General features: G+C 41.5%; 1 protein-coding gene across 1 annotated transcript; it reads left to right on the top strand.

The window, feature by feature from the left end:
- The first annotated feature begins 26,285 nt into the window (after nucleotides 1-26,285).
- LOC133048919 (S-methyl-5'-thioadenosine phosphorylase-like) lies at nucleotides 26,286-71,497 on the top strand. The gene is made up of 8 exons (XM_061132858.1): nucleotides 26,286-29,453; nucleotides 40,998-41,084; nucleotides 42,232-42,290; nucleotides 45,743-45,910; nucleotides 58,269-58,371; nucleotides 63,501-63,740; nucleotides 67,485-67,607; nucleotides 70,046-71,497. The coding sequence occupies exons 1-8, from the start codon at nucleotides 28,857-28,859 to the stop codon at nucleotides 70,082-70,084; spliced, it is 1,416 nt and encodes a 471-aa protein (XP_060988841.1). The 5' UTR covers nucleotides 26,286-28,856; the 3' UTR covers nucleotides 70,085-71,497.
- The last annotated feature ends 592 nt before the right edge of the window (nucleotides 71,498-72,089 follow it).

The raw sequence follows: 72,089 nt of genomic DNA, 5'->3' as shown, positions 1-72,089 counted from the left end.
GGAGAGTGGCCAAGAGCAGCAGAAACGGGAGGTGATGTGACCCTTGAAATTATGGGATCACATTGGGTTTATGTAGCTTTTCCCCTGAGGCTCTCTCTCGTCTCTGTGGTATTTGGAATATAGAGTAAAAAAAAAAAAAAAAAAAAAAAATCTGCAGCCTTAGTGACCTGAGAAATGAAATTTAGTACCTTCCTCCAAGAAAAGATGAAGTCACAGAAAGGGATGTCTTAAAAGTTGCATACAGATGTCCCCTCAAATCCTTGCCTGTCTCCCCAGCTGCATGTGCAAGGAAGTTAAGAGGGAAAATTACTGAAAGAATGAAAGCCCAAAAGAACTAACTGAATATTTTAGCTGCTACCTGCTGCAGAGAGGCAATTTAGAGTTCAAGTCCAATCAAACTGGAGGGACTAGGTAAACTTTGGGGGTTTTCCACTGAATTCCAGAAAGTTACACATTGAAAATAAATATGACATTCCAGGACTAAGGGATTTTTCTCTTTAACTAAGGACAAAACTAAAACAGGCCTGATTAAGCAAATTGTTGAACCAAACCCTGTAAGTTCAAAATGTTCTGTCTATAATTTAACTGTCTACTAGAATACAACTTAACTCTGAGTGAGGGTTATCAAACTACAGTCTAGGGCTTGTTTTTTATGATCTTCATGACAAAAACGTTTTTTACATTCCTGATGGGTTAAGGAAGAAGAGGAAGCAGGAGCTGAGGCAGGAGTGGCAACAGCAGAAGAAACAAAAACCATAAGTGGCCCACAAAGCCTGAATTCCTTACTATCTGGCCCTTTCCAGAAACAGTTTTCCAACTCATAGCATGTCTCCAAGGACAGTATAGTTGAGTGTTTGTACAGAGATGCTTAAACATTTCAGCTGTACAATAAAGTAAGTAAAAACTAAAAACTCTGGAAGTTTCCTGGGGGTGCAGTGGTTAAGAATCCACCTTCCAATGCAGGGGACATGGGTTCAATCCCTGGTCAGGGAACTAAGATCCCACGTGCTGCAGGGCATCTAAGCCTGAGCACTGCAACTACTGAAACCCATGAACTGCATCTACTGAGTCCATGCGCGCCCAGGAGCCTGTGCCTGCAGTAAGAGAAACCCTGGCGATGAGAAGCCTGCGCACGCTAACTAGACAATAGCCCCTGCTTGCCACAAACTAGTGAAAAGCCCGCACAGCAACAGAGACCCAGCACGGTCAAAAATAAACTAATTAATTAATTAATTTCTTTAAAAAAGAGTGCTCACCTCTCCATAAGGACAAAGTCTTGGTTCCTGGATAAAGTAGTTGGGAAAGTAAGAAAATGAACTTTTTTTTTTTTTCATTTATTTTTATCAGTTGGAGGCTAATTACTTTACAATATTGTAGTGGTTTTTGCCGTACATTGACATGAATCAGCCATGGATCTACATGTGTTCCCCATCCTGGACCCCCCTCCCACCTCCCTCCCCATCCCATCCCTCTGGGTCATCCCAGTGCACCAGCCCCGAGCACTTGTCTCATGCATCCAACCTGGACTGGCGATCTGTTTCACACTTGATAATATACATGTTTCGATGCTATTCTCTCAGATCATCCCACCCTTGCCTTCTCCCATAGAGTCCAAAAGTCTGTTCTATACATCTGTGTCTCCACACTGGTCTCCATAGTGGCTGTACTAGTTTGCATTCCCACCAACAGTGTAAGAGGGTTCCCTTTTCTCCACACCCTCTCCAGCATTTATTGCTTGTAGACTTTTGGATAGCAGCCATCCTGACTAGTGTGTAGTGGTACCTCATTGTGGTTTTGATTTGCATTTCTCTAATAATGAGTGATGTTGAGCATCTTTTCATGTGTTCGTTAGCCATCTGTATGTCTTCTTTGGAGAAATGTCTGTTTAGTTCTTTGGCCCGTTTTTTGATTGGGTCAGTTAATTTTCTGGGATTGAGCTGCAGGAGTTGCTTGTATATTTTTGAGATTAATCCTTTTCCTGTTGCTTCGTTTGCTATTATTTTCTCCCATTCTGAAGGCTGTCTTTTCACCTTGCTTATAGTTTCCTTTGTTGTGCAAAAGCTTTTAAATTTAATTAGGTCCCATTTGTTTATTTTTGCTTTTATTTCCAATATTCTGGGAGGTGGGTCATAGAGGATCTTGCTGTACACTTTCTAACACCATACACAAAAATAAACTCAAAATGGATTAAAGATCTAAATGTAAGACCAGAAACTATAAAACTCCTAGAGGAGAACATAGGCAAAACACTCTCCGACAGAAAATGAACTTTATCCTCTGTTGCCAAATTTGTATACATAACCCTGATGCTGGGAGGGATTGGGGGCAGGAGGAGAAGGGGACGACAGAGGATGAGATGGCTGGATGGCATCACCGACTCGATGGACATGAGTTTGAGTAAACTCCGGGAGTTGGTGATGGGCAGGGAGGCCTGGTGTGCTGCGATTCATGGGGCTGCAAAGAGTCGGACATGACTGAGTGACTGAACTGAACTGAACTGATCATTTATCAAGTTTCTACTACATGTAGAATTTTATATGGCTCACAGAAGTTTGTGACTTGCATTTAAGTAGAAGTTTGTCTATAAATGAAACCTGTATTCTTTCTACTATGTTTACCTTAGACCCTCTCAAAATATACATATCCATACACAGAGTTCAGTAATTATCTGTTAATTTAAAGACTAATGCTAAACTATTACATGGAATCCAGTGACATGTTACTCACTGGCCTTCCCTAGGTTTGGTCATATGTGTCCTGAAACCAGCAAGTAAAGCTCTGTCTGCACATACCCTGAGCCAAAGCTGGCCAGAGCAGTTAGATATTTATAGCTTCAGACTCAGTCACTGATTCAGTCTATAATTCATCTTATTTCCCTGTTGAGTAGTTAGTGAACCAGTATCAACCACCATGCCGTTTTCTTTGCCCAGCATCTGGCTGATTTGTTTTATAGACCAGTACTGAACTGCTATTTTAATTTACTACTATGAATTCCATTTGCCCACCTAGGCCTGGGACTGCTGTTGGCTGAAGCCAGTCACAAGACATCTACCCTTCAGTATGAGTGGACTCTATCCTCTTTAACCACTGGCAAGGACCCTGATCAAAACCAAATTGGCCATTTGAAGCCACACTAATGACTTGAAAAATTATCTATATCCCATCTATGAAACACCAGCCTAGACTGAGTATCAGTCTACTTTCTGGTCATATGGGCATTGAAAAATGTTCTGTTACGCATGTATGATTGTGCTATCAATGAAAGTCATGTCCTGAAAAACCATGGCATTTCTCAGAATTACCTGATTCCCTCTTTTAAGCACCAGGTAGACACAGGGGTTCCCAATTGCTTAGCAGCAGAGCCTGCTTAAGATTTGGAGTTTTCAAAGTCCAGTCCCAAGGAATGTTTATCTGAATATGAAGAATATTTGTGGTAGTATTTGTGATTAGTGAGCATTCAGTCTGAGGTAACACCCGGAAAACCTTACATATACAAAGTAACAATAATAATATTAACCAACATGTAGTAAATATTTGTATGGGCCAGATTTATACATGTATTGTCTCATTTAGTTCTCACAAAAACCATAAAAGAGGAGTGTGGAAAGTTGGTAATGATGACCCTATATGCGAGACAGCAAAAGAAACACAGGTGTAAAGAACAGACTTTTGGACTCTGCAGGAGAAGGTGAGGGTGGGATGATTTGAGAGGATAGCATTGAAACATGTATATTACCATATGTGAAATAGATCACCAGTCCAAGTTAGATGCATGAAACAGGGCACTCAAAGCCAGTGCACTGGGAAAACCCTGAGAGATGGGATGGGGGGGAGGTGGCAGGGGGTGTTCAGGATGGGGAACCTGAACACATATACACCCATAGGTGATTCATGTCAATGTATCGCAAAAACGACTGCAATATTGTAAAGTAATTAGCCTCCAATTAAAATAAATTAATTAATTTAAGCAAAACAAAAAAAAAGAGGAGTGTGGTAGGCAGAATAATGGCCTACAAAAGATGTCCACACCTTAATCCCCCAAATCTAAGAAAACATTACATTATAATGCCAAGGAGAAGTAAAGTAGCATATAAATTAAAACAGGGAGAATATTATGGGTTATCTGAGTAGCCTCGAGTTAATCACAAGAGTTGATAAATGTGGAAGACAGAGGCAGGAGAGTCAGTGTCAGAGTGATACAATGTGAGAAAGACTTAAACGGCCATTGCTGGCTCTGAAGATGGAAGGGCATCACCAAATGAAGAATGTGGACGGCCTTGAGAAGCTGAAAAAGGCAAGAAATAGACTGTCCCTTGGGGTCTCCAGAAGGCATACAGCTCTGCCAACATCTTGGTTTTAGTCCAGTGAGACCCACATCAGGCTTCTCACCGACAAAACTGAAAGATAACTGTGTGTTGTTTCAAGCCACTACATTTGTAATAATTTGTACAGTAGCAATAGGAAACTAATACAAAGAGGTACTATTATTTCTTTGAATTTAAGGTGAGAAATATTGGGTCCCAAGTAAGGAGAGTTAGTTTTCTCAGTGGACACATACTTTGTAATCAGACAGTCTCATAGTTTGGGATACAAAGAAAGTGAAATTTCTGTTTATTTTCTTTAATGACATTATTATTTCAGCTACTCCTCCTCCTAAAAATGGGTGTGAAGCTATGATTGATTGCACTTGTCATATAGCACATGGCTTTTAAAACTATAAAACTGGCCTGTATATAATAAAGGAATTTTTTCTGAAAAATCTCATTTCACAATCTTGGGATGAATATTTCATGTAACTCAAGTGACAAAAGCATCTTCCCAGAACTGGTAAAATTTCCATGTAAGAAGTCCAAGAACTTTAAAGAAAGTAAGTAGAAGAGAGTCAGCCAAGCAAAGAAATCTACCAGAAAATGTTTTAAATCTATCAGAAAATGGCTTAAAACTGGGAAGAGCATATGGATGTTTTTAACTGAGCTAAAATGCCATTTTCTGTTGTTGACTATATAAAGCAAATAGTTGTATCTCTTGAAATCAACCAGCTCATATTAGTATCTCTGGTATATAACAGAACTTTAGTGTTTATGCCAAATTCCTTAGGGGTGTCAGACACATCACAGGAGTATATTTCATGATAAGCCCTATGTGTGTTTTTATTAAATATCACAGTAAATCCTCACCTGCATAACTCTGAATAACATATTTCTGTGGTAAATCCTTCACCAGGCAATGATCTATACTGAGACAAAAAAATGCCTCAAGCACCTTCATTTTTAGCACTTTGTTCCAGTGACTTTAATCTGTAGCTTATTTCATCAGCAGAGTACATACTGATATATCTAATGGGGCCTAAACCCTGTTTGGCTTAAAATGACATTCTCTAGGGAAATGAAATGTGCTTACTGGTATGAAGTCAGCTAGTAACATAAAAACTATGTTTAGCAATTTATTAATTTCACTTGTTAGGCTGCAGAGCAGAGAGCCAAAACAACAATTGCTTTAATCTTTTGTTTCTTATCCTGTTTCTACCCACTGATAGGACAGCATTTAGGTGGCTCCTAGGGCTAAGCTTCAGAGTCTGCCTGGGGCAAAGCTTTCACTCTGGTGAGACTTTCTCTACCCCTCATCGTCAAGCTGTCCCCAGGTCCAGCAAACAAACACTCCTGAACAAGTTCTCATGTGCTTGGGCCATGTTTTCAAGTCCCTTAATCACAGCCCTTCATTTCTGACTTTGTCTATGATGACTCAAGAAGACTATTTTTCATCTTATGTATCTCCAATTATTTTATGTACACATTGTGGCTGTATTAGTCACCTAGTGGCATGATAGTGCTGCATAACAAATGAGCCTTAAAACTCAGTGACCTACAGCAATAAGCATTTATCCTTACATTTATGAATCTGTGTGTAACATGGTTTGGCTAATCCAGGCTTTCTTTCAGGCTGTGGGTGGGCTAGCCTTGGCTCTTGGCTGTAGGTTCAGTTCAAGTCTGTCTCAAGTATCTTTGTTCCGGGGCTAGGCTCATGGGAAACAGCTGTCGAGGCCATGTTCCTCTCATGGTGGAGCACCGGAGCATAAGAAGGCAAACAGGACTATTCAGGCACATTTCTCTGCTATGTTACCCACATCTGATTACTAAAGCAAGTTACATGTCCAGGCCCAAAGTCAAAGACTAGGAAAAATACAGTTCACACACATGAGAGCAAGGCAAGGGAGGAAATGATATACGTATCTCATGGCAGAAGGAAGAACTGAGACCAAAAATTCAATCTACCACACTGGCCCATATCCACCAAAAATGTTGGGCCTCCTAATGAACCAGCTCCTGGAAGGAGAGGGGTAGAGAAGTGTTCAAAAAAAGAAAAAAGCAAACTGCAGTTAGAGTAACTATGAGTTTCCAGCAATAAATCAAATTTAACAGGTATATGTTGGGTTTTATTTGCTAGCCTTAATCCTTGAATTTTTAGCATAGTTACAATTCATCCACACCTACTTTTATAGTTACTCTCCCATTTTCTACCTGTGTAGGCATCCTGCTACTAGTGTTGAGGTTTTTAAAAATAGTGCTAGCTCTGGAGTTTGAAAGGCCTGAATTTTAACCATAGATCTACCATGTATTTGTGAAGTAACCCTGAGTGAGACCTTGTATGGTTTGTGGCTTACGGTTCCTTATCTTTAAATTATGGTGATATCTGTGCGGTTGAGTTCTTGTAAGGATTCATCATAACACATGTAATACTTCTGGCACATAGTAGGAGTCCAAAATAGGAACTTATTTTCTTATAATTTGTCCTTCATCTCTCCCCTTCTCTCTGTCCTTCACCCAGGATCTGCCATAGAAATTTGTTTGTTGGCTCAACAGAAGAGTAGGTGGACATCTGACCATCTGTCCACTTTGACCATTTGTCAATAAACAATAACTTAGAGTCAAGCCATTCAGGGTTATCAGGAGCACACGATCTAAAGAATTTTCTCACAAGTTGGCAAGTTCATGGTTTTGCTCTCATTCCTGTGAAGTAACTTAGGAAAATATAAGTATAGAATTTCAAGCATGTCAAGTCTAACTGTACAATCAGCTTTCAACTAAGCCAGAAAGAAAAACGGATCCCATCTCCTGCCAGGGTGCTCTAGGTCTTCAGGGTTTAGAAGTTTAAAACTTCCTTTATAAGAAAGGATTCCCTGAGCTCCTATAACACCACCTCAAATTTAATGTTTAACTCCACTTCAACTTCCTAATATGTGTTCTAATTCACCAAAAAATAGTGCAATCAATTGACAAACCACAGTCTATTTTAAGAAGGTTGGATTCATCTCTCTCACCACTGTAATTTTACCATTTGGCACAACAGATGCTCTATAAATATTTGTCAAATAAATAAAAGAATTAATGACTGAATTTTTAAAAAGCTATGGTGGTAGTTGAGTCACTAAGTCATGTCTGACTCTTGTGACCCTATGGACTATAGCCTGCCAGGCTCCTCTGTCCATGGGATTCTCCAGGCAAGAATACTGGAATGGGTTGCCATTTCCTTCTCCAGAGGATCTTCCTGACCCAGGAATGGAACCCAGGTCTCCTGCATTGCAGGTAGATTCTTTACCAACTGAGCTACAAGGGAAACAAAACAAACTATAGAACTTTTAATTAAATGCAAACTAAACTAAGCCTGTTATTTTTATTTCTCAACTCAAAATGCATTTTATTACTCACTTCTATTGACTTGAAGCTGCTGTTTCAAACTATCAGTCCTAGGCCCTAATATTTGAAGTATAATAAATTACTCTTTGAGATTTACTGTGTAATAGCTCATGCATGCAGCATTTAGGGGTTAGAGAGGAGGTCATTATAATCTAACCAGGGATATATTTGAATTTATAAAATGGATAATAATGCTAAAATGAAGTTTTCACTATTCCAGTTTGATCTTTAAAGAACTGGACTTTAACTTTTTAATTCTCATGAATTAAAAGAAGTCTTGCATCTAGGGTTATTTATTGTATTTTACCTGCTTTAGAATCAAAAGCAAATGTTTGGCAATCATTTAAAGAGATTATCATAATATCACATTTCAGAATTTGAACTGAAGCAGCAGTTCAAGAGCTGCTAAGGAACTGATTAAACAATCAAGTATGTGAGTGTGTATGTGTGGGCACACATATGTGTGTAGACATAACACATACAATATACTGTAATCCACCATAGGTAATCACAGGTAATATTGTAATTATAGATAATATTTTATTCATATAGTTTAATATATAATATACCTATAATGTAAAAGTTTAAATATAATTTCAAACAATGCCTTAACTCTTAGAGTGTCCTTTTTGTGAAAAGGTTTCAAAGTAACATTTTTTTATTCTAATGACATTAATTTGAAAAAAAATTTATAAAATTATAATACAAATAATATATATAATGGGTATATTCCTATACGCTTCATTGGCACCATCCAGGAAAAATATTCCTATTACATTTTTGGTATATTTCTTTTTCTTTTACTATGAGGATATATGTATGGGTAGGGTGGGTGGGTGTATGTACTCAGTCATGTCTGGCTCTTTGTGGCCCCATAGACTATAGCCCACCATGGTCCTCTGCCCATAGAATTTTCCAGGCAAGAATACTGGAGTGGGCTGCCATTTCCCACTCCAGGGGATCTTTCAGACCCAGGGCTCAAACCCGCATCTCTTGCATCTTCTGAATGGGCAGGAGGATTCCTTACCATTAGCACCATCTGGGAAGCTCATAAGGGTTGGGGGAGGATTAACAAAATTGAAGTCATACTGCGTAAACAGCTTTGCTCTCTCTTTCTTTCACTCAACAATACATACTATATAATAAGGATATCTTTCAAAGTTCTTTATTTGCATCATTTTAATGATTGTATAACATTCTATACTACATATTTAGTCAATCCTCTAATGTTGGGCATTTAAGATATTTTAAATTTTATAATATTATAAATGAGACAGTAATTATTGTCTGCTGCCAGCTATTCTGTTCCACTCAGAAGCAGGCTTCAACCTAACTAAGTGGTAATGCTCCTTTTGACCAGATTTTCAAATCAGGACAACTTGTTGGTCAGTTATCAAACAATAGAGTGGTGATTCTTTAGCCAGGTATTTACCCCTCGTTGAGCTAGTCAAGGTCAGCAGAGATCATATGTTCACAGTGTTGAAAATAATGCTAGTCAAAGTGTGGTAACGGCAATGGTTATTCAAAGGTAGGCAAGATGGTTTTAGGTAGTACAGGAACACATTAGTAGTTATATGTCTAGTTTTAATGCATAATAAAATAACATCAATAGGGTAACCTCTTTGCATGAATACTTCAGTCAGTTTCAGTGATGATTTGTGCCTTTCATATATTCGTTGAACAAACTTTCATTGAGAATCTCCCAATCCTAGGCTCTGTTTCTAAGCATGGGGAATGCCAGTGTAAACAAGATGTAAGTTTTCTACCCTCAGGAGGCTTGCATTCTAGCAAGAGAAACAATAATTAAAAAGTAAACAAATATTTAAGTTCAGGAGGAAATTAAGAGCATAGAATATGACTGGGTAGGCTTGGATTCATTTTAGGGAGAGAGATATATCTTTTCATAGGAGGTACCCCTTCTATTAAATGAAGGAACGAGCCATGTAGAGATCTAGGCATTCTCAGCAGAGTGAGCAACAAGGACAAAGTCATGAAAGAGAACAAGCCTGGTGCATTCTAGAAAACAAAAGCAGCCTGCTTGACTCAGTAGACTGAGCAAAGGGAAGCTGGTTAAGATGAAATCAGGAGGGTGATTCAGGAGCCAGATTACAGAGGGCCGTGTAATACTTGATAATGATTAATTTGTTCAAAGTGCAATAGCATGTGTTCAAAATGTAATAGCAAGCCACAAGACAGCTTTAAGTGGATTTTAATGAACAAATTTATATTTTGAAAATATAATCTGCTGCTTTATGGGGATTGATTGGAGGAATGCAGTAACAAAAATAGGAAGGCAAACTAGGAATTTAATTGATGCCACAGCCAGTTAGTTATAATAACTTGGACCAACATGACAGAAGGATATGATGAGAATTGTCAGATTCAAGGTATGTTTGAAGGTACAGCAGACCAGACTTGTTGACAGAAGAGAAGTAATGTTTGAGAAAATAAAGGATGACACCAGGTATTTGATTGTGTAACTCAGTAATTATGTAACTTGATGTGTATGCTAAATACAGAAACCTCTTGAGAAGTCTTGTTATAAAGCAAAGCCCAGAAAAGCTTCTGGAACCAGAGTGTGATAATAAGTCTAGGAGGGTCATTTTATTTTATTGAGATGGGAGGTCTATTTGTATGATGGTGAGAATGATCCAATATTGGGGGTGGTGGGGATGGATATTCACAGGGTAAGCAAGAGTGGAGGGACTGTCCTTCAGAAGAGCAGGACCTACTCATCCTTTGTATCTAGAGGGAAGAGCATAAGGGTAGGATCAAGGAGGCTGGTAGATTTGGTAAAGGGAAAAGGAAGCAATTCTCTTGTTCTTGTTTTTATTTTCTTAGTGAAATTTTTAAAAGTCAAGGTTATCAACTGAGAGTGAGGACTGGGAGGGAATGTTGGAGCTTTGAAAAATGAGAAGATATAAAGCACTCATTTGAAAAAGTGGACAGGAAACTAATGAGAGAATTCTAGCAAAATTATCTATCCTACAGTTTTGAGATCTGTGGCAAGTCACAAAAAGCAAATGTGTTTTTCTTCCATTTTACTTAGCTGCTTAAATGAAAGCGTCAGGTAAGCAGAGTTTGGGTTTGGGTTTTGCCAAAGAATCACAATGGAGACAGGGAAGAACAAAAGAATTGACAGTACATGAAAGGGAGTGATGGTGACATCTATGTAATCTAAGATGGGTAATTAAAGAAGGACAAAGGGGAGAACTGGACAGAGAAGAGGTATGGGGTGGACCCATGAATTATTGGAGTGGTAGGGTTCTTGAGGAGACAGGAAGAGATGCTCTGGATATCAGAAAGTGGGATGATGGAAAAGAAGAATTTGGAGGTTACTGATAATCATAAAATCTAGGCTATGACTGTGGGAATAGGTGAACACAGTCCAGGGAGGGGGTGGAAGAGAGGAAGAGATATTGGAGTGAGGGGGTCAAAGAACTAGAATTGATCTCCCAAGTAAGTGGTCCTGAATCATTTCTGTTCATTCAGATCAACCTGAGAGTTAAAAAAAAAAAAAAAAACAACCCTAATACTTGAATTCCATCTTGACTAATTAATCTACTGACACTGGTTGTAATAAAGGAAAGTACAGTGTTCATTTACAGCATGCCAAGCAACAAAAACGACGTAGTTCATGCTCAGAAGATTCAAACTCCCCAGTTTGAATTTCAGGATTTCAGGGAAGGGTTTTAAAGGCATCACTTGGGGTGAGTGTTGCAGCTTGTGGACCTTCTTCTGACTGGCTAATGGTGAGGTAACAGGGTGATGATTTAAGAATCTTAATCATCAGCCTTCTGGTTCTAATCAGTCTGGGGTCTGCTTGCTTGTGGTCAGCATGTAGTCAGCATCCTCCCACAGAAGGTCTCAGTTGAACAACTCAAGGATACGTGACAGATTGTTACATATATTCCTTGAGAAGGAATATTTTATCTGAACCATTGTCATTACCTTTCTTGCTTGACTGCTTTTCCTTTCTGCAATCCCTGTCTTCCATAATTAGTAACTGCTTGAGTCTGTTCTTTGAAACCTCAGGGAAAATCTAGAAGAGTAATGCCTTTCTCTACAAACAAGAAATGGAGAACATGGAGGGGATTTTTTACCTGAGACAGCTTCATAGGGTCCTGCTTGGTTTTAACCTCCACTTCTCTTTGATACTCTTCAATCCGGAGGGGAACAGGGGTGAGAAAAGAAAGGGAATAAAGTTTCCAATAGAGATGTTAATCATAAACTTGGCAGGGAAACTTGGTTTTAGGGAACTCAATTTCAGGAGTAGTGGTGAAGGGAAACACAGTGAGCCAGCTGCTAAAATCTTTCATGCGTGAAGGAGAATGACTGAGTAGATAGGAAATGAAAGCACTCTCCTAACATAATCTCAAGGGAACTGGGGTTTCTGAAAGAGAAGCAATGATGAGAAACAAGGAGAATAACCATTTTTCTATTCCTCCCTCTGATCTGGAAACGTTGGGCATGGAAGCAAAAACAACCATCCTTTAAAAGGGCAGCAGGTAAGCTGGATGTAATTGGGAGAGTCAGGTCTTAGAAGGTGATGTATCCAGAGAATAGTCTGAGACAAGAATTCGGAAAAAACAATTTAGAGAATGTTATGCCCGATGTCCGAATCCCCGAGTGGGAAGAGAGAAGGCCTCCAAGACAATGCAACTCGCAGGAAGGGAAGTTTATTACTGACTCGAGCCAGGACTCTCTGCCCGCAACCAACGCAGTGGTGCGCATCAGAGAGCCCCGAGCCCAAGCTGTTACACAAATTTATAGGGTGAGAAGCGGATTGGTTACACGTTTGCAGAGCAATTTCATTGGTCAATACTTTCGCGCGCGCAGGACTTTCCTGGGGGTTTCCACCCCGTTCCTAATTTCCTAATTGGCAACCAGCGGTCAGTATTAAGTGAAAGCTAATTGGTCCTAATTGGCTAATTGGTTGTATCCAGGTGGCCTGATAATCTTACCAAGTAGGAAGGCCTACTCCTAATCTAAGCTGCGTTACTTCTGCTCGCCTCACAGAGAAGAGTGTGAAGGTAAAAGAGGTTCAAGCCCTGAGTTCCAAAGGCTGCCCTGGTAAGGACTGCAGTTTGGGAAGGAATGAGAGAGTAGGTCAGGGAAAGGGATATTCAGAAATGTATAGATGAGAGTCCCTATGTTAATCTGAGAGGCTTGAATTGTAGTGATTAGTCCCATGGTCTCTCAGGGAAAGGTGGAAAATTAGTTCTAAGGATCACTTCCTTCTTGGGATAGGTTGTTTAGGCAGCATGTGGTGATGAAACAAGTGGAGGAACTGGGTAGATGGAGTGGGAATCTGTGAATCTCAAACCCTTTGAAGTTGGATTGAGAGCCGTGTCAAAAGCTGTAGAATAGTTCCACAAGTGTAAGCTATGAGCTTTCCTTAAAATCTTTGACTTGAGCAGTTAAATGGCCTGAATCTCAGAACTTTATGAGTCCTGTTGTATTATCTATTTATGTGTCTGTTTACAACTAGGCTTTAAATTGCCCTAGCAGAATCTTTTTTTACTAACCTTTTACCCTCAGCACCTAGCACAGTGCTGGCTACAAAGGGAGTGCTTAATAAATGTTTAATGTACTGAAATGAACGGCTTAAAAAGCTAAAGACAAGTTTTTATTGCATCTAGAGTTAAGTAACCAAGTGAGGCACAATATTTTGTTAGCAATTCTAGGTAGTAATCTTACCAGGCTGGACCTATTGCTAAGTACACTTACATTTCTAACCACAAAGAGCACTTTTATTTTTCACTTGTTAAAATAATTAAATTAAAATAGTTTCTGCCAGGAATTGGTGCCACAATATATGTGGTTAAGTATTACATTAAGAAATCAATATTTCTAGCTTGCACTAAGTACATTAGCATCCCTTAATTTAGACGCATGAACAGTGTGTGAGCTTAAGATTCATTTCACAAAAACATAAATTAGATCAGCTAACCCAAGGAGAAAATGAAACCTCAACATAGGCTTTAGTTCTAAACTTTTTGTTCTATTTGGGGCACAGGTTTTCCCTTTCTTTGGAATTTGTTGTTTGGACTCCAGGCAATCTAACACAAAGCAAAAGCAGAGAGGAGAGAATCTCTGCTCAAAAAATCTGCCAGCTGATCGCAGTCTCTTGTGGTAGAACCCTGTTGTATTTCTTCCTCATTTATAATGATGTATTTCAAAAATCCAGGTACCAAGTATTTAATCTAATAAGTGATTTGCTAGTATATTATTTTTAAAAATCTTTTTTATGCTATATATTAAAATGAAGATTTATTATGAGAGAAAAAATTAAGGAAAATAGAACAAGACCATCCTATATTTATGCAACCCAAGTGCAATAAAAAAATGCAAAGGAAAATATTCAAATATACAAAAACTTATAAAATCATAAATATGCAAATCACAAAACAATTGAAAGAAAAATATTTTCATCAAATATGAAAAAAGGTTAATAAGAAAAATTACCTCAATAGTTAATAATCAAAAGATATGAATGACAACTTCACAAAGAGATATAAATTGTAAAGGAAATAAATTTAAGAGTCAAAATACTAGTTTATACTTAACAAATGAGCCAAACTAGATTAATAAAAATACAAATGCTAGTGAAAGTGTGGTATAAAATATTTGCACAGAACTTGTAATATTGTAATTTAGGGTAACCATTTTAAAAACTTATATTGAAGTGTTATTGTTTTAACATTCCTACCTTTATATTTAATAATTCTAGCTCTTCAGTTAAAAAAAGAAATCAGTAGAGTGGATACAAAATTTTCCAAGATGTCCACTGAATATTTTCAATTGTAAAATCATAATAGGAACAATCCATGCAAATTATAACAAAGGGATAGTTATAGTTACAGTACTATGAAAGTTATATGAAATCCTTAGACTGACTGCTCTACAGAAAAACCCTCTTATTTATGGTTTCACTTTCAGTTACCTATGGTCAACCATAGTCCAAAAGTATTAAATGGAAAATTTCAGAAATAATTCATGTTTTTAAATCGCACACCGTTCTGAGTAGCAAGATAAAAGCTTGCGCCATCTCACTGTCCCATCCAGGATGTGAGTCATCCCTTTGTCCAGCTATCCTACCTCTTAGTCACCTAGCAGCCGTCTTAGTTATCAGACCAACTATCACACGATCAAGTGCTCGTGCTTAAATCACCCTTATTTTACTCAATAATGACATCAAAGCACAGGAGTAGTGATGCTGGCAATTCGCATACGCCGAAGAGAAGCTGTAGGAAGATTCCTTTAAGTGAAAAGGTTAGGGTTAGTAAGTTCTTGACTTACTAAGGAAAGAGAAAAAAAATGTGTGCAGAGTTTGCTAAAATCTAAGTCAGAACTAATCTCTCTCTGAAATTTTAAGAAAGAAAAAGAAATTCATGCTGGTTTGGCTGTTGTACCTCAGATTACAAAAGTTATGGTCACACTGTGTGATAAATGCTTAGTTAGGATAGAAAATGCTAGTGACTCAGAGGTAAGGAATCTGCCTGCCAATGCAGGAGACACAGGAGATAGGAGACGTGGGTTTAATCCCTGGGTCAGGAAGGTCCTCTGGAGAAGAAAATGGCAACTTGATCCAGTATTCTTGCCTGGGAAATTCCATGGACAGAGGAGCCTGGCGGGCTACAGCCCATGGGGTCACAAAGAGTCAGATGCGACTCAGTATGCAGGCATGCACCACAAGATGGAAAAGACATTAAGTTTATATTATAAGATATTTTTAAGAGAGAGAGACCATATTCACATGACTTCCATTACAGTATATTGTTATAATTGTTCTAGTTTATTATTTCTGTTGTTAATCTCTTACTGTGCCAAGTTTATAAACTAAACTTGATCATACTATATATATATATATATAAACATAGTATATGTACAGTTCAGTATTGTAAATGGTTTCAGGCATTCAGTGAGAATGTTGGAATGCACCCCACATAAGGGACTACAGTAGTACATGACAGTGGAAATGTCATGGAGTTATATTAATTATTATTGATATATATTATATAGTATATATTATAATTATAGTAATTATAATAATTAATAATTATTATAATGAAATAAGCTTACAAAGTCTATTTAGCCACATGAAAAAATACTTCTGTAGATCAACAAAAAAATGAGAAGTTTAAACTTACATATGCCGTGAGATTACACTCAATAAAATACATGGGATTTGGATTAAGATTAAAAGGAACTAACATTTTTAATATAACTATTTCAAAATGAATAATAGTAGTAGCTAATATTTACTAAGGACTTACTTGGGCTAAGGACTGCTCCTAGTACTCTACATGTTTTATCTAATGTAATCTTCAAACCACCCAATTAAGTAGGTATTATTAATATCTCCATTTTACAGATGAGGAAATGGGAGTCCAAAGAGGTTTAATGTTTAATAACTTTTTTCATGGTCACTCAGCTACAGTCAGAAGGCAGAGAGTCAGAATTCAACCCCTGCCAATCTGGCCTCATGATGACATAACAATGAACTATTTTCTTTTTCAAGCTGCTTTATACTATGGTTGAGATATTGCTTACATGATTAACAAAGAAGGATTTTTATGCCAACTATTCTCAGATAAAGCTAAAGGTATGGAAAATAGATCTCTTTAATTCTTTGCCATGGGGATTTCTCTAACTCCTAAGAATTATTTATTTAAAAGGAACTTGGAAAACAAGGAGCATTCCTTGTTTCTCCATTCCTGCTATCATTCCTAATAAACCAGTCTCCACTATAACTTATTCAGGGAGAGTTAATACCATCAACTCTAGGGGACAATCAGCCCTATCTCCATACTGAGATAAAGATAACGCTTACAGGTTCTCATCCACCTGGTGAATACTGTTACCATTCAGCTGTCGAAAAAAACTACAATCAAATCATAGAAAATCATGCTTCCTGGAGGCACATGAAGAAATGCAAAGGCACAGGCTAGAAAAAAAGATGTTACAATACCATATGATATCACTTATATGTGGAATCTAAAATATGGTACAAATCAACATATCTATGGAACAGAAACAGACTCACAGATAGAAGAGTTGCCAGTGGTGGAGGAGGGTAGAAGAGGGAAGGAATGTGAATTCTGGATTAGCAGAGGCAAGCTATTACATACAGGATGGATAAACAACAAGGTCCTACTGTAGAGCACCAGGGACTATATTCAATATCCTGTGTCAAACCATAATGGAAAAGAACATGAAAAACTATATATATATGTGTGCATATATATATCTCATATGTGTATATATATATATATCTGAGTCATTTCGCTGTACAGAATAAATTAATACAGCACTGTAAATCAACTATACTTCAATAAAATTTTTTAAAGGTTATATTAAAATGATTGAATTTTTTTCCTCTTTCAAAAATAAAAGCCTGTAGGAAATCTTGCCTTGAGCATTTTTGCCCACTGTCATAGCAATCTTCTCTTGCTTTCCCTCAAAAACAAAGGTAATCTGAGTGTCATCCAGCACACACATGCAGTTTAGATTCATTTTAGAGGAACAGTCCACTGGTGTCTCTGGCATAGCACGAGACTATGGGGTTGTGGAAACATTTTCAGCAGACCCGGAATACTGATTCATCACTCCAAACTAGCCTTCTTCTCTAGCTCACTCCTAAGAATCAATATTCTTTTCAAATGTTCAGTATTTTTATCTACAAATAAGAAAAAAAGTTTCTTTACCGTCCTAAAAATGGCATTACAGGAGGCACCAATTTGAATGGCAACTCAAATGTGCTCTGGTGGGGAGAAGAAAACAATGGGAGCTTAAAAAGGCAACAAAGAGAAATTACGCAGGTTATCTTTACAGAGCTATGATTGGGTCTGGCAGGCATTCAGTCGCTTGCTGGCAGCAGATAGGTTGCTAGGCTGTGTTCTCTAAGGAATAAAGAATTCTAGGTGGTCTCCAGAGGGCTGGATCCAAAGTTCCTGTTGTGTCAGGGGTGGACACGTGTAAGCTCTACTTTCTTAATGGCCTCCCAGCTCCCTCTCAGATCACTTTGAAATAAATGACTTCATTTCTTATTGATTTAAGCCACTGATACTTAAGAGATTTGTGTTACAACATCTAGTACTCTCAGCTAACCATCATTTATGGCCCCCTCACCTCCCCACTCTTTTCAACTTTGGAAGGCTCACCCTCCTTCTTCACCGCCTGCTTCCAGAACACACAGAATCATAAATTCAGTCTGCCACAGACTGGGCCTGTTAAGCAGCAATCAGTGTGACTGCTGATTAGGGCCTGAAAAGGGGAAAGATATCCTTGGACCTAGATATGTTCACCAATCTTCAGTCCAGTTAGATTTCAAAGACTATCCCCAGGGGCATCTCTCAATGAAAGAAAGAGGGGAACCTGTAAACAGAATGAGTCTGAGATTGCTTCTCATAGGGGGCTCATCATTTCAGTTCAGTTCAGTCACTCAGTCATGTCCGAATCTTTGCAACCCCATGGACTGCAGCACGCCAGGCCTCCCTGTCCATCACCAACTCCCTGAGTTTACTCAAACTCATGTCCATTGAGTTGGTGATACCATCCAACCATCTCATCCTCTGTCATCCCCTTCTCCTCCTGCCTTCAATCTTTCCCAGCATCAAGGTCTTTTCAAATGAGTCAGCTCTTCGCATCAGGTGGCCAAAGTATTGGAGTTTCAGCTTCAACATCAGTCCGTCCAATGAACATTCAGGACTGATTTCCTTTAGGATGGACTGGTTGGATCTCCTTGTGGTCCAAGGGATTCTTGAGTCTTCTCCAACACCACAGTTCAAAAGCATCAATTTTTTGGTGCTCAGCTTTCTTTACAGTCCAACTCTCACATCCATACATGACTACTGGAAAAACCATAGTCTTGACTAGACGGAGCTTCGTTGGCAAAATAATGTCTCTGCTTTTTAATATGCTGTCTATGTTGGTCATAACTTTTCTTCCAAGGAGTAAGCATCTTTTTATTTCATGGCCACAGTCACCATCTGCAGTGATTTTGGAGCCCCCCCAAAATAAAGTCTGCCACTGTTTCCACTGTTTCTCCATCTATTTGCCATGAAGTGATGGGACCAGATGCCATGATCTTTGTTTTCTGAATGTTGAGCTTTAAGCCAACTTTTTCACTCTCCTCTTTCACTTTCATCAAGAGACTCTTTAGTTCTTCTTCACTTTATGCTATAAGGTTGGTGTCATCTGCATATCTGAATTTATTGATATTTCTCACAGCAATCTTGATTCCAGCGTGTGCTTCATCCAGCCCATCGTTTCTCACAATGTACTCTGCATATAAGTTAAATAAGCACAGTGACAACATACAGCCTTGACGTACTCCTTTTCCTACCATATTCAGATCATAGTCTCGGAGATCATGGTATTTGAAAAAGATTAGTTTCATCTACCAGACTAGGGCAAAAGCTGGGCTCTGTCTTTAGACCATGTTGCAGAGGTGGCTCACAGCAGCATCTAAAATTCACAGTAACATTAAGATTAAAGAACTTCATGGGAACATGTAGGAACTACAACCCTGGTGGCCACAAGAAGTGGTGTCACCTTTGTAGGCCTTCCTCAGAATGCACTGCTGTCTGCCTTGAGTCCTGCTGAGGCTTTCCCCAGTCCCGCAAACCCCACTGGTGTGGACTCGTTGACCCCGGAAACATTCACCACCAGATGTACATGCTGAAGGCTGGTGTGATTTTTGGTGCTTGTCTGATACTTGCGGGGAGGCAGATGTACTTCTAGGCACAGAGTCTGCACCTGAGCACAGAGGGCTCTCCGTGTCCTCCCCAGGATAGACTATGATATTGGATAAAGAAAGTCAAGTCCTTCACTGCAACTCCACTGACCCCACTCTTTGAAGGCAAACATCTATGTCTCATTCATTCAACTGTTGTCTTCCTCCAAGTATTTATAGCAACAGACCCCCTAAAAGCAGAGAAGAACTGAAAAGCAGAGAACCCTGCACAGAACAGATTCTCTACATTTGTTCAGTGAATATTAGATGTAACTCAGAAGTCGAAACTTGGTTTCTCAGACAAGAGCATTGCCCATTGGCAGAGTATCTGTCCTCTCCCTGGCCCAGGACACCATGACCAGCCTCTCCCCTTGTAGGGTAGTGAGTTTTATGTATAAACTTAGCCGGGCTATGGAGCCCAGTTGTTTGGTGCAATACCAGTCTAGATGTTCAGGGAGAGGCATTTTTTTCACATATGATCCACATTCAGATGAGTAGCCTGGAAAAAAAAAAACAGATTATCCTATACTTTGGCCACCTGATGCGAAGAACTGACTCATTGGAAAAGACCCTGATGCTGGGAAAGATTGAAGGCAGGAGGAGAAGGGGGTGACAGAGGATAAGATGGTTGGATGGCATCACTGATGTGATGGACATGAGTTTGAGTAGGCTCCGGGAGTTGGTGATGGACGGGGAGGCCTGGCGTGCTGCAGTCCATGGGGTTGCAAAGAGTCAGACATGACTGAGCAACTGAACTGAATGGATGGTGGTGCTGGTGCTGGTGGTGTAGGCATTAAGTTGGGTCTGACTCTTTTGCGATCCCAAGGGCTGTAGTCTGCCAGGCTTCTTTCTCCATGGGATTCTCCAGACAAGAATATGGGGGTGGGTTGCCATTTCCTCCTCCAGGGGATCTTCCCAATCTAGGGATTGAACCCAAATCTCCTGCATTGCAGGTGAATTATTAACCCCTGAGCCACTCAGGAAGCCCCTACCATGGATGGGCCTCATCCAATTATTTGATGGCCTTAGGAGAGAAAAACTGAGTTACACTGAGGAAGAAGAAATTCTCCCTCCAGACTGTTGACTCATACCTGTAACATCAATCTACCCTGGGTCTCTAGCCTACTGCCTCCTGGCACAGTTCTCTTGCTACAAACCAATTGATGCTTTTACAGAAACTAAGAGTGTGAGCCTAGGATTAGTTCACCCCTCTCATGATTACCCTGGTGGCTCAGTGGTAAAGAATGCACCTGCCATTGCAGGAGATGTGGGTTCCTTCTTTGGGTCAGGAAGATCCCCCGGAAAAGAAAATGGCAATACACTCCAGTATTCTTGCCTGGGAAATCCCATGGACAGAGGAGCCTGGTGGGCTACAGTCCATGGGGTTGCAAGATTGGACATGACTTAGCGACTATACCACCACCCCATGATTAGCTTCCCCTCTCCCGTCCCTGACCCAAAAGAGAAGTGCGTAAGAGATGCTTCATAAATGTTTCCCATCGCTCCGGACTTTGATCCCAGCATAGTTGCTTCTGCGCTGCTGACCTTCCAATGGTTAGCCAGGAAAACACTGGGTTTATTTGTATCTATCACCTCAATTTAAGACAGGTGCCTTTCCCCCCGGAAAATCACAGATTATCTGAAGATGAGAGGTTGTCTTTATAGTAAGAGTGCCTTTTAGATAGCGAAACCCCTCTGCTAGAAATACTTTGCTGCTTCTCCATAGCTGTTGTTTTGTACCATCCCCCTCCCCCACTGAAATGTATGCATTCCTTTTAGCCCTTTCCAGATGTCCTAAAATATGATTTTATCTCACTATCAATTCTGAGGGGACCATCTATTGATCCTTAAAGGAGCTGTCAAACTCGATTGAGTTCTCCTCTTAAAATCCTGGACTTGCAGCATACCTTTAAAAATAAAAATAACATAGAGGTGACTAGAAGATTGATCACTCCTCCATAACAAGATTAGAAGTCATGGTTTTCACAGAATGGAATTGATTTACTAATAAAATCATATAGTAAAAGCCAATGATATTCCATGGCCCTGTTGTGTGTCCAGTCACTTCTCCTGATAAAACGTTTGCTTTATCTTCCACGTGAAAATGCAATTAGATCACATAGAATCTCCTACTTATAACACTGTAATGCTCTGCATGCTCTACAGAAGAGAGTCAGAACTTCTTAGTGTATATAATACAAAGATCAAAGACATAAATGCCATGGACAGGAGGTTGATGATCATGCTGAAGGAGGAGAGACCTGGAGCGGACTGGGCGGTACACAAGTCACCCATGTCACTGCCCTGGAACTTCAACAGTGTTGCCAGATCCTCTAGATTTTCTGGAAAGCCCGGAATCCCTATTTTCCCATGTAAAACATGCTAAATTTTAAATGTCCCTGATTTAAGGAAAATACTGAATGAGCCAAACAAAACCAATCTAATTTCAAATTCAGACCACAGGGCCCTCTTTGCAAGGCTGGACTCTGACGTCTGCTGCCTGTAGGACATCACCCCTCAGTCACCCCTTAAGCCCACACCCTGTGCTCAGGTCACGTTCTGAGAAAGGCAGCTCTGTAAAAGCCCTGCCTTCAGTCCCATGTTCACAAGCCCCTTCTTGCCTGCGAGCACAGAAGTCATATTTCTCTCATATTTCACGATTCAGCTCAAGGGCCTTTCCTCAAGACACCCTTTGACCCTGACTCAGACCATATTCACCATACTGTCCTTTGTACTCTTCTCTCCAAACTCCATATATCTTCTCCCTTACATCTGTAATTTATTACTCTTTTTTATTTATCTGACTCCTCCTAAGAGACTCTAAACTCCCCAAAGACAGGAGCAGTATTTTATCAATTTCTCTCTCAATGCAGGGCCTGGTACCTCACCATCATCACTAGCACATATAGTATTTAACTGTGTTCCTTGGGCCTTGCAAGTATTAAATTGAACTTTCACACCGGACTAGTAATATCCTCCTCATTTGACAGATGAGGAAACTGAAGCACAGAGTGCACGAAGATTCAACACCAAATAGTCTGGAATTGGAGATCATGCTTCTAGATTAGTGTCTAGAAGCATGGTCTAGATGTTAGACCGCGTTAGACTATATGGAGCAGCATTATTCTTTGGAAATAAAATTATATCTAAGGGTCATTTTCTAATACAGGATCACTCTTTAGTACTTCTAATCCTTTTCTAATGTATCTTTCAGTTGCTAATCAAACAGAAAAGCTGAAAGACTATTTTGTCAAGAAGGCAAAACTTCACTAAAATCATGTTTAAAGAATCTAAACCTACCCAAGTTTCTGAATTCATCTGCCCTTGATTCAGCCTCGGTGAAAAGCAGAGAGTAGCTTGACCTAGTGATAACCCCATTAGGGAGTTTCATTTGGTGCAAACAGCAATTTAAGCAAATATGCCCTTCTGTTTTTTCTGGTGCTCTTTGTTATTACAGTAAAATCCAAGTTGAGTTTCATGTGGGAAATCAAAGAGCCAGAGAAAGGGACTTTTCATTATATGCAGAAACGCAATGAAATGCTTTGTATTCCCATTCAAGCAGTTATTATTTTTCTGCACAGCTAAGGAAAGGAAAATCTAAAAAGAAACTAAGCGCTAGACTGGCCTCTGCTCTTTTACCCAGATGGAAGTTTCACAGGCCTGTGTGAGTTTCAGGGTAAGAGCTGTCAGTCTCAAAAACCAGTAGGTCTGCATTTTCCTTTGCAGCTCAAGTACTCAAACTATAGACGCTGTTACTGTTTTTAATCTGATTATAAATGTCCAACTAAAGCAGTTAAATGTTTAGAAAAGCTGAAGACCTGATAATATGTAAGAGACTTTGAGGTACTCTGTTGACACTCAAATAATGTAGCCAAGGACAACGTAGGAAGTCATTTAGTGCTATTAATCAGTAATCTAAAAGTATTGTGTCTGTGTGCAAGTGTCTTTCTCTTGGCTAACATCTGTGAAACGATCACTGAAAAATCTGATAAGGGAACATTGTTGAAGTACACAGGAAAATCCAAATGATTGCCATCAATTACAGCTCACCTTTTGTAAGGCTCAAACTTGACATTTTAAAACATTTTTGTTATCACCTTGCTTCAAAATGAACAATGTACTCATGGTTAAAATTCTACGTTCCTTTAATCTAGTATTTGTGACATAGAAGGTCTAAATCTTTAGTTAGTATTTTTACTTTGGCAATATTTAAAATAAAGTTTTCATACCCTCTGTATCCTTTTTTCCCCAAAAATATTGCTCGATATTCCTGACCCAAGAAAAGTGCTGCCATCTGCTGGCCAAGGATATACATAACTCCACTTGAACAGTTTTGAGATTTTTGAGGAAAGAACTCTGAAAAAAAAAAAAGGAGCCTTGTTCTATACAAGCAATGGAAGCTGAGGACAGATGTTCAATCTTTAAATTATCACGCTCTCTTTCTCACATGAAGCTAATATGACTGAAGCGTTAGACAATGTTAACTTGCAGGGTTAAAAGCGACAACAAAAAAGCTAATGTTTGCTGCCCCCTGCTGTTCAAATTCCTCAGCGTTTCTGAACTTGGATTCTCGCTGAAACCAAACATAATTAACGCATTCGTTCCTCTATTCATTCACTCATACAGCCGTTCACTCAGCTTTTCATTAAATGAAAGAACATAAGCCATCCTACGCACCTACAAGCCATGCTGTCTGCAGGCGACTGAGACACAGAACTGACCAACGTGACAAGGAGAGAACAAAGAAGAATTTCAAGGCAAAATTACATGAACTGTTTTTACACGTTCCCTAGAACCCATCAAAGACTGAAGGCAGGAGGAGAAGCGGACGACAGAGGATGAGGTGGCTGGATGACATCACCGACTCGATGGACACGAGTTTGAGTCGACTCCAGGAGTTGGTGATGGACAGGGAGGCCTGGCGTGCTGCAGTCCATGGGGTCACAAAGAGTCAGACACGACTGAGCGACTGAACTGAACTGAGAACCCATCTGATCAGTTGTACAAAATCTGTGATGCCTGGGCTTAGTAATAATATGAGGACGAGAAAGAGAGAATGGAAGGGGAGGCCGGGTGAGGAGCACGAGAAGGAGAAGCAGAGTGTAGGTAGGCACCGTGAACATGACGAAATCCAGTCATGACAACTTGCTGCATCCTCTTTAGTCCATTACAAGCATAAAACGTTTTAGTAAGGAGCTAGATGAGTTTAACACAAGTATGTTCCTTTTGGAACAAGTTTTCTGTCTAATGTTTTCACTTTCTCCAGGAAGACCAGGAAATGTGCTCCGCTCTGTCCTTTCATAGTAGCCAGTGGCAGTCTCTACCCTCACCCTCACCACAATGTATTATAAAATCTGGCTTCTCTTTCTGACTCCTCTCACCAGATGGCAGTTCCTTAAGGGCTGAGAGTGGATAAAGTCACACATCTTTCTCTCTTCAGCTCTTAGCTTAAGGCCCAGCACACGGTGGGAAGGATAATACAGTCGTTAAGAATTTAGACTTTAAAAAAAAAAAAAAGAATTTAGACTTTGCAGTGAGATCGAGGACTGAATCCCACTTACCTAGTTATATAAATTTGAGAAGCCTTCTTAAATGTCCTGAGCCTCATGTGATAACTGGCATAATAACACGTACCCTTGTGCCTTCTCTAACATCACATTCCACCTAGAATTTTATTATCTTAGTTTGTTTTAATCTCTGTAAAATTCCTAGATCCCTAGGAAAGGTAACATTTAAAACTGCAACTGGACATTTAAAATTTATCAGGAGTGATAGATTTGATGGACTTTTAGATGGCGGCTGGGGGTGAGAGAAAGAAGACTGAAGGCCCAAACAGACAAGGAAGCTTTTGAAAAAGGTAAATAAGCGTAAAAAGAGGGATGAGGGTGAGATAGCTTTTCTCAGTTTCCTCATCTCTAAGATGGGGATTATAACAGCATCCAAGGTGGGTGTAAGGATTACATGAAGAATTTGTAGTTTTCAAGAAATATTAGCTGTTCTTATTGTTGTTCATAAAGATTCGCAGAAGACAAACATGACCCCATTCTCAGTTTACTTTTTATATTATTTCCAGACAGCACATGGATTTAGCAGGGAAACAAGGAAGCGTTATGAGTTATTTCCTATATTTTAATTTTTATCCACTGCCCACAGGGGTGCCTCATGTTTTCAAAGCAGAATGAAGAGAAGCAGCCACAGGTTGCTATTACAAAAATACCACATACTGGGGGGTTTAAACCGGAAACATATTTCACAGTTCGGGAGGCTGGCAAGTCTAAGGTCAAAGTTCTGACAGATTTGGTGTCCAGTAAGGGTCTGCTTTCTAGTTCATAGGTGACTGTTCTCTTATGGGGCAGAAAAGGTAAGGAAGCTCTCTGGGGTCTCTTTTATAAGAGAATGAATTCCATTCATGAGATACCCCCTCATGACCTAATCATCTCCCAAAGGTCTCACCTCTTAATACCATCACATGGGGAGGGGTTAGGATTTCAACATACAAATTTTGGAAGGACACAAACATTCAGCACATAACATTTGTCATAGCTCAGATACTGACTTACTGAACAGAGCATATTACATTGCAACTGTATGTTAAAATATAGTTGAGCACTTAAAACATCCTGGTCCTTTTTCTTCCAGAGCACAGAAATGCCCATGTCTCTTTCTCTTTTCTTTCTATTTTTTTTTTTTTTTTTTTTGAGAATTCGTGATGCCTATGTTTCACAATAAGAAGGAGATACAGAGAACAATTTACATAGATACTCTATGGCACATATTTTTATTTTCAAGCATTTTCATGTAATGTCACTTTTATCTTGTCTAAAATGTATTTATTTTTAAAGTAGGTCCTTTTTAGTTATCTATTTTAAATACAGTAGAGTGCACTTGTCAATCCCAAACTCCCACTCTCTCCCACCCTTCCCCCCTGGTAACCATAAGTTCTTTCTCTAAGTCTGTTCCCTGTCTCTTTATAATAAGATTGAATACTCTTTGCTTCACCAGGGGAGGTGAATAGGCTTTAGGAATTCATCTTGATATTCCTTTTCTTATAATAGAAACAACAATAACTACCTCAGAGGATGTGAGGATTTTGGAATTCCAGGATGGATAGCCATTCTGTTAACCAGAATACATTCCTCATGTTGCAGCACTGCTCTAGGGAGAGTGGTCAAGATTTTCCTTCAATAAATCCAAATAATACATAACAATTCACCTTTGGTGGGATCTCCAGAAATGAAAGGACAGACACAACTTGAAATGAACATGGAAGAAGAGATAAGATGATTGAATGGAAGCTATTTCTAGGTATTTTAGGGTGAAATGAACTCATGGTAGAAATAAGTAATGGAAAAAACTAAAGAAGTAGAAATTGATTGGATGAAATAAGACAATTAAATAGGGGGATCTCCAACTATCTGGAGCACACCAAGTTCAAAATAGCTGGTCAAAACTGACCCTTATTATCTCATTTCAAACCATGTGATTCCTCCCTCAATCAAAGATACAAATTACTTGTTATTGCTGGACACTCCATTTTTATTTTTATTTTTTTTTTGGACACTCCATTTTTATTAAATATGGGATTGCTGGGGCTTCCCTAGTGGCTCAGCAGTAAAAGAATCTGCCTGCAATGCAGGAGACTCGGGTTCAATCCCTGAGTAGGGAAAATCCCCTGGAGGAGGAAATGGCAACACTCTCCAGTAATCTTGCCTGGGAAATCCTATGGACAGAGAAGCCTGGTGGGCTACACTCCATGTGGTTGCAAAAGAGACAGATACTACTTAGCAACTAAACCACTGAAATATATATATAGTACCTTAATCAGAAGTGTTGCAAGGTGGCCTGGGTACTTTTTTAGACCTGTCTTCAGAAAGACAAGTTACAGATAAATAGAGGGAATTTACAGGGCAAGAACAGCAGGGCAAGATAAGGTTATAGACACCTTATCCTGTTCCAGATTCTCTATACCAATCATAAAGGGAGAGACCACTGACTACCAGAAATTTTGGCCTACCTTGATTCTGGGGCTTGTTAAGAAAAAAAATTATCCAAACTTGGAAATAAGCCAAAAAGATTACTATCATACTATTATATGCCTGCCTATCAAAAAATTGTCTGACAAGTCAGCCCAAAGGTCATCTGCTTCTGGGAGGGGAGAAGTTCATTCAATTAGATATTATCTATGTTTTTCCCCTACGAGTAGGGGGCTATCAGCAACAGGACAAGTTCTCCACAGCTGAACCAGCTTTCCATCTGTTTTTGCATAGCTTCAAACTAAGGATAATTTTTACAATCTTAAGTGATTGGGAAAATATCTAAAGAATATTTTGTCACAGGTGAAAAGTATATGAAATTCAAATTCAAGTGTCCATAAGGTTGTACTGGAATACAGCCAGGCTCATTCAACTAGATATTGTCTGTGTTTTTTAACTTCACACACAAGGTTTGCAGACCTCTTACCTAAGGGCTGTAACTGTGTTTTGTTTCTTATTGATAAGGGTTCAAAGTCTGGTGGTAGCTCTCTTACATCAAAGCACCTAAGTTGGTCAAGATCCCCTAACTGTGAAGCACCATATAAGCCAAGGTCTCTGTGTCCCTGCAACGGTTCCCCTCTGAATAGTGAGCTATCAACAGGACAGCCAGCAGACAAGCTCCTAGGAAACCACATTCAGGAGGAACTCCCAGCCTCCTGCCTTTTCAAAGGAGCACTCCAGTCTTCCACTTGGCCATTTCATTTTGTAATTTAAAAGAAACAGAAGAAAACTTTACATTGCAAGAAAATTTAAATCTTGAGCAAATAGTGAGTGATAATTTTTACTGTTTTAAGTAAACAGGATATGGGAAGCACCCAGTGATGTCTGAATGAAATTATACTTGTGTGGGGTTTCAGCGTTTTACTGCTGTAGGGAAAAAAGGAAGTTCACTCCTCCACAGCCATTCTCCCACCCCCAAAGAGTAAAATCTTTGCAACATTTCTGTCTATCAGAACATCACTGTCACCCCGCATCTTGTTGAAGAGAATTCAATCCATCCAGGGAGTTTAAATTGGATTGTCCCAATGGAGGGCTGGTGCAACGTGGCGGAGTCGGGGAGCGGCGGGGGAGGGGTGTGCCCAACTAGTGTTGAGTGATGAAAACAGAAATCCGGATTCTGAACCTAGTTGAATCAGACTTTGATCGGGGTGGTTAGGGTTGAAGTTGGCCCTGGCCCTGTGGACCCAGGCTGGAAGTTAAGGGACGTTTTATCCCCTGGAAAACCTGCCCCAGAGCCAGAGTCTGTAGGTCAGAAAGGTTATCATTATCCAGCAGCACGTTACTCTGTTGATTTTCTTTCTGTCATCCCAGAGTCTTGGGCCAACCCCACCCCTGCTCTGTCTCCAAAGACTTAACAGAAAGGAGCAAACCCCCGGTTGCGTCGCGGGGATGAGACGAGTCAACCGCACCCCGCCCCGCATTCGCAGCTGGAGGCAGCCTCAGCCAAGAGCCTGTCCCCTCATCGCCACGATTCTCCCTCCCCCCGAGAACTTCTGGAACAAGATGGGCCTGGCTCTACAGATGAGGCCGAGCTTGCCGCGGATACGAGACGGAGCCAGAAGCGCTGCTCTTCCTTATCGGGTTCTTGCGAAAGTTAACCGAGCCAATGAAAGTGCAAAGCACAATCTGGAACAGCATAAGCTGTCAATCAACGGTCCCCATATCACTATCGTGAACCCGTTAGCTACAACTCGGCGGGGAGGGGGGGGGCGGGAAATCAACGTAGAACCGAAAAGGCCTGCAAAAGAGGCGGGAGGCGGGCATCTGGAGTTGAGGGGGGCGGGGGAGAGCCCACGCCAGCAGCCAATCCAGCTGTCCCCGGGAGGAAGAGGAGGAGCCACCGCCGACCCCGGGACCTCCCTGCTCAGTCCCGCGCCGCGCGTCTGCACCCGCGCCGCTCCTCGGTTCACCGCCTCCATCCCGAGCGTGGCCGCCGCTCCTTCCTCGCCAGACATGTCCTCATGTGCCACTCCCGCTGCCGTGAAGGTGAGATTGGTCGTCCTGGCCGCTGCGAGCCTCCCTCACCTGTTCGCTCTCTCTCCCGTCCGGGAGACAGCGCCAGCTCCGCTGGGCCGAGCGCCCAGCTGGTGCGCCCCCGGCGCGGCGGGGAGGGTCTGCGGCTGTTAAGCCCGGGGCGGCGAGCGAGGGACCGGAAACCATTGCAGAGTTTGCCATTGCCCTGCCGTTGGTCTCAGCTGCTCACGCAGGGCGAAGGCATGCCCTTCGGAGAGGGGCCGCAAAGGTCCCGCAAGTACCTTGCTAGGCAGATGGGTCAGGCTGGGGCTGGGTGTGCCACGTGGGTGGGCACCTACAACCCCTGAGGGTCTCCTCCAGCCCTGAGCCCGGCCCGATTTAAACGCTTCCGCTCTGACTTGGCCCTCTGCCCGCGGCCCACGTGGGAAAACTGCCTGCTTGCTCTTTTGCAAGCTTCCGGCTTTTTGTTTGTGTTCTAAACGTAGGCCTTCTCTGCTTTGGGGACTCTTGAGAGTTTCTTACAACACCGAGATGGAGTTTAGGAGTACTGGGCCGCTCCCTCTTTGGAGGCCTCTGGCTTTAAACTGTTTTGTTGTTTAGTCGCTAAGTCGTGTGGGACTCTTTGGGACCCCATGGACCACCATAGCCCACCAGGCTCCTCTGTCCGTGGGATTTCCCAGGCAAGGATACTGGAGTGGGTTGCCATTTCCTTCTCCATGGGATCTTCCCGACCCAGGGATCAAACCCCCGACTCCTGCTTGGCAGAGAATTCTTACACCATTGAACCACCAAGGAAGCCCAAACTGCTTTGTGGGCAACCTTGAAAGGTGAAGATCAGTTTCCTTGTACCCTTGGTTCTCAGGGGTCTCCGTATAAGGGATCATTGTGCTGTGGGAGCTTTGACCAGAGGAAGGCCCTAGTTCCGAGGTTTGCAAGGAGTTTCCCTGGGGCTTTTAAGCACTTTTTCCTCTTGGTCCTGGGTGGGGAAAGAATATTGAATTACAGTCCACAGAAGTAAATTAATGACCAAAGTTAACATCGCTTTCAGGCCTGACCAGCTAAGAGGTCAGTTAACTTGTCTGGCTTTAGACATTCTTGGCTGATGAGATAGGAAGGTCCATGATTCCACGTTTTGTGGAATCGGTTTTCAGTTACCCCTGGAGAAAGCAAATCTGTGGTGAGTGTGTACTCAGCCAGAGTGATTACCTTAGTAGGCCCTTGGAGCTATCAGACACTAGATGAAAAGGGGGTGGGGTGGGCAGAGTTGCAGTCACACTTAAGATACTAAATTCCTTTTTCCATTTTGAAAAGAATCTTGCATTAAACAAGTATTTGTAGACTGCCTCTTCCTTATCAATCATAGAGAACAAAGCAGAATTTTTATGATGCTCTTTTTCATTTCAGTAAATTGGGAACCTTACTGTTGGGTTTGCTGGGACATTAGAATTGTATTGTCTTTTAGCACATGGCTGAAACTTATTCAGTGGTAGCGCTTCCAAGTGAGGGAGCTGAGATTAATTTTGATTATCTTTTTTCCAAAAATTAAATTAGGTTGCAGCTTTCAGTGGGCAAGCAAGGAACTATTGCCTTTCTCTTACAGGAATACACTCAGAGTGATGTTAAAAATAGAGAGGGGTGATATTTAAAACAGTCTCACTTTAACCTTGTTTGGCATTCTCCCTAGCACACAGTTTCCCTGTAAAATTAGTGCAGTACATTTAAGTGCAGAATGGGCACTGTGATTAGAATTCCCATATAAATATTGAATGATGTATATTTGTTCTTAGCCAGCTGCTGAATATAAAATTAATAGGTACAAATAGTGCTGGGCCTGCCTGCTGCTTTTTCTTTGATGTCAGAACAGGTGAAAACTTCGCTGTTGCAATTCCTTCATTCCTACACCATTTCTACCAGACTGTTGAGGCACCATCCTATATAAAGAACATGAGATGCTAATGTCCTGAGCAAAATAAGCTAATGAAAACTGTATCCTAGCCCCAGATCATCAAATGTAGAGCTAGAGTGTTCCTTAAGACCATATAACCACACATACCTCTTTTTTTCAGAGGCCCAGAAAGATCACCTAAAGAGTCCAGAATTACACAGTTGGACCTAGACAGTGATTGAACTGGCGTAGACATTCCACCAGTTAGATGCTGTGAGCCATTTCTGAACTCTGACACGTGTGGTCCCTGTGCCCTGTTTTACTCTGTTGAGAAAGGCCATGCAGCTCTAAGGAAGAGGGGGTATAAAGTATGTCCATAAGCAAGCAGCCTCCCAAGTGCCTCTGGACACTCTCCCACGGAATTAATAGCAGCCATTGTCTAAGAGGACCTCAGAGATACCATATCCTACAGCACCAGGCATGGGCAGGTGGCACGCTTAACCACACAGAGGGTTTGAACCAGTCTTTGCCATTCTGAGGGGCTCCTTTAATGGGCCATGGCTCCCTTAGGCAGCTACCCAGCTTTTACTCTGAGAGATTAAAAATCAGTCTTGTTTACATGATTGCTATGACAAGGAGGGGATGTGGTTCCATCATAGTTGGGTAGTGGGCTGTAAACAAAATGGTATTAAGGGGGATGATGGGCAAGTTATGAAGTGTAGACTGTGGAGAACAGGCCTTTGAAGCTCTCCTTTTTGCTGGCTGAGTGTGGACTTTCACACTGAAAAGTCCTTGAGTGTCCTTAAAAAACTGGTGGACAACCCACAAACCCCAACTGGAAACCAAATGACAGTGAGCCTTTGTTTTTTGCCTAGAGACCCAGGGACAGGACGGTTCCTCCCTTAGTAGAACTGTCCTGAGCACTGCTGGACATAAACATATCTGGGTCCCTTCTCCCCATGAAATGTGGTAGCACTCCTCCCAGTCACAGTGACAGCCAGAAATGTCCCGGTGGGTTCCCAGGCACCTCCCAGGAGAGCCTCGATACTTGGTTGGGGACCCCTGAGGCAGAGACCGCCTGGTGAGGAGACGACACGGCCAGGGTTGTGTTCTGAGTAGCAGAGACAGAGATAAGGGGCTTGTTGTTGTTGCTTTAAGGAAGGCTTTTTTTATTTTACTTTTGCTGGAGGTGAGAAGGTGTATAGAAACAGTGACAGATATAAATCCATTATTTCCTTTGATTCTCATAGTTGTACGAATTAAGGAACGACCAGGCTTACCTGGTGGCTAAGAATCTGCCTGCAATGCAGGAGACCCAGGTTCAGTCTCTGAGTTGGGAAGATCCCCTGGAGAAGGGAATGGCAACCCACTCCGGTAGCCTTGCCTGGAAAATTCCATGGACAAAGGAGCATGGCGGGCTATAGTCCATGGTGTCACAAAGAGTCGGACATGACTGAGTGACTAACACTTTGACCCATTAGAATAATACCTTGACTTTGCAAACAGAGGTGGATTAAATTAAAACCGTGTTGTTCTGAATCTGCAGTTATTTTGGATTAGCGCCCACCCCGAGACCTCAGTTAATGTTAATTACTTGTTCAAAGACCCATTCTCCAAAAATAGTCAAATTCTGCTCACTGTCACTAATCATCAAAGAAATCCAAATCAAAACCATAATGAGATCACGTCATACCTGTCAAAATGGCTATCATCAAAAAGTTGACAGGACTTCCCTGGTGGCCCAGTGGTTAAGGACCTGCCTGCCAGTGCAGGGGACATGGGTTCAATCCCTGGTTTGGGAAGATTCCACATGTGCAGCAGCTGAGCGCCTGCACCACAACTGCTGAGCCTTCATACCTAGAGCCCATGCTCCCCAGCAAGAGAAGCTACTGCAGTGAAAGCCCAGGGGCCACAGGGAAAAGTCGTAGCCCCTGCTCACTGCAACTAGAGCAAAGCCCACATGCATCAATGAAGACTCACACAGCCAAAAATAAATAAAGGGTCTACAAATAACATGTTGATGGGAGCAACCTAAGTGCTCATCAACAGATGAATGGATAAAGAAGGGGTGTGTGTATATGTATATATATGCACAGTAGAATATTAGCCATAAAAAAGAATGAAATTCTGCCATTTGCAACAGTGTTGATGGACCTAAAAAGTATTAGGCTTAGTGAAATCACTCAGAGAAAGACAAATACTCTTTATCACTTGTATGTGGAATCTATGAACAAATGTCTATAACAAAAAAACAGACCCAGAGAACAAGCTCGTGGTTACCAGTGGGGAGAAGGAAGGGGGTGGGGTAAGAAAAGGGTATAGAATTAAGAGATACAGACTACTATGTATAAAATTTAAAACCAACAAGGATATACAACACAGGAAAATATAGCCAGTATTTTGTAATAAGTTTGAATGATACTCTGTATCATTACAAAAATTGAATCACTTAGCTGGAACTCCAACACTTTGGTCACCTGATGTAAACAGCCGACTCATTGGAAAAGACCCTGATACTGGAAAAGACTGAACACAAAAGGAAAGGGAGGAGGCAAAGGATGAGATGGTTAGATAGTATCACCAACTCAGTGGACATGAATCTGAGCAAACTTCAGGCAATAGTGAAGGACAGGAAAGCCTGGAGTGCTGGAGTCCGTGAGGTCGCAAGGAGTCAGGCATGACTTAGCGACTGGACAACAACAATGCTATACACCTGAAACTAATATTGTAGAATAACTGTACTTCACAAATTTTTTAAATGGTCAAATTCTGAGGGATTAGGAGTTAGAACTTCAGCATATGGATTTGTAAGACACAGTGGCATTCATAAGCATCACCTACTAGGGTGGCTTACAGAGAAGGGCCTCCTGTCAGAGATGGAGCTGCTGGCTCTCACCCTGGACCATGTAGCAGGTTCTGGACAGGCTCCCAGACTGAGACATTTGGCCACACTCCCCGTACAGCTGACCTTCCAAGATTTTGCAAGACTCTGGCTAGAAGGCCCCCCAGCGAGGTCAGCCCATTAAAAGGAGGACTTTTGTCTGCTGTACTTTCAGACCTGTCAGTGGTGACCAAAGCTGAAGGACTGCAGTGCTCAGAGCAGGGGTTGCCGCCAGCTGGAGCTTTGGCTCTTCCCTCATCATGGGCTTGAAGAACTCAGAGGCAGCCCATCTCCCTGGCAGGGGCTAGTCTTACTTGCTCAGGGTTATGGTATTTTTGAGAGTGCCTTCATGGAGTTCTAGTTTCCTCCATGTAACATTTCCAGGCTTCAAAGTGGTGATGAGTGGTTGTTGAAACCAAGTGCTGCTTCTGCTGCTAAGTCGCGTCGTGTCTGACTCTGTGCGACCCCATAGATGGCAGCCCACCAGGCTCCCCCGTCCCTGGGATTCTCCAGGCAAGAACACTGGAGTGGGTTGCCATTTCCTTCTCCAATGCATGAAAGTAAAAAGTGAAAGTGAAGTTGTTCAGTCGTGTCTGACTCTTAGCGACCCCATGGACTGCAGCCTGCCAGGCTCCTCCGTCCACGGGATTTTCCAGGCATGAGTACTGGAGTGGGTCACCATTGCCCTCTCCGTGAAACCAAGTGAGGTATATGAAATCAGTTGCCGGTACCAGGGCAAGTGCACAGAGAGTAGGGGTTAGCATGAACCCTTCTGGCATCATTGGCAGTAACCATTCTTGCCAGGTAAGCCAACATTTAGATAGAGTGCTTTCACAGTCTCAGAAGAAGTCAAGCCCTCTCTTCTTTTTGAAGAGTCTGACTTGGTCTACAAGTGGAAAAAAATGTGGGCAGAATCAACTTAATGTTAAAATCTAGCAGTGGCCTTAAATGACCAGGGGATTCTTATTTCTGAACTTTATCTTGTGTAGTGAAGAAGTCCTGGCTGGGCAGAATTGGCCCAGAAATTCCATCTCAGACCTTGAAAGCTTCTCCTGAGCATTCTAGGTTGCTTGGATGCGTGCAGTACCATGAAGACCTGATAAATATGCATGAGGTCGTGGATGGGCTGCCCCTTCCATTCTGAGGTGGTTCGCTCAGGTGCCCAGAGTTGCATTTCCATGCTTGTTCTGTGACTGTGGTCCAGAACTTGAACCGAGCATCAGTTTCTTCCTAAAATGAAGACAAGTTTCTAATTGTTACTGTTGTTCAGTGGCAGTCGTGTCCACCTCTTTGCAACCCCAGGGACTGCAGCACACCAGGCTTCCGTGTCCCTTACCATCTCCCAGAGTTTGCCCAAGTTCGTGTTCATTGCATCAGTTCTAACAGGGTAGGGTGTTATTATGGATTCCAGGCTATATTGGGAGGTAATACATCATAGTGGTTGAGTATGAAAACCTGGGTTCCTAGTCCAGCTTTGCTGTTTATAATTTGCTCTTTGGAAAAATTTCTTAATTTTTGTGTTTCTCTTTCCTCTTTTGTAAAGTGGGTATTAACATTACAGGGCCGATTTTACAGGATGACTGTGGCAAGTAAATGAAGTAAGGCCACTGAAGTACTTAGCACAGTGCCTATGGTGTGTAAATGAGAAGACGCAGTTCCTTTATCAAGGCGGATACTGCGTTGACCATTTGAATTTAGAGACTGGACGGGAATGACAAACACCCTCTCCCAACAACACAAGAGAAGACTCTACACATGGACCACCAGATGGTCAACACTGAAGTCAGATTGATTATATTCTTTGCAGCCAAAGATGGAGAAGTGCTATACAGTCAGCAAAAAACAAGATGGGGAGCTGACTGTGGCTCAGATCATGAACTCCTTCTTGCCAAATTCAGACCGTAATTGAAGAAAGTAGGGAAAACCACTAGACTATTCAGGTGTGACGTAAATCAAATCCCTTACGATTATACAGCAGAAGTGACAAATAGATTCAAGGGATTAGATCTGATAGACAGAGTGCCTGAAGAACTATGGATGGAGGCTTATGACATTGTACAGGAGGCAGGGATCAAGACCATCCCCAAGAAAAAGAAATGCAAAAAGGCAAAATGGCTGCCTGAGGAGGCCTTACAAATAGCTGTGACAAGAAGAGAAGCAAAAGGCAAAGGAGAAAAGGAAAGATATTCCCATTTGAATGCAGAGTTCCAAAGAATAGCAAGGAGAGATAAGAAAGCCTTCCTCAGGGATCAATGCAAAGAAATAGAGGAAAACAATAGAATGGGAAAGATAGAGATTTCTTCAAGAAAATGAGAGATACCAAGGGAACATTTCATGCAAAGATGGGCGCAATAAAGGACAGAAATGGTATGGACCTAACAGAAGCAGAAGATATTAAGAAGAGGTGGCAAGAATATACAGAAGAACTGTACAAAAAAGATCTTCATGACCCAGATAACCACGATGGTGTGATCACTCACCTAGAGCCAGACATCCTGGAATGTGAAGTCAAGTGGGCCTTAAGAAGCATCACTATGAACAAAGCTAGTGGAGGTGATGGAATTCCAGTTGAGCTATTTCAAATACTAAAAGATGATGCTGTGAAAGTGCTGCACTCAATATGCTAGCAAATTTGGAAAACTTGGCAGTGGCCACAGGACTGGAAGAGGTCAGTTTTCATTCCAATCCCAAAGAAAGGCAATGCCAAAGAATGCTCAAACTACTGCACAATTACACTCATCTCACACGCTAGCAAAGTAATACTAAAAACTCTCCAAGCCAGGCTTCAACAGTATGTGAACTGTGAACTTCCAGATGTTCAAGCTGGATTTAGAAAAGGCAGAGGAACCAGAGATCAGATTGCCAACATCCCCTGGGTCTTTGAAAAAGCAAGAGAGTTCCAGAAAAACATCTACTTTTGTTTTATTGACTATGCCAAAGCCTTTGACTGTGTGGATCACAACAAACTGTAGAAAATCCTGAAAGAGACAGGAATACCAGACCACCTGACCGGCCTCTTGAGAAATCTATATGCAGGTCAAGAAGCAACAGTTAGAACTGGACATGGAACAACAGACTGGTTCCAAATCAGGAAGGGAGTACATCAAGGTTGTATATCGTCACCCTGCTTATTTAACTTATAAGCAGAGTACATCATGAGAAATGCTGGGCTGGATGAAGCACAAGCTGGAATCAAGATTGCTGGGAGAAATATCAATAACCTCAGATACACAGATGACACCACCCTAATGGCAGAAAGCAAAGAAGAACTAAAGAGCCTCTTGATGAAAGTGAAAGAGGAGATTGAAAAAGTTGGCTTCAAGCTCAACATTCAGAAAACTAAGATTGTGGTATCTGGTCCCATCACTTCATGGCAAAGAGCTGGGGAAACAGTGCAGACTTTAATTTTGGGGGCTCCAAAATCACTACAGATGGTGACTGCAGCCATGAAATTAAAAGACGCATACTCCTTGGAAGGAAAGTTATGACCAACCTAGACACCATATTAAAAAGCAGAGACATTTACCAACAAAGGTCCATCTAGTCAAAACCATGTTTTTTTCAGTAGTCATGTTTGGATGTCAGAGTTGGACTATAAAGAATGCTGAATGCAGAAGAATTGATGCTTTTGAACTGTGGTATTGGAGAAGACTCTTGAGAGTCCTTTGAACTGCAAGGATATCCAACCAGTCAATACTAAAGGAAATCAGTCCTGAATATTCATTGGAAGGACTAATGCTTAAGCTGACACTCCAATACTTTGGCCACCTGATGCGATTTGAAAAGACCCTGATGTTGGGAAAAGTGAAGGCAGGAGAAGGGGGTGACAGAGGATGAGATGGTTGGATGGCATCACTGACTCGATGGACAGGAGTTTGAGTAAACTCCGGGAGTTGGTGATGGACAGGGAAGCCTGGCATGCTGCGGTCCATGGGGTCATAAAGAGTCGGAGCGGACATGACTGGACTGAACTGAACTGGGGAATGACAGAATTATGCCACTGGTGCTTGGGAGTTTCATCGCTTAGTTGTACTTTACCGTGCAACCAGCAGGTGGCGACTTTGCCACATCTTTTCACTGCGGGTCTCCCTATGCAGCAAGAAAAAGGTGAGTGATTGAATTCCCTGGTTTGGCTCAGTTGCTAATGGGTTTTCATAAACCACTGAAGCCATTTTGACTGGACAGGCTCTCCTACAGATAATTCCAGTACTAGAGACCATATTCTGGCCTTTCTGAGTTGTAACAGCCCTTGTTTTCACACCCAGTACTAAAATAAATTAAAAGACGTTTGCTCCTTGGAAGGAAAGCTGTGACCAACCTAGACAGTGTATTAAAAAGCAAAGACATCACTTTGCTGACAAAGGTCTGTAAAGTCAAAGCTACAGCTTCTCCAGTAGTCATGTACAGATATGACAGCCCATAAAAGACTGAGCTTCAAAGAACTGATGCTTTCAAATTATGCTGGAGAAGACTTGAGAGTCCCTTAGACTGCAAGGAGATCAAACCAATCCATCCTAAAGGAAATCACTGGAAGGACTGACCCTGACGCTCCAGTACTTTGGCCACCTGATGTGAGGAGCCGACTCGTTGGAAAACACCCTGATGCTGGGAAAGATTGAGGGCAGGAGGAGAAAGGGGTGGCAGAGGATGAGATGGTTGGATGGCATTATCAAGTCAATGGACATGAATTTGAGCAAACTCCAGGAGACAGTGGAGTACAGAGGAGCCTGGTGTGCTGTATAGTTCATGGTGTTACAAATATTTGGACACGACTTTGCAATCGAACAACAACTAAATCTTGCTCACCAGGGCTGAGTTAATAGCTATCTAGTGCATGGTCACTATGCAGCCAGAGTGGTATGGGCGGAAGCTTGGGGCAGCTGAGGGTGGGCTCCAGGACACTGAACTTTAGAAAGACCCTAACTGGCCTTATTCAATGCTATGGTGCTGGGCTAGCTTGCCTAAACAGAGAGTGGTTTCACAGCCAAGTCAGGTTTGTTTTGTCTATACGAGTGTGAGTCCATCGTTAAATCCAGAATGGGAGATGCCTTGGCCCAAAGAAACAGCCAAGTCAAGGTGGTAGTATTTTTTTAAAAATTAAAAAGAAACCCAAAAAACCACGAAGTTTCCATCCGTAGCAGAATCCCGAAAAGTAGGCTGAGAGTGATTTCAGAGTCATCAACTGAATTTAGCGGTCTAGGTGATGACATGGGCTGGACAGTTCATTACATCCCCTACCCATCCCAGCTATGATCTGTGATGCTTTGGCAGTACATAAAATGATAAAATGGAGATGCCAGCTGGAGGAAGGGTTAGGATTTCATAAAACAGTGTGATTTTAAAATTTTCTACTGAACTGGAATGATTTAAACCTACTGACTTAAGTGAATGAACACTTCCATTGATTTGAAAACTGCGATACTGTACTGGTTAGTCTTTACCTATGATTAACACAGCAGAAAATGTTGAATTGCTCTACGATATTTAACCTGTTGTGGTTTCAACAATGTGCCACAAGGTGGCAGCAACCTCAAGAACTGGTTTAGCCACCTGATGTGGGAGTGCTTGCAAAGTACTGTCATATAATCTGATTTTGTAAAAATTTTAAAGCTCTTTGTAAAAATCTTACTCAATTGTGCTTTTTCTTACTGTGCAGATGTCTTTTTCTAGGAAATAGAGCTAGTGAGGTAAATGCTTTCCCACATATTAGTATAAATCAACTTGTGTAACCCTATCTGAAAATTACTTAATTTGGATATTCAGTTAATTCTTAACTTTGAAAATTTTTTTCTCAAGGAGCTTTCTTTCACTGAATAGAAATTTTACTCAAGTGGCAATAGATTTAAAGCTGTTCATTGAAAAAAATGCTCAGGTGACTTTTCATTAGGTTTCTAGCAATGAGTCATCTCTGTAGCTTATTGCTGACAATTTAATATTTTTCCTTTAGGAAGTATCAGCCCAGGGAAACCTTGCTAATGATTTTAGCTATTTAATTTTTAGTTTACAGTTAATCAGTTATCTTTGTAATTGTTATTGTTCATGTGTCTTAATCATCAAATTAGATTAACTCTAGAGGGTAATATCAGGTTTTTTTAATTCAGATTAATCCCTGAGGATAAGCACAATAAAGTTAATCTCTGGAAAACGCAATATAACACTTAAAAGTAATTTCTGACTACAGCCTTTGAATTACTTATATTTCCATATATATGAATGATAGTTGGATTTCATAAATATACATGAGGCTAACTTTAAGTGCTTTTCCATATTCCTCTGTGACCCCTTACAGCTCTGATTTTAGTGGCATAGGAAAGAAAATCTCTCATTTCTTTACAAGTGGGGTAATGAGAAATCCTTACCACATAGAAATACTGTTTTCTATCCTAGTTGTCTTTTGAACATTTATTCCATTACTCATTCGATAAAGATAATAAAATTGGTTAGAAACTACTTTCTCCAACCATATTTACTTATCTTTATGTTTGGTTTTATAACTTAAACTAGTTAAAGTACTTTTCTATGCTAATTTGTTATTCAGATAGTCAGCAAAAATGTGATTTAGTCCAAAAAGGTGACTCATGCTTTAGTTATTTCTCGAATACAGAAGGCTTTCGAATATTTGTTGAATAAATGACGGCTTTTCAGTAATGCTCAGATTTTTAAAAATAATTTAGGGCTTAGCAGGAATGGAGAAGAGCATATAAGTATGGATAAATTAATTTGCTTAAAATAATGAATTTGTTTCTACTGAAAATGATCAAATGTGGTATTTTTTTTTTGTCTCCTTTAGATTGGAGTAATTGGTGGAACAGGCCTAGATGATCCAGAAATCTTAGAGGGAAGAACTGAAAAATATGTGGATACTCCATTTGGCAAGGTATCCAGTTTGTGGAGACATACTAGCTTTTTTCTTTTTCCTTGCTAGCTTGATTTTTTTAAGTTACAAAAAAATTTTAATTGCTTTTGTCTTGGCAGCACAGGGCTGCCTGCCCCAGGCGGAGAGGGGCCAGGAGTTCTGCCAACTGAGAAGGTGTCCCTAAGGATGTCTAGTACTTGACTACCAAGAACATGGCTTTTAAATACGTACAAATAATTTCTTAATTATATCCCTAGAAGCCAGATGCTCATTTCACACACAGGAACTGTACCCTCTAGATCTGTGCATTCAAATCAGCTTCTAATTTGGGGCCTGTCTGTCATGCCACAGTCTTTAACAAACAGGAGGAAATATCAAATGGTCTTTTCTTAGTAAACCCTGGCTCAAGGGGAGGCTTTCGGGGGGACTGAGAACACAACTGCAGAACTGAATTGGAAGTAAAGCATTCCTCCTTGTCTATTAAGAGGAGGCGGTTTAGTTTTCCCAGACCATGCGTCATCCAGCCAAGGGGAGGGTGTCTGTCTTCTCCTAATTCCATAGAGGTACTTCCAAACATGTGGTTCCTGTGATCCTCCTACAAAGATCCCTGCATCTGGTAATCCCAACCCAAATCCTCCTTTTCAGCCAGGTCCTTAGATTTGATCTCTCATCCTCCCAAGTCCTGCTGTCAGCTCGCTGACATGTTTTCTTAACCTCCTAGGTTCTCAGACCTTTATCTGAGACCTAGTTAACACAGCGAATGGTTCCAGTACTAAGTTCATAAACTCCCTGAGAGTGGCCGCCTACTCTTTTTGCATTTCACTCTCACACCTGTTCTTGAACCTGCCAAATACCCTTGACACATCTGTGTATGATCAGTCTGGCATCAGAGTCCCCAGCGGTGCTTGCTACAAATAGATCTTACTAAGTGTTACCTACCCACGCACCCTTCTCAGTCTTACATGTCTCCGTGCTGGTAGACAGCTCAGTAAGTACTGAGTGATTAAGTTGAACCATCAAATCTAGACTCTTATGTCTTTAAAGTATATCTTCAGACCTCAAGTTTCTATGAATCCTACTGCAGTCGAACAATTGACATGGCAGCTTTTTTTGGTTGTTCTATGTATATTCAAATCACTGACTTGTAACCATTTTTCATTATGTGCAGCCTTCTGATGCCTTAGTTTTGGGGAAGATAAAGAATGTTGATTGCGTCCTCCTTGCAAGGTAAGGTATTTCAGTCTTTTGAATGTTACTACTAAAGGACAGTTTAACTTAAATTCTGAAAAGAGTATTGATGCAGTTATGAGTTTTTAATGTGTTGGTGGAACCATAGTATCAGTCCTCTTTATTGCTTATGGTTTGGGGGTAGGTTTTACTGACTTTGGAGATTAAAGATCTTGCTCATGTCCCCTTCAGTTCAGTCGCTCAGTCACGTCTACTCTTTGCGACCCCATGAATCGCAGCACGCCAGGCCTCCCTGTCCATCACCAACTCCCGGAGTCCACTCAAACTCATGTCCATCGAGTCGGTAATGCCATCCAGCCATCTCATCCTCTGTTGTCCCCTTCTCCTTCTGCCCCCAATCCCTCCCAGTATCAGGGTCTTTTCCAATGAGTCAACTCTTCACATGAGGTGGCCAAAGTATTAGAGTTTCAGCTTCAGCATCAGTCCTTCCAATGAATATTCAGGACTGATCTCCTTTAGGATGGACTGGTTGGATCTCCTTGCAGTCCAAGGGACTCTCAAGAGTCTTCTCCAACACCACAGTTCAAAAGCATCAATTTTTCGGCATTCAGCTTTCTTCACAGTTCAACTCTCACATCCATACATGACCACTGGAAAAACTATAGCCTTGACCAGACGGACCTTTGTTGGCAAAGTAATGTCTCTGCTTTTTAATATGCTATCTAGGTTGGACATAACTTTCCTTCCAAGGAGTAAGCGTCTTTTAATTTCATGGCTGCAGTCATCATCCACAGTGATTTTGGAGCCCCAAAAATAAAGTCAGCCACTTAGGTTGGGAAAATGCTTAGAAGAATCTAATGACTGATGGCGATGATTTGACTAAACTTGAAGCTCTGCTTTCAGTTCTAGCAGCAAGAGGAAATGTTTTCTTCTGTTCTTTTTTGTCTTTTATCAAGATCAAGAAAAACTGTTTTATTCGTGACCCCTTGTTTAATAATAGTTCTGGATTTTGGGGAGGGGGTTTCAGGTCCCTGAAGTTGAGTTCTCTATGGTGTCTATACCTTTGTTCCCTTGACAAGGTTCATGCTCTTCTGTAAAGAAAGGAGCAACTAATTTTTCACAGTTAGAAATTAGTGAGACTGCATATATTAGCTTTCTATTGCTGCATAACAAATGACCACAGATTTAGCAGCCTAAAACAGCATACATTATCCCACAGTTTCCAAGTAACCAGAGTGTGGCCACAGCTCATTTGTTTCCTCTTCAGGGTCACACAAGGTCACATGGGTATATTTAAGTGCTTGTTCTTATCTGGAGCTCCAGGTCCATGTTCAAGCTCACATAGTAATTGGCAGAACTCAGTTCCTCAGGGTTGAAGGACTAAGGCTGTCACTCCTAGAGGCTGTCCATGTTCCCTGTGTTGTGGCTGTCCCCATGGCCATTTCAGGAGACAGCAGCTTGCTTCTGCAAAGCCAGTGGGAGGTCTCTAGTGCATGCTGGAAGGAGGGGCCTGATCATGGGAGTGACTTCCAGCCCCTGTGTGCCGTGTTCTGTTGGTTAGACGCATCTCGGGTCCACCCGCAGTCGAGAAGGAAGGAATTATTCAGAGTATGAAAATGAAGAGCGCCCTAAGGTCTGTGCCACACTGCAATTTTGAAACAGAAGTGGCTTTGCTGAAACCAGTAAAGCTAAACTTTAGTTTTAGATGGTCACACAGGGTTGACTTCAGGCAACCTTCTTGTTAATCTGTGGTCATTGCTGGAGAAACACTTCATTTCTTCCAGACTCTTAAGAGAAGGTGGTTGGTGTGGTAGCCCCATGGTGAAGGTTTTATACTCCTACCAGCTGAGTTGAAGTGTGTTGGATTGTGAACCACTCTATGTAGTGGTTCATAACTCCTTTTGATGTTTTAGAAAACAGAAAATTTTCTATTGAGAAAACAGGATTTCTATTGAAAATCTAATCAGAGATTTAGAGACCAGCCTTAGAAAAATGCATGTAGTCCACTCTCATTGGAGATTTTAGTTACCCACAGTCAGCCGTGGTCCAAAAATATTAAATGGAAAATCTAGAAATAATTCATAAGTTTTAATTTCTGTGCCATCCTGCTCTGTCTGCTTGGACCAGGAATCACCCACTGGGTGGATGGGTGTGGGTGGATGAGAGAGAGGGGGTGGGGGGAAAGAATGTGTGAGTACTCAGTTTTTTGTCCAATGAATGAACTACTCACATGGCAAGTCCAGTTCTAGGTACCAGCAGAGAAGGCAGATAAGGGCCTCACCCTCTCAGCACTGATGCTAGTGGAAAGATGGGTGTTGAGAAGGAAATACATAGTCTGAGTGCCAGGAAGAAAAATAAGGTCGGGGCAGTGATTTGCTGTAGATGCCGTGGTCATGGAAAGTACGCCTCTGGGGAGGTGGCGTGGGGGCCAAGCCTGAGCGGGAGTGAGTACAGTTGAGCGGCCAGGCCGGGAGAGGCAGGGCGGGAGAAGGCGAGGGCGGAAGCGGCCATTTGCGGGCTGGGCCCAGATGACCTGAGCGCCATGGTAAGGTGTTTGGATTTTGTGTGAAGTGTGACAGGAAATCTTTAGCGGCTGTATGAAGTTTGCTGGGGCTGCCACGGTAAGAAGCCACAGGCTGAGTGAAACGGGAATTTCTTTCCTCACAGTTCTGGTGGCCAGAGGTCCAAGACGAAAAGGATCAGTAGGGTTGGTTCCTTCTGAGGTTAGGAGGGAAGGGTCTGTTCCAGGGCCCTCTCTTTGGGTTGCAGAGGACTGTCTTCTCCCGGAATCTTCACATGTTCCTCTCTGTGTGTGTCTGTCCAGATTTCCTTTTATAGGAACACCATTTGTGTTGGATTAGGACCCACCCTAATGGGTGGGTAACTTAATTACCTCATTAAAGAGCCTGTCTCCAAATACAGTCATGTGCTGACATACCGGGGGTTAGGACTTCAGCCCAAGAATTTGGAGGGGACATGATTCAGCCCATAACAGTGGTGACCATACCTGCTGATGTCAAACAACTGGGAAATCTAGTATTTTAAATGTTTCAAAATTTAAATTGATTTGGGTGATCGGGCAGAAAAGAAGAGAGAGATTAAACTGGAAACTTGAGTTTCTATTTCTGTCTGTGTGTTCTTGAGCAACTCTTGTTTTCTGTGTAGGGGAGACCAGATGCCTCGGATTCTGGGGTATTGGTGCCCCACAGGATAGACGTGGCATGTCTTCCCGGGGAGTGAATTCTAAGTTAGCTGTTACCTACTCTCGATAGGAAAGTCAATATGGAGAGTAAAATGAGTCAGCACTTTAAAACCAAATAGTTTATACTTCAAGTAGGCCGGTAATTGCCTGACCTGTTTGCGTTCTTCCTCTGCCAAGGAAAGCCGTTTGGTGGAGAGGGCTGGAAGGCACTGCTGTAAATGAGTTTTCTTTCCCAGGAGTGTTAAAATGCCCTGCTCACTCCTCTAACATGTTTACCCTCTGTCCTCAGGCATGGGAGGCAACATACCATCATGCCTTCGAAAGTCAACTATCAGGCGAACATCTGGGCTCTGAAGGAGGAGGGTTGTACCCATGTCATAGTGACCACAGCTTGCGGTTCCTTGAAGGAAGAGATTCAGCCTGGTGACATCATCATCATTGATCAGTTCATTGACAGGTGAGCAGTCACCGAAATGCTTCGGGCTCCTGTAAGATCATTCCCAGCCCCGATGGATCGTGTGGGGACTTGGGGGAAAGGTGGCACAGGCCTACAGAAACAGAATAATCCTCGTGAACTCTCAAGTTCCTAATTCCCAGCTTCAACATTTATCAGTTTGTAACTTTAAAAGATAAGAATTCTTTAAAAAATAGATTACTTCATATTTCTTTAGAATTAGGTGTCTAGGCAATATTTTTTTCCCTGTTGTCTCACAAACTTTTTGTAGTTGATTTGTTCAAATGAAGATCCAAAGAAGCCTGGTTTTGTTTTTCTTTTGTCCTATAGTCTTCCCCCCATGCTAGATTTTACTGATTGCATCCTCAAGTGTCATTTAGTGTCTTCCTCTGTCCCCTGCATTTACCTTGTGCTTAATTCTGGAGGCCTGATAAAAACCAGGTTCAAATTCGTGGCAAGAATCTTTCTGCATCATATCAGGAGGCATCTAATGGCGGTTGTCTTTTTCTGATGTTAAGATCAATAGTTTGTTCATGGACTAGGGATTTTTTTGTTACTTAATTGCACAAGGAATATATAATGTTCCTTTACTAAAAAATAAGAATGGACTGCCAAGATCCTGGGCTTTGCATTTGGAAGTAGGTGAAGAAATGACGAGAGAGATTGGATGGTGTCCTAGGGATCCCATCCACACACTGCCTTCACCTCCCATTCCTGGTGGGAGTAACCGCCTCTTGGAATGCACTTGATGGAAACAGGTAACTGCACTCTGCTACTTGAGAATGGGGAGAAGTACCACAGAGAGTAAACCACTCAGTAGCTCCTATCAGAATCCCCCATCCAGTCACTCAGACCATCACCTCAGTCCATCCTGCTCTTCCAGTCCGTTGGCTATGTGCTCGCTATACCCAATGCCTCCCCTACCACATCTGTTACAGGAGGAAAGTTTATTCAGTCCTATTCTGTGTCTTCTGTTTTCACGGATTTATTTTTTATTTTTATTTTTTCCTTTTATTTTTATTAGTTGGAGGCTAATTACAATATTGTAGTGGTTTTTGCCATACATTGACATGAAATGTTTTCATGGATTTAAAATGATCTCAAGTCCATCGAGAACATTCTCGAATGTTTCCTGATCAAATGAAGCTACTAACTTCACTTTCACTTTTCACTTTCATGCATTGGAGAAGGAAATGGCAACCCACTCCAGTGTTCTTGCCTGGAGAATCCCAGGGACAAGGAGCCTGGTGGGCTGCCGCCTATGGGGTTGCACAGAGTCAGACACGACTGAAGCGACTTAGCAGCAGCAGTAGCAGCTTGAACCAAATGAAACTGCTTTTTCTGTAAGTTAGAAATGGTTGAATATCAGCAGTTTCATGTGGTTCAATCTAATAATGTAGACAGACTAAAATCATTACCTGCCCCTTTAATTTTTTCCAGTCATTTTTCTGCATCTGACACTACATGTTTTACTATTTCCCCTCTAGAATGTAAACTGTGTGAAGGTTACAGATCCCATATATCCTCTTTGCCACTTTATCCCCAACACCCACCACACTACCTGGCCTGTGGTTGTTCAGTCAGTAGTTTTTGAGTGATTGAGAGAACATGATTGTTCGAAGGGAGAGGGAGGGAGGCTATAGTGTCTGTTTAGGGGACATCTTGATCAAAATCTCTATGGCTGTCAAAGACGTATGTTTGGGGGTAATGACTTAAGAGAATGGGTGTAATGTGGTTTTTTTAATAATGCAATACACAAAACTCTAGAATGATGTGGATTTATAAAGTATTATATATGATACTGGAAAGAAAAGTTTGGCTTGGTTACTAAGCCTGGGATTAGTTTGTTACTTAAGTGGTGTAACTGTACACTGTTGTATTTCCCAGATCTTTTTCTCACGTAGTAAATGTAGATGTTTCACATACTGGCTCCCAAGAAAGCGTTTGGGACACAAAGAGAATAGAAAGAGTGTTGCCATCAGATCTGGTTTCTTCCTGTCTTGGCACTTAACTGTGTGACCTTAAAATCTTCTGGTATCTGTTTGCTCCTATGTGCCATGTCCATTAACCTGCCTCCTTATTCTCGACTTAGCGAGTGCCTTTAATGGAATCTAGCTTGTGTTACCTGCCCAATAAACGCCTTTACTGTGATTCTGGGCTGGAGTATGTCTACTAGTTAACATCACTTGGTAAAGACAGAAGAAAAGATCTGTTTAAAGGGAGAGTCCCCTAAGAATCATTTAGAATGCAGTCTCAAATTTTATATTGATTATATAACAGTGACATTTTTTAGATATTAAGTTACATAAAGCTAATTTTACCTATTTCTCTTATACTTTTTTGATTACATATGTGACTTGCATTATATTGCTCTTGGAGAGCATCTTCTAAGTATTACTGCTGCTGGCTGAGCTGTGTGGCTTCTGTTAACCAGGCTTGAGAATGTCTTATAGGATAGGAGAATCAGAACTTTTTGCCTTGTGAGAAATGGCCGAGGTGTGTTGTACTGATAGTACTTCATTATTTTAACATAGTAAATCCTGGTGTGTTGAGGCAGGCACCTCCACTTACTCCTGTCATGAGGGATGAATGGTGAGCTGGAGGCTGTGCTGTTTATAGACGGAGTGCCCATAGCTGTAACCACAGCCTCAACATGTTCAATAGATTTGCAACATCCTGCCAAGCTGCACAGTGAGCTAGAAGGATTCATCCTGGCTCTGTTTGGCCTCAGGCAGATCCTTTCACCCATGTGGGCTATGGTCCTCTCTTCAGAATTACAAGTTGAATTCTGTCACTTAAGCTCCTTTTCCTTGAACGATCCATGGGTTCTTCTCCAGGGATTGATCTGGAAACACATATTTGCCTACTGCTATAACTTTGCCGCACATCATCTAAGAAACAATGTCCCATCCTAAAGCGTCTTCAAAGGCTAGAAGGATTGTTTTAATCTCTGACATACATTCATGATAAAGAATCAAAAGGGAAGAGTGCGGCAATTCTTTTTTAATAGATGACAGAACTGGAACCTCTTGCTTTCTCTGCCCTCGGTGCTTAGCATAAGGGAAAAAAGACATCAACCTGGTCTCTCACCTATGCCGTGCATACCTTAGAGGTCATTAAGATTTAAGAGTGACAGGCAGCTTTGATTTTTATGGTTTTTTAAAATCATTGGATTTTTATAAGCTAAAAATGAAAATGTATCTGACAGGCTGAAAGCTCTTTTAAGAAAATAAGATCATTCTCTTCTAAAAATCACTGGGATTGCTCATGCTACATTCCAGCCTGTGAAAACTTGAAAGCCTGGGCATGAGAAAAGGGGAATCCTGGGTGTGGCTGACCTTGAGAAATCACAACAGCAGACAGATGGGGTGAGGAGTGGTTCCAGTATTTTGGGGTGTATCCTCTTAGTCCTTCTGTTTCTCAGACATGCAAGGAAATAACCTTTGCTGATGCACAAAGTGAAACTAATCATTCATTTGTGATTAGGGCTACTGTATAAAGGAAAAATGGATGTGGATCTAGCACTTAAAGCTGAAAGGAGGAGTCCTTTTGTCATTTTTCCATGTGTGTTACACAGTGACAGGTTTCCCAGTGACTCTTCCCTCATCCTGGCTCACATGAGCAATATTCTTCACAAACCAAAAACAGTAACTTATTCCAGGGACCTGTAAGAGGCTCACCCCCAGTTCCGTGGGCCTCCTGATGTGCTGGTTTGGTTAATCCCTTTCTTCTGCTTGGCGGAGGGCTCCACTAGCGGAGCCATGAGTCATTTGGCAATTCAGGATCAAACATGGTTAAGCCTGGGGCTTGTTCTGCTTCTTGACCATCATTTAACAGTCCGTATGAACTGTGGAGAGAATCTGTCTTAAGAGAACGCTGTGAGGCTATTTCTACTTTAGAAGGATCTTATAAGGGAGATGCTCCCAAGATTCATAATCTGGGGTACTTCTGTGGTACAAGTCTGTGTCTGAGCAGGGCACACCTGCTTCTCACAGCATCACTGCTGGGGAAGCAGGACTCTCTGAGCGAGGGAGAGAAAAGATCTCACAAGAAATCCTAGTCCATTCCCCTCCCCAGAATCTGGCTTTGCTCAGGAAACTGAGACAGCAGTCTAAAAGCTCAGCTACTCTCAGGTTTTCACTAGGCTTTTCAGATTGTTTCTCTGTTGTGTTTTACAGCTGCCTGCCTCCTTATGTCTTCTGCTCTCCCGTGTCTATTTGCCACCATCAGCATGCAGTTGGGACAGTCAGCTGGCTTTGTTTGTTCATTGGTTCTGCTTCCCTCCCTTCCCGCTGATAGAAGCACTCCCCTCCTTTGAGCCCAGCAGGATCAGTGATAGGTGTTCTATGGAGCTGGGTCCTCCCTGCCTGAGGTTTGGTGATGGCTCCACGTAAGACTAACCAAATTCTGAGACGAGACCTAGAAATTTAGAGGCACGACTATGCATTTACCTGGGTTTTGTTTGTCTTTGCTTTTCAGCCTTGCAGGTAAAGACATAACCATCCCTCACATCCTACCCCACTTTTAAAGCCTGACTTTAATGATGCATTATAAATGGAGTGTAGAGGTGACCTCTGATGAGATTTTTGCCATTACAGAGCAAGCAACACTGTTTCCCCACTAGCTGCTTTTTTCAAAGCATGAAGCATTTTGTTGTCTCTTCCTGTTTTCCTTCTGTTGTCCATCCCTGCCATTGTAGACAAGTTAGATACTTCTACAAATTCATTTGTCTTTGGGGTCGGGGGGGGGAGCTGATTATATGGCCTTTCACCCCAAACTAGTAACTGTCCACGCCATGGGAGACGCATGTGGGCAGGGGATTCTAGCAGTTTCCACAAATGACCTTTCTCCTCTTCACCATCAATCCTGATTATTATCATTGAAGGGAATTCAACTTACACATTTATTAAAGGAACAACTGGATCTGCAGAGTGTTTGGAAAGATGCCCACATTATATTAGGTTTTAAAAAAATGCAAACTAGTCGGATCTTTTAAATTGCTTCTATTTCTACCAGAAATATCTCAAGGTGAGGCTGGGTAGCATCCATCAGAGTAAGAATAAGATTCTTTCTTTTTAATAGTGGCCTCTTAAGGGGTGTTTTTTGTTTGTTTTTTTTAACAATGAGAAAAGTATGACCAAAAAATTAAGATTTAAAAAAGGCAGGAAGTAATTCCGAATGCCAGGTGTTTTCTGCAAAACACTGTTAACACACTGGCCTGTGGCCCCTGGTTAGGTTCTACTAAAAGAATGCGGTAGAAGTCCTGGCTTGGCAGTGAGGACATCCAAGATTGTTTCCTGGCTCTGCCTCCAAATTCCTGTGTCACTTAGTGTCCCATCTGCTAAGTGAGGGTGCTGGATTGATTCCTAAGAGTTCTGATGTCCACCCTCTTAAGAGAATTCTTTTCTCGCTAGTGTCGGGAGAGGCTGGGGGTTGGGATAAGTGTTGGCTGGTGATGGCAGGCTTACTCATCAGGAAAGTCCCGCTGTAACAGTGGTAAGGGATTATGTCAGTTTATTTCCCTCTCCCAAAGACACAGCCCTGGCGTGGGCTTCCCCCACCGTGTCATAGTGCAAAGTTCTTCTTCCCCACCCTTGGGAGGTCAGCCTGGGGAGGCTGAGATTGTACTGATGTCAGTTTCTTAGTTCTTCGGCCTCCTGGGCAGGGGGTGGGTTCTCACCACTAGAAATGGAAGTTTATGATAAAGAATTATAATACAGGAAACCTCTGCTCAGCTGTTTCTCCCATTCCTGTCAGCAGTTATTTTAAAACCTTTCTGTTCTCCCACAGCTTCCTGCTCATATCCTTCACTCTTGGTTGAAAGTTTTGCCTCTTTACAAGAAAACAGATGTTCTTAGGCATAAACACGTCATCTTCCTTCACCCTCCGTTTGACCAGTTACTTGCATCCCTGTTTATCATCATAATGTTGTCCTTGAAGTTCCCTGTGTGAGGTTAACTCTTGTCCTTGCTCTGCAGCCTACCTTCTCACCTTCTATCCTTACTCTAGTTTAAAAATGCTAATAAGCTCCCAGTGTTTGAGTTCCTACCAAGTGCCACAAATCAATTAACCCTGTTTAAAGCTCAGTCGGTAAAGAATCTGCCTGCAATGCAGGAGACCCGGGTTTGATTCATGGGTCAGAAAGATCCCTTGGAGAAGGAAATGGCAATCCACTCCAGTATTCTTGCCTGGAAAATCCCATGGACAGAGAAGCCTGGTGGGCTACAGTCCATGGGGTCTCAAGAGTCAGACACAACTTAGCAACTAAACCACCACTGCATATAAGGATCACTTCTTCAGTTTAAATTGATATTACTTAAGCTTAGAAATACTGGTCATTTGCTAATAAGTGGGACCTATGGGATCTGAATTTGGGTTCATCTCCAAAGACTATGACCTCAGCCACTCCTGATCTGTGGACTTCCCAGGTCTGTCCTCCACCTTGAGATCCACACTGGCTCCCAGATACAGGACAAGGTCCCAAAAACATCTCACACTTTTTGTAATTCAAGTGTATGTTATCAGCTCAAGTGTATAATATTGTATATTAATACACATATGGACTCTAGAAATATGGTACAGATGAACCTATTTGCAAAGCAGAAATAGAGACACATAGAGAGAAAATGTATGGACACCAAGGTGGGAAAGGAGAAGTGGGATGAACTGGGAAGTTGGGATTGACATATATCCACTGCTCTGCACAAACCAGGTAACTAGTGAGAACCTGCTGTCCAGCACTGGTAGCTCTTAAATCAGCCCTCTGTGGCAACCTGAATGGGAAGGAAGTCCAAAAAAAGAGGGGATATTTGTATAACTCATGCACTTCACTGTACAGCAGAAACTTAACACAACATGGTAAACCAACTATACTCCAATAAAAAACTGTTTTTAAAAAGCCTGAACTATCCCCCTTGGTTGTCTTCTAACCCGTAGCTCCCCCCATCCCAAGCTCCCTCCTCTGCACTTGATAAGTTGCTGTGTTGGTAATACCATGGTACTGTCGTCTACCGCGTGGTCACTGCTATATCCAGTTGGTCTCCAAGTCGCACCCGTATGTGCCCTGAATCCACCCTGTCTGTCACCACTGCCCTCATCTGGGTTACTAATGTTTCTTAACATTTTTGCTTTTCTCAGCTTGACTCCCTGGTTTCCATACTACTCCCTGGAAATAGAAAGAAAGACACAGTCACAAGAGAGCTGGAGACCAAGCCCAAACATCTGCTGCCTCTGGGAGGGCTTGCCGTGAAATCTGTTACTGTAATTTGATGTAATTTTGCCTTGTTCCTTTGTCATTAATGGTAATGATCTTTGACGTAAACTCAAAACCGTCTCGTCCCCTTTGTGGTAGTTTCTTCACTGCTTTTGTACTTTGCATCCCTGCTCATTTTCCTTTCCCCAGTGAAGTATTAATGTTTATTATCTGGTCATCTCTGGTCTTTTGAACATGAAGTTATTTCTGGATATTTATGAGGGGGGTGAATACTGAGTTCTTCCCATCCATGAGATGCTGTTAGGTCCTGGGTAATAAACAATCACATATGTATTACTGGTAGAGATGGTTAGAATCATAAAAGGCAATCTGCCACATAACTAAAGTTTTAAATATGCATGCCTTTCCAACCAGCCTTCCCCTTTTGCAATTTGTAATCTTACGAATAACTGCACCAAATGACTGCATTTTTCAGTTAGGGGTTCTCCTGAGATAGACTGGACAGACCTTAAGAGATGTGGGTGGAATCATTTCCCTGAAACCAAGCTCCTCATAAGGAGCCCTTGGCACAACTTTGCTGGTAAATTCACTGCCTGGTGTCCCTGTGTGCTGAGGCTTATGGACATGTCCTGTGCTCCAGAACTGCCTTGGAATGTGCAGGTGTGTGTTTCTGCTGTGGGACAAGTGTTTTCTCTCACTTGTCTGCAACTCAGCATTTCTTCAAAGGAAAACTGTTAACAGATAGCAATCTTTGTGTGCAGACTCAAGGATCTTGATCCTGAAAGAACCTACCAGTCAGTCTTTCTCTGCATTTTGTTCCCTGCTGTGTCTGAAAGTGCCCAGTGTTCTCTCCTTGATGGCCTTGAACTCATTTCCCTTGCCAATACACACCATAATTTGGCTCCTTCACTCTTCCATGGCAGTTTGTTGTTTGTTTTCTCACTTTTCTTATCACATATGCCTTTTGGGGGGTACCCTTGACTTGAGGCCCACGTACAAGTCACCCTCGGAGGTTGGCAGAGGAGAAGTTCAGAAGCAGATTTTCGACCAGCCGGGATTACTTGGGCTGAGCACTTGGTTCGTGTGTTCTCTGTCTTCACGCTGACTCTATTTCCCCTTCGTGTCCCCATTTTAAATATGAGAAGACTGATAAGAGACTGGGGGAGACAGAGGTCAGGTGACTTTCCTGCAGGCACACAGCTAGCCAGGGAGTGGTAAAGCCAGCCAGCTGGGCAGTCCCTGAAGTGTATTTCCAGTGGGTGTCCCAGGATGATGGTGGGGTTGGGAGTGAGAATTAGCAGTCCCTTTGCCTCGCTAGGAGTGTTCACCAGTTGAAGCAAGAGTTGGAGGCAGACCTCTGGCATCAGATCTTTATTACCAGAGAAATTACACTGTGTTAACCAGGTTAAACCATATGAGCACATGTATTAGCTTCCTTTTGCTGCTGTAATAAATTACCACAAATGCAGTGGCTTAAACAACGTAATATTATTAGCTAATTCTGCCGGGTAGGAGTATAACATGGGTCTCAGTGGGCTGAAATCAAGGGCTGAATTCCTCTCTGGAAGCTCAGGAGAATCCCTTTCCTTGTTCTTCGTCACCTGCATTCTTGGTTCCTGGTCCCCTTCCATCTGCAAGGGAAGACAATGTATGTTCTGGGCATTAGGGTATGGATATTTGGGGGGTATGGTGGGAGGCCTTATTCTGCTTGCTACCACAAGCCACTTTTACAGGTTGGTAGGACGGAGCCACTGCCCCCAAACTATCATCCTTGGGCTAGGTTGCTTCTAGCAACTGGATGATCCTTCCTGTTTCTCGCCCACAGTCTAGAACACTGCTTCCCAACAGATCCAGCCAGTCTGACGTTGTCTAAGGCTAATTTTTTTCCTATGGCCCAGGAATGTATTTCAGTTCTATCTCTTGATGGAAGGAAAAAGATATCCTATTAAGGCCCCCTTTTATCAGGAAAAGATGCTCACTTGGGCACTGCTCCAGATCTAGAGAAATCTGTAGGTGTCTCCCATTGATGGGCTCCATATGCTTGCTTCTGCTGTGCCTGCATCCATCTGTAATGTGACTTGTGTGAATCTGTGTGCCGGATGTTTTGTTCCCTCACTGATCCTCATAGTAGTAGTGCTTTGTAACAACTATTGTTTATCCCCAAACTCACACATTTGGCATAAAAAAAATGGAGGGTTCTGCCTGTTGGGATGTAGCTACTGGAGATTTCTGTGACTCTGTTTTCATATTTAAACAAGGGTGTAAGTGTATGTTGTTAATAGTCACCTTATGAAGAAAGAACTCACAGAGGTTAAGTAATTTGCTCAAGGACACATGAAAAATCAGTAACAAGATTGAAATCTGTGTACAGAACTGAGGATGAGCCACTATTCTGTCTACAGAAGAGCTTTTTTTTTTGACTAGAAATTAGGAGTGAACAGGAAGGAGTCCCCATCAACACAGGCTCAATCAGGTAACATTTCCCACTGTGTGGGACGTCCCTTGCTTCTTGCAGACTTGCAGAACCTGTGACTTCTATTTAAAGTTCTCAGGGGGAGGATAAGAGATCTTAAAATTACTTGTATTTTCATTTTAGAATTTCCCTTGGGTGGTGCCCTTCAGTCCCTTCACTTGTGGTTGCATACCTCATTGTTCTTGATCTGAATTTCACTCAGCATTATCATGCCTCATTTTATGCAGTATCTAAGTATTCACAGTGATTTAAATTCAGATCATTACTTGAATGTATTGCTATCTGAGTTATGCAGAACACCATGACTAGGTGGGCAGGCTGCGTGAAGAGATGTTTCTCATCAGCATTTTCCCTCCTGAGATCTTAAGAGCATAAAACTGAAACTATTAGACATATGGGTATTAAAGTCCCCAGGTCTTCCTTGGTGCTACCCCTCCTGCAAGGCTGGGTGTTCTGAGGGCCAACTACAGCTTCTCCTTGGTGCTGACTCCTGATTCAGTCTCCAGCTCAGACCTCAGTTCTGAGCTGCCGTGGGGTAGCTGGGCCTCAGGGCTGACTTAATCCCCATAGCACTCTTACAAATGGGTGGTGAACACTACATTTTATAACTGGAAAATGAAGAATCAAAAAGATATGGTGGTTGTGCTATAAACCATAGAGGTGGAAGTTGGGGAACTTTGTTTAAAGAGAAAAATGTAAAATGTTCCAGCTGAGAGGGAATTAAAACTGTAGGTAGTTAATATCATGTGTTTATAGCATAACATAAAGGATAATTAACACATTATTATTGTTGCTTAGTCACCAAGTCAGGTCTGACTCATTTGCGACCCCATGGACTGTAGCCTGCCAGGCTCCTCTGTCCATGGTATTTCCCAGGCAAGAATACTGGAGTGGGTTGCCATTTACTTCTCCAAGGGATCTTGCCAAGCCAGATGCATCTCTTGCATCTCCTGCATTGGCAGAAAGATTCTTTACCACTGAGCCATCTGGGAAGCCCAATAGTGATGTCTTAATGTAAATGTTCAGAACAGAGAGAGGAGTAGTTAGGCAAAAAAGGGACGGAGAGAGAGAGGGACAGAATAGATAAGATGGGTGTTACTGCATAGGTGTCTACTGGGGTATAGCCCCTGAAGGGTTCCGTGGCCCTGTTTTCACACTTAATCATGGTTGTAAATAGGATTATTGCTAATATTTGACTCACTGAAGGCTGAAACCAAGCCAAAGCTGGACTATGTGGCACCATTTTATTAGTCAGTTTTACAAAAAGCAAAAAGCCTCTGTTTATATAGGCTGGAACAGTCATTTGACCTGTTCTTCAACCCCATCTGGAATTGCTTGGGGTTAACTTAGCCTTTCCCTTAAGACTCATGTGATAAGGGGGTTGAGAGGAGCATGGACTTTGTTTTCATTCCTCCCAAGCTCTGAGGCCTAATCTCTGAGAGAGGTGGCTTTGATGCCAGCTGGTATCACCGTTTAATGTGTGATGGAGAGGAAGTAACAGGCTAACTTTGAGAGGTGGGTATGCCAGCTGTGTAAACTGAACCAGAATATTTCTCCATGCTGCTCTCTACCCTCCCAGTAGAAGTAGAAATGAAGTGATGTACCTTCAGCTGTTGGTTTTCCCATGCCCTGTTGCTACCCTGCTCTCCCCTCTCTAGGAAAATGAGGACTCTCTTTCCTATATTACTCATGAGTTCAAGTTTAGAACAGTGCAATGGATATAAAAAGTGCTTTATTCTGAAAACTTTGAGAGAGAAGTTGCTGGGTGACTTGGCACTGGGTTCATTTTGGACTCTCTTATGGACTCAAAAATGTTTTATCAGAAAGTTAACTTTAGAACTTTCATGAGACTTTAGAATTAATTCTGGCAGGCAGACGCACAAGTTTAAGCAAGACAGCAGAGACAGATGCTTCAAAATGCAGAGCCGGATGAATGGCTGCTTTCTTCAATGGATCAAAGGCATGAAAAAATAAGGTTGAGGGTGGAGGGCAGGAGTTACTCTCAATTTAGTGACAGGGCAGTAAAGTGCAAACAAAATTTGAACCTTGGACCTTGTTTGGAATATGAAACAACCAAGCAACAGTTTTTAAAAAAAGAAAAAAGATTTTTTTATTTTTTGAGGACACCAGGGAAATTGGCACATGGTCTATATATTAGACAATACTTAGGAATTGTCATTTTTATCAACTGTGATAATGACATTGCCATGGAAAATCATCCGTATACTTTAGTCCATCTGAAGTAGGGATAAAGTGACAAAGTCTGGGATTTGCAATAAATGAAGTAGGTTTGGCGAAATTTAGGAAATTGTTGAATCTAAATATATATAAGGGGTTCACTGTACAATCCTCTGGATCTGAGATGATGGAAAATGCTCATACCTGGCCTCTTGAGCCCACAGTTGACTTGATGTTCAATGTGGTTATCCTGTCACAGTCACCAGACCACAGATACTTTAACTCCTGTTGGGGAGCAGGTTGCTACCAACCCAGAGCCAGAAAAGTCAAGTACCATCAAGAAGCTCTCTTTTTTTAAACAGTTTCTTTCCGCCTATCCAGAACTATGGATTCTAGAGTGAGGAGCAAGATACTAACCTAGATACAACTGATTACAAGCTCTGAAGGGTGGAGAGGTAATTTTTAAAAAAAATAACTTTTTTTACTTTATTTTGTAGGACTACCAGAAGGCTTCAGACCTTCTATGATGGAAATCATTCCTGTGCCAGAGGAGTGTGCCATATTCCAATGGCTGAGCCATTCTGCCCTAAAACAAGAGAGGTTTGTAATCTTTCTGGAAGGTGCGCCAGAATAAGTCACGAGGGCTTGGGGTGGCATCTACAGACAGATTAGTTGGCCAAGCATGTGGTCTCTCTTATGCAAAGTTTTAGGAAGAGTTGTTTCCCTTTGTTAACAATCCCTCCACTACTCTCAGTCATCTGTAAACTGAATCGCTCAAAGTTGCAACCTGCCTTTTTTTTTTTTTTTTAAATAAGTTTTTATTTTACCCAGGTTGGATGCATGAGACAAGTGCTCGGGGCTGGTGCACTGGGAAGACCCAGAGGGATGGGATGGGCAGGGAGGAGGGAGGGGGGATCAGGATGGGGAACACATGTAAATCCATGGCTGATTCATGTCAGTGTATGGCAAAAACCACTACAATACTGTAAACTAAGTAGCCTCCAACTAATAAAAATAAATGGAAAAAAAAAGAAGTTTTTATTTTAGTGTCAGGATACCTGGATACCTTTTAAAATAATTTAGACAGCATAATATGGAGTGTACACTCTGGAACCAGACTTCTTAGGATCGGGTCTTTATTCTTCAGCTTAATTGTTGCTTGTTTCTAGATCAGAACCTTGGACTCTGGTTTCCTCATTTATAAAATAAAGTAATGATAACATATTGATACCTTACAGGACTGTGAAGGATAAAAAATTAACTTACTTATAAAGTGCTTTGAGTGATGCCTGTCAGTTATAAGACATCTAGTGACTGGTAACTGCTTTTATGAATTCAGTTATTAATAATCTATAAATAGATTGGCATCATTTGCCTTTGAGCTGAGTTTGACTTTTCCTGTCCAGTCTCCTCTCCTCTCCAGGATTATAGTAAGATCTCAGGACTGTAGAGGCAACCCTTACAAAAGCCAGTGGTGGTATACAGTGAGAAATCCCAGCCTTAGCTTTCAGAGAATAAAAATGGCTACCACAATTCAGAAGTCCATCCATGGTACTTTTCTTATAACCCCAAAATTTTAAAGTCAAATGCCACCTAGTAGGTCAGAAGTACTGTCAGAAGCAAACTGCCTAGTAAAATCTACTAACTTAGACAATACAAATACCTAAACATGTTAATCATTCAGATAATTTTAGCACCTGATGTGAAACACAGATTTATGTTCAACCTTGCATAATCATGTGAAACTAGCTTCTTTACAGGCAAAGCTAGAGTGCCTTAAATAACCTCACTCTGGTCTCAGAAATCTAGAGTCCAAAGCCAGGCATTGGAGGGAACCATTTCAGATATATCACTGCATGTTTATTCTTTGTGACTTCTGTGAAAAGCATATTTTTTTAAGTTTTAAGTAGGAGTTTAGATACACATTTGAGCCTTGAACAATGTGGGGTGTGGTTAGAGGCACTGGCCCATCATGCAGTTGAATATCTGAGTATAAATGTACAGTTGGCCCTCCATATCTGGCGGTTCTGCGTCCAAGGATTCAGCCAACCCACAGAGTGAACAGCACTGTAGCATAAATCTGTTGTGAAAAAACTCCATGTAAGCGTAGACCACACAGTTCAATCCTGTGTTGTTCAAGGATCAACTGTACATGTTCCTGGGCAGTTATCAGCAGAATATATCAGAATGATGTTAGTCTTAATCTCTGAAACACAGATCTGTCCACACAATAAATGTGCTCTCCAAGAGAAGTTCAAAGTGCATAATAACATTTTTGTCCACTTCAGATTGGGGAAGCTTGGAAGAAATAGACTAGGGAGAGAATATGCATGTTAATAGGAAATCTGAGGTACTGCCCCAGTGATTTGGGTACTAGGGGTAGAGGTGTGTAAGGGAAGTACTAATGAGGTATTCAGAGTACATGTAAATGTGGTGGCTAGGTGACAGTTTCCAGTAATACAGCTTGGCCCCCTTTGAGACTGAATTAATTCAGCTATTATTAGTCTAGCCAAGCTAAGGACCCTCACATAACGATTTTAAAGAGTGCTAGGGAAGGCAGTTTAAGAAAATGGGGAGGCGGGGAGAGGCCTTCAGGATATTATTTTATTCTTATATACCCTAAAAGGGATTTTAAAAATGCTATCCAAAAATGTAAAGAGTAGATGGTGTTGCCCCTTGGTAATTATCACTTAAACTTTCAGTATTCTTGTGATCTTTTGTGTACTGACAACAGATTGTCAAGATGAATTGTCCATTGGCAAGCAAGGTACATAGTGGTTGTACTGTATCTTATCATTTGTGTTAAATATGTGTGTATATATAAGGGGCTTCCCTGGTGGCTCAGCGGTAAAGAATCCACCTGCAATGCAGGAGACATGGGTTCAATCCCTGGGTCAGGAAGATCCCCTGGAGGAGGAAATGGTAACCCACTCCAGTATCCTTGCCTGGGAAATCTCATGGACAGAGGAGCCTGGCAGGCTACAGTTCATAGGGTCACAAAGAGTCAGACATGACTGAGCATCTGAGCATTCATGCATGTGTATATAAAAGAGATAAATATGAAAATATTTATGTGTAAATAGAGTGTTTCTGGAAAGCTGACCAAAGAACTAGTAACAGTGATTTCCCACGGAGAAACTGAATCCCTCATATACAGGCAGAAGAAATACTTGTCACAGAATAAGAACCTTTGTACTGTTTACATTTTGTACCATGTGCAAGTATTACCTATTCCGAAAACAAGTGTCACTTCTCGTCAAAAGGTAATCTAAAACAAATTTCTTCAAAAAGTCCTGATACATTAAAGAGACTTCTCAGGCTGGAGTTGTATTTCTGGCACCTTACAATGGCATTATCTGTTTGTGTGGGAGTGCAAAGTGCTGCCTCGGATGGCAAGCCCTCAGTGTCTGCCACTGGCTGGGCCTTGCCCATAAGCCTCCAATCCTCCTCCCCAGCGTGGCACCCACCCCAGGGTGATGGTGAAGACTTACATGCCATATGCCACTGGCTTGCGAGAACTGTGATCTTCTTTCACACATCTTCAGAAGCACTCTGAAGTTTGGCCAAGACATACAGCTCAGTTATTTGGGACTTTTAAAGACATTTAATGAAGACAGGACTGGGCTGGTTATACCTTAATTTTGAAAGCGGGTGGGGACAGCAGTGGAACGAGTGATTGAATAAGGCTTATTATTTATAACCTATGCTCCTTAAGAAACAGTTTTGATTTAGCATAGTCTTATTTTCAGCATGTACAGGATAAACAAACATGATGGAGCATCAACTAGTCATTGGCTAGGGCTTGTCACGGTTCTAAATTTAGAGTTGCCAAGGCTCTTATTAAAATTTTTTCTTCTATTGCCATAGTCTAATGTTATTTTTAAGGAAATAGGTTAATTTGCCTGTGTGGTTCAAACATGTGCAGGCAAGACTTTGGCCTAGATTGGAGCCTTCTATTGACTTTGAGTCATTCCATTTTGTATATAGTATCCTAGGAACTTTGACCAGTTACTTGGGAAATGTGTAGACGCTGCCAGTGTTAATCATTTGAAGAGGACTTCCGAGGTGGTCCAGTGGTTAATAATCCCCCTGCCAATGCAGGGAACATGGGTTCGATCCCTGGTCTGGGAGGACTCCATGTGTCACGGTGCAACTAGGGCTCCGCACCACAACCAGTGAGCCCGTGCTCTAGAGCCGGTGAGCTGCAACTACTGATGCCCGCACGTCCTAGAGCCTGTGCGCCGTAGCAGGAGAACCCACCACAATGAGAAGCCCAGGCGCTGCACCTAGAGGAAGCCTGCACAGCAACCAAGACCCAGTGCAGCCAAAATGATTAATTAAAAAAGATAATTAGAAGAGCAGTTAAGCATTTATATATTGTGTTGGGCACTCCTTGCCATGTATTCCTTGAAAGTGTTGCCCAGTTGTGTCAAGCTCTTTGCAATCCCAAAGACCGTAGCCCACCAGGCTCCTCTGTCCATGGGATTCTCCAGGCAAGAGTACTGGAGTGGGTTGCCATTTCCTTCTCCAGGGGATCTTCCCAGGCCAGGGATTGAACCTGCTTCTGCTGTATTTCAGGCAGATTCTCTACTATCTGAGCCACCAGGGAAGTGGAAGTATACTCCTTAGCTCATTTAATCTTCACAATATCTCTGAATTGTATTATCACTCCCATATCACTGATGAAAAAACTAAGACATAGGTTAAGTGAATTCTTGGCAGTACTTTAACAGTTAAGTTTAAAGGACTAACTTTTTTTCAGTTAAACAGGAATGTTTAAGCACAGAGTAAGAGAAAAATGAAATTAAATTAGATATACATTATTAGACACTAGAAAAAATTATCAAACTTTTAAATCATGTTTCTAAACTCATATGGCCTTGCCTCTAAAGGGATGCCAAGATAAGTTTATCTCTGGATAGAAGAAATCAGCATAGCTCTGTTCTGCTTTTTCCTGCTGTATGTCTTTAGAGAGGCAGCAGGCAAAGAGATTATGAAAGCACTTTCTACCCCCAGAAAGTTTTCACAAAAGCCCTCAGGTTTTGTATAGAAGAGCAGTGAGAATGAGTTTCTCAGGAGCTTGGAAACTTCACTCTGCACATCTCTGAGATGTGGATGAGGAGGGTGCCTTGTGTAGCCTTGAAGGTTAAGAGCTCAGACTCAAGCCCACATTCACAGTCCATGATAATCTATTAAAGCAGCTAAAAAGTGAGATTAAAGCATGTAAACAAATGCCTGGTGTAAAGAAAAAGCCCACTGTTTGCTCTTATTGCTGTGCAATGGCACCCCACTCCAGTACTCTTGCCTGGAAAATCCCATGGGCAGAGGAGCCTGGTAGGCTGCAGTCCATGGAGTCAGGAAGAGTTGGACACGACTGAGCGACTTCACTTTCACTTTTCACTCTCATGCATTGGAGAAGGAAATGGCAACCCACTCCAGTGTTCTTGCCTGGAGAATCCCAGGGATGGCGGAGCCTGGTGGGCTGCCGTCTGTGGGGTCGCACAGGGGTCAGACACGACTGAAGCGACTTAGCAGCAGAGACTGGGTGGGACAGAGCATTATGTAAATGGATAGGGAGCTAGGAAACTCCCTTCTGTGATCGCCCAGGTTCTCTTTGAGGGCCTGCAAGTACTGGGTATGTATAGTAAGAATCTTTTAAAGTAGCAGGGAAGAAAAAACAAAGCTCAACTTCTGTTTGTATGTCTTGAGTTTGGTTCTTTCTGTTCCAGGTCCTCATAGAGACTGCTAAGAAGCTAGGACTCAGGTGCCACTCAAAAGGGACAGTCATCACCATCGAGGGACCTCGTTTCAGCTCCCGGGCAGAAAGCATCATGTTCCAAACCTGGGGGGCGGATGTTATCAACATGACCACAGTTCCAGAGGTGGTTCTTGCTAAGGAGGTTGGAATTTGCTATGCAAGTATCGCCATGGCAACAGATTATGATTGCTGGAAGGAGCATGAGGAAGCGGTAAGTGGAATTCTCTTTGGTACATGTATGGCCTGGGTTTCCATGTGCCATGAGAGCCAGTGAGAGAGTGCCTTAACTCTTTGTTTCTATTACATTAGTTCCAGAAAGCGACTTTATACCAAGTTTTAAAGTCAGCTTTTTATACATTGTCATTAGGTGTTACCAGATGTTTTTCTCTGTAGTTTCCATTGAAAGAACAAAATCTTCATAGAGAATGAAAGGACACTTATGCAAGGATCAACAGGGAAGAGTACATTGTAAACATGTAGGTGTGTTGGGAATCTTACTGAGACTCAGCCCTTACGTTACGATAAAGACTTGGTTATAAGTTCTTTATGCTCCTGTTTATTATGTAGCAGGGAAACCTATTAATGTACCTCTTCCTGGTAAGAGGATTTTGTATTCATGCCTAACCTGCCATGCATGGGTACTATGCTTGGTATAAAAATAGAATAGCAGACGGACAAGTCCATAGGGAAACGACATTCTGGGGTTTTGAAGGAACAGGGTAGAGGTCAAACAAACCAACGTGAGAAGGCTCGGGGTTCTACAGAAATGGTGTGGTAAGATACAGAAGTATGTATCGAATTGGCCCAACTAAATACTTGACATCCAGGAAGCCTGGCCTAAGTGTGATGGGAAAGATGGCCATGCTGGAGAGGTGAGGAGGGGAAGAGGGAGGCAGGGCCATGTAGACTATGTAAGGATTTCAGATGGGAGGTCAGTGAGGGGGTTTTGAAGCAGAAAAAAACAGCAAGATCCAGCTGGTATTTGAGGATAGTGGGCCACTGAGGTCAGGCTTCCAAAACAAATATTTCCTCTGTAGAAAACTTTAAAACCTCTACGAAAGTAGAGTTTAGCATAGTGAACCCCCCGTTACCCATCGCCCACCTTCCCGCGATCATCAGCCGTGGGAACTCCCGACTCATTTACATGCCCGTACTCAGTTTTCTCTCCCTACCCTCGTGATTTTAAAGTAAATTTTTCTAAAAGGCCTCCCTTTTAAAAATAATTTTTTAAAACCACACCACCACTGTTGTACAAAAAATTAGTGATATTAATTCTTTAATATAATCAAATGTCCAGACTTGTCACATTTTCCCTCTTGTCTCATAATTTTTAACTGTTCAAATCAGGATCCCTTATAATCCACACATTGTATTTGAATAATAAGCCTCTTAAATCTTTAATCTAATATTCTCCTCCTCCCTACTCATTCCTTGCATTTTACTTGAAGAAACCAGACCATTTGTCTTATCATTTATCTCATTTTAAAAAGAGAAAAGGACAAAACTGCAGCCAAGAAATTTTGAACGAAGAAGTATGGCAGTGGCTGTTCTGGACACATTTAGGGGAGGTGACATCTCTAGGGGGACCGTACCACCATCTCAGAGCTGCTTGTTTCACCATCCAATTTCATGTAAAACGAGCTAAGTTATTCTAGCTGCCTCTCCATCCATGGGTATGGAATTTAGGTCAGAGATGAACACAGATTCTTTGAGGATGTTTGTTACTTAAGAGATTTGCAAATCCTGACCCAGCGTAGTCTCTGACTTGGCAGCTTTGGTCACCTCCGGGGCAGCTCGGCCTCATGATGCTGAGAAGCTGCTTCCAGTTAATAGGAGGCTCCAGCCTCTGCCACTCCCCAAGAGCAGACTGCTTCCTGCCTGTGGCTTTCTGCATGGTCTCATAACATTTGTCTCCTTTGCAGAGCTAATGGTGCTTCATTTAGTAGGCCACATGAGGTTTGGAAAACAGTCAATTGGAGCTACTTCAGTTAAAAGCAAAAAAACTAAGCTCTGTGTAAGGGGTAAGGCACGAAAGCAAGTAATGTTAAATGCCACAAGGAAAGCATAGACAACGATGGCATCATCTCAGTCAGCCATGTGTGTCACTGTGCTTTAAACCAGATGTGCAGCATGCCATGGTTCTAGAGTTGCCTAACCCCTTCTTCAAATGCCCGTTGTTCTTTTTACTTGTAATATTGGGTGAGTTATTTAACCCTTCCACATGAGTGGGGGTTGTTAATTACATTTCTGACCTTGTAGGATTACTGGAAGAATTAAACATGATAAATACGGAGCCACTAGTATAGTACTAGGGCTTCCCAGGTGGCACTAATGGTAAAGAACCCGCCTGCCAATGTAGGAGACAAGAGATACAGGTTCAATTCCTGGGTCAGGAAGATCCCCTGGAGGAGGGCATGGCAACCCACTGCAGTATTCTTGCCTGGAGAATCCCATGGACAGTCCCATGGCTGCAGTCTATAGGGTCGCAAAGAGTTGGACACGGCTGAAGTGACTTAGCACGCACAGCATAGTACTGGCTCCTAAGAGGGCCAGAGTCAGGTGATAGGTATGATGGAATGGTGGAGGGATGCAGTTTCCAAAGAAAACTTTTGAGATTTAAGTGGGATGTTGACCAAGTTAAAATTCATTGTGAGAAAGCAGAAAGGACATTTTGGGTGGAGTGCAGCAGCAAAAACAAAGAGGAAAAGGAGGTCAGACTCTATATAGAAATCGCAGTCACAAAGTATGAGGAAAAGAGTAAAATATAATAAATCTCTTGGTTGTTTCACAAGGCTGCATTTGAAGTTTCCTACCTGGCAGGCACCCAGGTGGCCGCCACCTTGTCCTGTGATCCCTCCCACAGTGGTGACACTGCTGTCTGCTACAGTGCTTACCATTTTGTTGTAAACACATCTCCACGTTGTGGACAGGGTCTAGGAAGGAATAGGAAGGTATAATCATGGTGCTCTTGAATCTTGGGTTTCTTCTAAGCATAGTTAAAAGCATGACAAGTACTCTTTCTGGTCATCTGTCTTATACTCAACTTCCTTCAGCTTCCTTAGGAAGCAATTTCAGTCATACACAGAAGCAATGGGGTCAGCATCCGTGAATCTGACATCCAACTTCAGTCATAAACATAACAACTTTAAGCCAACCATGTTTCATCTACACGCTGATCCATGATCTTATCCGTGAACATTTTAGGAGACATCTAACATAACCACATTGCCGTTATCACAGTCCAACAATAATTCCTAAATATATCCAGGCAAAGTTCAATTTTCTAGTTATCTCAAATAGCGTAAGTGATTTTTTGCTTCCAGGTGTTCTTAAAAGAAACCAGGTCATTTGTCCTATAGAGTTTCCCACAGTCTGAATTGCTGAAATCATCTCCTTAGGATGGTTTATCCAGTTTCGCAGTGTTCTATATTTTCTGTAAATTGGCAGCAGGATCCAGAGATTTGACTAGTTCTAACATCATCATCCACAAGGAAGCTCATGAAAGTGGACTGTTTGGTTTGGGTTTCTGGTTTTGTGATGTTAACAGCCCATCCATTAATTTATAAAAATGGTGATACTTTGATTCCATCATTTTTATTAGCTTAAAGACTTCTCTAAAGGGAAATGTTCTTATCTTCTGATTTAGCCAACATAGCAACAGTTTTAAAACTGGAATCCATTTTCTGCACATGAGAAGAGCCACAAGCTTTCGAGGCCACGCCAACACATCATACAACTGGAAAGCTTTCTCAGACACCATGCTGAAAACTAGTGCTTTTCAGAGATGTCATTGGATTTCTCTGTGACCTCTCCCCTGATAAATGCAGAACTTGGGTTCAAGTTCTTGGGAGTAAACTGACTTCAACAGATTGGGTAGGAACTCAGAAAAAAATGTTCTGTGGAAAGCAGTGGAATTTTAAATTGCTGGTAATGTCCTGTGCTGTTGTTTCTCTAGGTTTCAGTGGACCGGGTCTTAAAGACCCTGAAAGAAAATGCCAATAAAGCCAAAAGCTTACTTCTCACTGCCATACCTCAAATAGGATCCATGGAATGGTCAGAAACCCTCCATAACATGAAGGTAAGTATCCTCTCCATCTGCAAGCAGACACTTCCATAGACTCTCAGCTGCCCTTTTCTCTAATTTCCACTGGACCCTTGGTCCATCTCTTCATGTATTTTATACTAGATTAGATGTTTTCTACATGTTTTCGTGTCATTTACTAGCATACTAACCATAAATGGAAGAGAGATGTATTCTGGCTGGTAATACAAGAGCACTAAGTTGAGGTGAAGGAGTTTTATTATCTAGTCTATCAGGTTCTTGACACTGTCCCGCTTTGCAGTGTATCCCTAAATTTTACTTCAGAAGATTGCTAGTGTTTGCTCTGTACATGTATTACACTGTAGACAAGGCTGTTTTCTCTTTGGCAGATCCATGCTAAGTACTGGCAGCCTTTAAAGCCAAAACACTGGTATACAATACCAAAATGGTGCCAGGGATTGTCTACTTACAGTTAATGTTGCGTCACACAAACTAAGATAGTAATAAACATGTGGAGGGTTGCAGATTGGTAGCTTTTCAACTCTAGTAGTAATTCCCAGAATATGATTTGTACTGATTGCTGAGCTCAGATGTGTGGTTTTTATCTGGACCTCTTGTGACTCTTGATTAACCACCTTAGATAAGGGGTTGGCTGAAATTGATCAGATGTTATATTCACCTACTATCCAAAGAGGGTAGCCAGCACATCCAAAGGTCTCCTAGAATACATCTCTACTTTTAGGTCTTACAGTTGAGAGAGTATTTGAAAAGTTGATAAAAGCCCTCTCAACCTGAATAACCACCGAGGAACCCTGGAATGACAGCCACTGTTTTAGTGTGATGACGATACTGTGGTAGTAAATGACTGCCAACTGCTGGGCATGGAGGAGCCATGATTTGCAGTTTGCTGACTGCCATGGTATAAATGCTCTTGCACAGCCCATTTCAAGCTACCAACACGAAGCCACTGGTAAGCTGCGAACTGATATACATAATGGGTTTTTACAAGCTGGTATAAGCAGGCTCCAGAAAACCAGTGTAATAAAATGTCTCTCAGCCTTGAAGATTGGCAAAGTCAGGAATACTGGCATTTTGTAATCTGTCTTCCCTACTAGATTTTTTGTTTGTTTGTTCTTTTTTCTTTTTTTAATTAGTTGGAGGCTAATTACTTCACAACATTTCAGTGGGTTTTGTCATACATAGACATGAATCAGCCATGGAGTCACATGTATTCCCCATCCTACTAGATTTTAAATCCATAAGGAGCAGGAAACACATCTGTTGGTTTCAGCCTATCTACTTAGAAGATAAATGTTCTTTAATGATAGGTCCTTTCCCTCATGAATTATTTCATCATAATTGAAATATAGGCAACTTTTTATATGGATGAAGAAAAGGGGAACAGAAAATAAGTCCTAGGAATTGGAGAATGTCACTTTAAACTAGAAACAGTTACAGCTGGTGAAATGTAATGAGTGTAATGCAATAGAAGAGCATGACTTTGGCTTATCTAAACAAACACACTTGACTGGCAGGAAATGTGATTCATACTTTTGGTACTGCTGAGGCTGTTACCTGCAGGATGGGATGGTGAGGTCTGGGGTTTGGTTTTTTTTTGGTTTTTTGTTTTTTTAAGGTTTCTGACCCCATTTTGACCATAGTCCCTTGAACTTTCAAAGATAATTTGTCAAGGAGTAAATTTATTATTTCAGCTTCATTTTTAAGTAAAAATGTTTGGATACTAGATTGGTGTTCTCTATTCCTTCTGTGAAGCTTCTGAAAGTGTGTGTAAAACAGAATTTTTTAAAAGGGTTAATATGTGTAGAAGAGAGAAAATGAAGAATTGCTACTCTAGACAAAACTGAGAATCATGGCCTCCATTCTGTAACATATAAGGAACACCATACTAATAATCCCTTATTCCAAGGCAGTATTTTCAGCTCTCTGAACACTGAAGTGTGTATTGTTAATTCACTAATTCATTTCAGAATCACTTAGAGAGCACCAGCTGTATGTCAAGCTATGGTTTACACAGATATTTAAGACGCTGTGGTGAAGCTCCTAGTCTATTTGGAGATACTTGCATATTAACATTTCAGTGGCATTTTTCAGCAGAATAAGACAAAGGCCTAGGGGTTGGTGTATAAGATATGTCCTAGTGGATGTAAAGGGGCAGGGGTGGAGATAAGTGAGAATCAGAACAGTCCTCTGAGATAAACATTCTGAACCTCACTTTACATGAAAGGAGAATGAGGAACTAATAGTTAAAAAAAGATGTGGTTAGTGATTATTAAACTTTCAGTGAATATGAGAATTTTCTGGAGAGTTTATCAAGTATATATCCCATGAGTCCTCACTCTATAAAAATCAAAGTGGTAATAAGCACTTCAGGTGATTATCATGCCCCCAAGCATGAGAATTCCTGCCTGTAGTAATTGTTTGATTAATCATAATCTGTGCCTACTTCCTTTCAGAAAACGGCCCAGTGTTCTGTTTTGTTACCAAGACATTAACATAGCATGGCTGCCCAGAAGACCAGGAGGCTTTGAAATTCCAGTCCTTTTGTGAATTCCTGCTTGAGAAAACATAGAAAAGATATGCAGCTTTCATGCCCTTGCTGCCCAAGGAAGACGTGATAAGACATTGCATTCATCAGAGATGCCTTCTCAAAGACTTGGACTGCTTCAAATAATAGAAGGAAAGCAAATTATACTTATAGAAAAGAAAAAAAAGAAGACACCTTTCACCATTCCCCTATTAAATCTGTAGCAATAAAGGTAGTAATATTCCTATGCTGCCAAGGAATTTGAAGAAGAAAAGCTCTTGGACTGTTTACTGGTGTGACTGTAAGTTGGTATAATTTTTTTGGAGGGCAGTTTGGTTAAAATGTATCAAAGGCTTAAAAAATAGTCTTTGTGCTGGTTAAACTCCTGGGAATTTATCTTTAAGGAATTATCAGAGATACATATAAATAATTATGAATAAAGAAGGATGTATAACATAGTTATCATAGCAAATATTCAAAACAATCTGAATATCTAACAGATGGAGGTAAATCATGGTCAAGCTCTTAATTAGACTGTGAAGCAGCCAACTGAACATCATGGCTTCACATAATGTACAAAACACATTGCTGCTATATAATATGGAATGAGGATATGTAAGCATTTTACAGTACTAATTTTGTTTTAAAATTCTACAGTTATGTACAAAGACTAGAAAGAAATATATGCACTCTTCTGTTACTGTATTTGGGAAGAGGGATACTGGATAATTTTTACTTTTTCCATTTCTTCACATTTTTCTACAATGAATATAATCAAATAGTGAAGTTTTAGAAATAAAAATGGGCTTAGAAAGATCCAGTTCTTGAAAACCCACTGTTTTGGGTAATGCAGCAGAAGTTAAGATGGCACTGCTAAGAGGAGTTCTGTTTGAGTTCCATCTTTATATTGTTAAAAAGACCATTTTTGACTCTGGTTAGAACAATATTTGGGTTTGCAACAATGTGAGAAAAGCTGAGTGTTTAATATGGAGCTAATCTTAAATTATTTAAGAGGCCATATACACACATTATAGTGTGTCAGATATTTTTAAAACTGATATTTGACTTTTTGTTTCTACACCTTTTTATGATTTGATGAATTATTTTACATGAGTTGATTTTTTAAAAATAAAAAAATGGAAGCATCTTACTGTTTTTTATTCTCAATTTTATAGGAATGTGGTTTGTTTTCTTATAGAGATCATTTTTCCCTTAGAATTACTCCTCACTGTAGTTTGTTCCTCAGTCCTTTAGTAATGTAATGTATATATCTGTCCTGTTTAAAGAGAACGTAGAATAAATGTGTTTGTGTCTAAGGAATTGTCTTCAAGATAATGAACTGCTAATTGTAAATAATAAACTAGTTACCCTTGAGCATTAATACAGAGCTGTTTGGGTTACATGTAACAATGGCTCTTGGACTCTGATGTAGAGTTTCAGCTCTGTGCATGAGACAGCCACAGAGGACGTGATGGATCTGAACCCAGGGCTCTTTGGCTCTGTACACAATGACTGTTTCCACTACCCTGTAGTATACACTATGCCTTACTATCCTTCTTTCTTGGTAGACATCTGAGGATGTCAAGGCCGAAATGTAGGCATTTTTCTTGTTCCTTCAAAAGTAAAGCGGTTTCCAAGTTGAGTTCAGTCATTCAGTTGTGTCCGACTCTTTGCGACCCCATGGACTGCAGCACACCAGGCCTCCCTGTCCATCACCAACTCCCAGAGTTTACTCAAACTCATGTCCATTGAGTCAGTGATACCATCCAACCATCTCATCCTCTGTCATTCCCTTCTGTTCCCACCTTAAATCTTTCCCAGCATCAGGGTCTTTTCCAGTGAGTCAGTTCTTTGCATCACGTGGCCAGAGGATTGAAGTTTCAGCTTCATCATCAGTCCTTCAAATGAATATTCAGGACTGATTTCCTTTAGGATGGACTGGTTGTATCTTCTTGCTGTCCAAGGGACTCTCA

This window comes from Dama dama, chromosome 29, assembly GCF_033118175.1.
Source record: "Dama dama isolate Ldn47 chromosome 29, ASM3311817v1, whole genome shotgun sequence".
NCBI lineage: Eukaryota > Metazoa > Chordata > Mammalia > Artiodactyla > Cervidae > Dama > Dama dama.
This window is presented reverse-complemented; position numbering and strand designations above follow the sequence as displayed.

What these genes read in the sequence shown, in the direction of transcription:
- LOC133048919 (XM_061132858.1), top strand. Translation starts at nt 28,857, where the DNA reads ATGAGACGAGTCAACCGCACCCCGCCCCGCATTCGCAGCTGGAGGCAG. An exon ending in ATTGATCAGTTCATTGACAG is followed by an intron (nt 45,911 to 58,268) that starts GTGAGCAGTCAC and finishes TTTATTTTGTAG; the next exon opens with GACTACCAGAAGGCTTCAGA. An exon ending in TCTGCCCTAAAACAAGAGAG is followed by an intron (nt 58,372 to 63,500) that starts GTTTGTAATCTT and finishes TTTCTGTTCCAG; the next exon opens with GTCCTCATAGAGACTGCTAA.